Source organism: Thunnus albacares, chromosome 7 (genome assembly GCF_914725855.1).
Source record: "Thunnus albacares chromosome 7, fThuAlb1.1, whole genome shotgun sequence".
Classification (NCBI taxonomy): Eukaryota; Metazoa; Chordata; class Actinopteri; order Scombriformes; family Scombridae; genus Thunnus; species Thunnus albacares.
The window spans coordinates 3,802,780-3,874,868 of NC_058112.1; the positions used below are offsets into that span (position 1 = coordinate 3,802,780).

At 39.5% G+C, this 72,089-nt stretch overlaps 1 protein-coding gene across 1 annotated transcript; it reads right to left on the bottom strand.

Annotated features, from left to right (window-relative positions):
- Positions 1-12,187: 12,187 nt before the first annotated feature.
- Positions 12,188-37,205, bottom strand: cbln1 (cerebellin 1 precursor). The gene is made up of 3 exons (XM_044355439.1): positions 36,385-37,205; positions 34,869-34,988; positions 12,188-15,063 (listed from the first exon to the last, which is right to left on the bottom strand). The coding sequence occupies exons 1-3, from the start codon at positions 36,640-36,642 to the stop codon at positions 14,866-14,868; spliced, it is 576 nt and encodes a 191-aa protein (XP_044211374.1). The 5' UTR covers positions 36,643-37,205; the 3' UTR covers positions 12,188-14,865.
- Between the last annotated feature and the right edge of the window lie 34,884 nt (positions 37,206-72,089).

Sequence of the window (72,089 nt, forward strand, 5' to 3'; positions counted from 1 at the left end):
TCATGTGAAATACTCATTGAAACACTCATTGTGCAACATCAATATTTCTTATGTGAAATAATGTGAATTCAAGCATTCAGTCTGTTTACTTATTATATTCTGCTTTTTCACTGTTAACTTATTTATTATATCTTGGCTTTTGTACTGGCGCTTCTTGTTATTGCACCATCCCCTCTGCTGCTGTAACACTGCAAATTTCCCCACTGTGGGACTAATAAAGGATTATCTTATCTGTTTGTGTGCTCACTAAACTGAACACCTGTACACACAAGGTTTATGCCCATTGTGACACAGTTACAGTAATACCACTCATACCACAATAGTGTATCTAAATAGTCATCGCAGACAAGGCATGCATAACTCAAGAGAAGGGAAAATTTTTGAAAAGGGGAAATATTATATACATGTGGTGTTAGTGTCTTGAATCAGATTTTTTGTGAAAATTTGCTGTCAGAAAGAAGATAAATGAACGTCTGCAGTCTAGCAAAACTATGACTGTTTGTGGAGTCTTTTTAGGATTATAGTGTACTCGTTTAATGCAGTAGTGACACATAGAACGCATAGGCCTCTGTATTCTAACTTTGTAATAGGATGTAGAAGAAAACTGAAAACATTTTGAAAGGAAAATGTAAGAACTCTTAAATACAAATAAACAGGAAGTGGTGGGGGACACATAATATTAGATAAGCAAGTTCTTGCCCTTCAGGCAATTTAGTCTAAATCAGAGACATCAGTAAAAAGCCATTTATTATTGCTTGTACATTTCAATTCAAAACTAGAATGTACAATGAACAATGTGCAAGAATGCTGTTATATAATGTCTATAGAGTGTGAGAAATTCTTTTTGAATTCAGTATCACTGTCCTTCATCCTACACCCCCGCCTCACACTAGCACCTCTTCATCATCTCTGCAGTCACCTTGGTCACCATGACTGTATTCCTGTGGGATCCAGGAATCTGCGACACGGGCAGAACATGGAAACACAGCACAACAAGTTTCTTTCCTGCACCGGTCACCCTGCATGGTCACTACAAGCATTCCACTGGGAGCTCCTACACAGGTGAGAGCCCTCACACACACAGTATTACATACATATGTGTACATTACAGCTCTATAAGGTTCATACAAACAGGAAACGCTCACAAACAGTTACAATCATGCACACATTTGTTTTAAAATGAATGAGGTGTCTAGAAACACACCTCACCCTCCGCTCTCATCCTTCTCTGCATGTTCTTCATGTCTAGTCAGCTCTTCATTTGATGTTTACACCCAGTCATCAGTTAGAGGAGTTGACAGTTGGTTATTGATAATGCAGACCTAGACCTACAGACTATAAACTCTTAGAAATCACAACACCTTGTGGAGATAGAAAGGCAGTTAAAATTAAATTTCTAGTCTAGCTCGAAGAGGATGAAGAACAGCTCGAAAGAGGGGTCACATTTTAACAAAAAAAAGCTTAATGACACGAATTGTCTGTAATTTACTGAAATAGCACTATAACAGTCAGAGAGTAACAATGTTAAAATGGGACACTGGCTCACTTTAGTTTACTTGTTTTCAACAGCATGACTGTCATGCCACGAGTGAGAGAAAGCTTCAGGCCACTCAAACAATTAGTTGCTGCACTGTATGTGCCAGCTTCTATTTTGCCCCTCTTTCCAGTCTTGTAATATCATAAAATGCAGACAGTAAAACTCTCAAAGAACAGATATGTTCTGATTGAAGTGAAAAAATGAAAAGTCCAGTGTCATGTTCTTGTCATCAGATTTATCGTTTATGTTGTCTCATAAGGAAAACAAGTGTCGTCAAGTTGTTATGGTAATTTCAGACAGGCAGGGTGTAGTACTTGGGTGCAGCTGTGATCAAAACCACCCCCTACTTCACTCACTACTGCCTGTAAAATAAAAACTAGTATAGTATAGTAATAAACACTATAGTTGACACTATAGTGAGCAGTAAGATTTCTGACACTTATGTCATCATCACTAACATCTACTAACTTTCCACATCACTAACAAAATGCAACACAGTGCATTGTGGGATTGTTAGCATAAAGTTGTGAACATGCCATGGACACTACTTTTTTGTTCCATTAAAATTATGCTCAGTGAAAAGGTAATTAATTACATTTTATTCATTTCTCAACAGCAGACCAAATTAATTACATTATTTGTTACATTACTTTTGTTACTAAGCACATCTCTGTCAAAGGTGCCTTCCAGCAACTCCAAAGCTTCCAAACTCACATGTTGCACATTTTCTGTTTTTTAACACTTTTGGAAATAGAACGCAACACACTGTGGTTTAATGAGCAGTCAGCCTACAATTTGAAGGTATTTACTAACCATCAACAGCTGTAGCCTAGCCCCAGTGACAACAGTACTCCAGTCCTCACAGTGAAGTTGTGGGCTTCACACATCCTCCAACTTTGAAAAAAAATGAAGGCTTACCCATGGCTAGCCAGCCAGCTAAGAGGACACAGCATGTAAATAAGATTTTTTTAGACGTGGAGGGTATATTCATTCTATTTTGAAGGAGACTAGCTGCCTCACCCCGCCTTCAGCACACTAAGATGTAATTGATATTTAACTACCCACCTAATTCCTGGAAACAACCCTTATTAATGAAGTTACGGAGCATTACTGGAATTAATAACTGTAATGTAAAGTTTTACTTTGATATTGAAGGACAGTTGATGAAAGTACTGTACCTGCACAGACTGTTTCAACTCCAACTGGTTGAGAACTTTTTGAGGACTGGTATATGTCAAGCCGGTCAAATAAGTGGAGTAAGCACAGAATCATGTCCCCAAGTATGCTCAGTGACTCTGTCCGACACAAAATTTTCTCAAGTAATAAAAAATGATGTTTTTTTTATTATAACCTATACTGGCCATGTTTATTGCATTGAAAGGATGTGTATCCTATTGCAATGGTACAGCTCATTTGTTTGATTTCAGGTGGATCTCTACTGCATAGAGGCGTAAGCTACAGTATATCAGGCTTTGGATACACTGATAATACTTGTTAACAAGCAAACATGTTAGCTTTTGCCTGATATGGGATGATATAATCACATGAAAATAATAAAAAAAAGATTAAATATCCCTTCCTATAACTTTGTCTGAGAATTTTATGTTGAACATAATGTCTAATGAATCAGGAAGATGCTGTGCTAGAGTCTCTTGAATGTAATGATCGGCTTTCCCACAGCTGTCTTAGTTTCACACATTCAGACGCTGCTCAAATCAGTTCACTATGTGGTTCCCAGTAAACAGAGAATTGCACAGTTTTGGCCTTCACTGTGTTGCAGAAATGCTGTTGATCAGCCTGCATGGCATGTTGGGAATATACAAACATAAACTTAATGAGGGGCAATAGTTTCTGTTTATTCTTACCTGGCCAGACCTGGTAGGTCTGAGAGACTCTATAGGGAATTCAACGTGTGACTCGGTCAGAATCTGGTATGAGTTTTTGTATCGTTAAAATCAAACATGGAGCCCTTTGAGTTTTTGAAATTTGTTTCCACATATAGTATGTGCTCCTGTCTGAAAATCACTGCCGAATATAAGTTATCAGTGTTCATTATATTCTGTTCTTTGCTCTGTCTTATGTCTATCTATAACTCTGTGTTCTGGTCTCTCACCTGCACTCCCCCATCACCTCAGCTCATAACACAAAATCAACACAGTCAGGCTCTGCTAGCAACTCTGCAGTGACATGGCTCTTGCTCAAGACTTCAACATGTCGCATTTGCCCATTCAATTTAGATACTGTATAGTCATCTTTTCCTATACCATGAATAAAAAATGTTATGCCATTAATTGTCCATAGCACAAATGACTCAGTGTAACATGATTGAAAAGACACACAGTGTTTTGTGTCAGTTGAATGTATGTTGGAACTGTCAGGCAGCCACCTTTGCTCCCACAAATTGCATACATGGATGTATTACCAGAGCTGGATACGCATATGCTTCCAATTTGTGCCAATGGCCACTCACACAAAAAATCCCTTGCACCCCATAAAGCATTTTACCTGTAGACCACCATTATAAAAGAAACATCTGTAAAACTATTTACAGGACACTTCTAATTGCAAAAGAGGTCAATTATTATTCTTTGCATGATGAATTTTTAATGCATGGTTTTATATTTCTACTTTCCCATAGCATAGATTTTAAAGTGCATGACCTAATCACAATGTAAAGTCTAGTACCTGTGTGGGAACACACAGGCAGGACCAGCCTGTGAACAACGCTGAAGCAAACCTGGAAGCTAGAAAACTTTTATGGCTTATGTGGCAGGTGAGCAATTTTCATTAAAAAAAAAAAGGGCGCCATCTTGGAGTCTGGTATCCAGTTCCTATAATACATCCATGACTGCATAATATGCAATTTTGTTTTAGCAAAATGTATTTTGAGATATGTTATATTTTGACACTAAAACAATAGAGACATTGTCAATGTTTTTATTTTGATTGACAATCATGGTCAACTGTGGTATGCAGGCGTAGGTGCTAGTTCATCCAATTTCAATTCAATTTATATAGCACCAAATCATAACAAGAGTTATCTCAGGGTACTAATCACATAGAGCAGGTCAAGAACATACTCTAATAATTCACTATCCACTCCTGCTGGGAAATTTAGCAATATATAAAATGGAATTTGTTGTTTCAAAATATTAGTCATTAGCAGTAGAATGTCAGTTTAGCTTTAATGGGGTATCATTCAAAATAGCAAGTATAATGTTTTCTATGTTAACCATCTTATTTTGGTGAGTAAGCACAGAAACAGGATTCATCACCTGGGGGCCACAACTATCTTTTCACTAACAAAGACCACGCCATTTGAACGGTATAAAAAGTAGTGTTATTTGGATTGTCGAGAGGGTTCAGGATTAGATGAGGATAGTGTATGGTGGGCTGGATGGGGGTCGAGGAGAGGGATGAAGGGGGTCGATGGCATGGGGATGACCGGGGACCAAATGGAATCACAAGGAGGCTGGAGCTTCGTCATCCCCCTGTGGTTCCTAGAATAGGACAAGAAGAATTACATATGCGGAAGTATTAACCCTAACGAGCATGTCTTTGATGGTGGGTGGAAACCGGAGTACCCCGCGGAAACCCACGTGAACACAGGGAAAACATGCAAACTCCACACAGAAAGGACCTGGGACAGCCAGTGTTCAAACCCAGGACCTTCTTGCTGTGAGGCATAAGTGCTAACCACTGTGAGCCCATTGAGAGGGGAGAGAGGAGAAAAATGGAGCAGTCTGTTGCCGCGCCGTAGTGGCAGCACGATGAATCATTGCTGTGCCAGTGCGGCGGGTGTTGGGTAGGGAACCCACAAGCGAGTGGTCGGCTGGAACGGTGGTGGAACTGGAGGCTTTGCAGAACTGGAAAGCCTGGCTTTGTAAGCCGTAGAGGGGCGGAGTGGCAGAGGCCAGAGTGAAAGTGCTCACAGGCACAGTGTCAACGACGGCTGGAGCGAGGGGATTGGCGACGGGGGGTGCTGAAGACACAGAAAAAACATTTGAGTGTTGGGGGGGGGGGGACAGGGATACAACAGTAGGAAATTGAGCGGGTCCATCTGAGGGAGCACCGTGGCGCCGTGCAACAGTTGCTGTGGTAACAGCAGGACCGGAGGTGGTGGAGGGAAGAAACATAAAAGAAGGAGCTGCTGGAACGGGTGGAGCCGAAAGTGTAGAGGTAGCTGCGGCTGAAAGGAATGGAAGAGGAAAGGATGAGGGGATGTATGTGCGGGGGTTGATTGTGCAGCGTGCAGACACGGGGATTAGAGAAAAGACGAAAAACACGAGACAGATCAGACAGGGAGGGAACAGGTACAGGGGAAGTTACGACCTGGCCCTGCGAGAGGGCTGAAGCAGTTGGCTGCATCGTGACGTCATCGACATGCGGCGTACGGGTGGCGCTGAACGGGGAACCCGGAAGTGAGTGGCCATCTGGAGCGGTGGTGGAGGTGGAGGCAGAGAGGAGCAGGAAGAACCTGGCTTAGTTGTCAGTTCGACGAAACGGGATTTGTATCCGGAGTTCAGCCTGGCCTTCAGCTGGGGCTGAAGAAGTCTGGGCTCTGTTGTAGTAGGGGGCATTGTGACGTCATCGGTGCGCGACGTGCGCCGGCCCGGTGGCGGACAATGAACCCGGAAGAGCGGGAGGATTTGAGCTGCTGGCGAGAGAATTGATGGAAGTAGAGTCTGCATAGAGTTTGAAAGTTTGTCTTTATCATCGTTTCGTAGGAGTGGAACGACTGTCTCCCTGAGAGCTCGTCGGAGGTGAGCTAACATCCGGTTGAAGATGTTAATCGCTCAGAAAAGAGCCGCGTCCGAGTGGGCCATTACGTGGATGCATGTGGAGCGTCTGGATCCTGGCTGATCAGAAGCGCGGCGTCTGGAGGAGTAGGGTTCCATGTGGATGTGGTGGTGAAGGAGATATCACGTTGGTACTGCTGGATCTAGTCGTGGGCGGTATATTGCGGAGGAACGTGGATCACGGAACACGGACTGGAGGTAAGCGTACTCTATGTGTGCTATCGTTCAACATACTTTTATATTAATTAACAGTAGTATGTGTCTTTTCTTATGCACTGATCTGTAATTATCGCGTCACTTCTTGAGAGCCGGTTAGAGATGCTTAACCATGGTAACCCGTGCCAACCATAAAGTCTGAACTCATTTTAAAAATATATTACACCTAGCAAAGTGAAAACCTTACATGAAGCGTTATTGATGTTGCGCCGGAGTTGCCTTGGTCGCTGTCCACCATTGTCTATTATATTATTGTTGTTATCATTACTACCACATTGCATTATGGGATATTTGTGCTGGGGTAGTGTCCAGTGTTTGCATATTGTAATATTTCCAGGGAAACAGTATGCACTTCACATACTATTGGTTTCATACTAAGGTTTCAGACATACTAAGAAATGTCACATACTGTTTTAGCGTACTAAATAGCATGTTAGTATGGAGTTTCAGACGCAGCTCATGTCTCTGGTTTATCCATCACTCTGACTCCAAAGAAATGTGTTTGGACTTTTTTATGAAGTGTGTTTGTGTGTGTGTGTGTGTTGGGACTGATCCAGTCAGATTATTTAATGGTTTCATTGTGTATTCCCCTTGCCTCAGGAGCTGTGCGTGAGATAGATATTTGTCATGCCACTTATTTTGTTGTATCATTAACCTTTACACACACACATTTTCTACACTCATATGTGCAACTGAAGCTGGGAATATACTTCTCTGAGGGAAAATAATCCAATATTTATACATAGTAAATACAGAATTACATCAAAGTACATTTTTTATTGCCACATGGTGCAGGTGTTTTACAACAAAGCTTTCAAGAGATACTGTACTACTTGAAAGGCATTTTCTGTGGATTGTTCCTCTAAGAGTAACTATGATCTGTACTTTTCCGTATTTGCTTTTTTTTTTAACATGCATGAATTTTAATAACTTGTGAGGTTTTCACTGATCAAACAGGCCAAACATAGAAGAATTTGGGCCAGCAGTGTGTGTGTGTGTGTGTGTGTGTGTTGGTCTTTGTGTCTGTAAGTGTTGTTTGAGTGACAAGGGGTGAGACAAAGGGGAGGGCCTTAGGGACTAGGTGTCAGACGATCTGAAAACGGTCGAGATAAAGCTACCAGGGATGTGTCTGCATTTGTGTGTGTGTGTGTGTGTGTGTGACCTGATGAATGGGTGAGCTGGGCTAGAGGTCATAGGTTATCTGTCACTGGGATAAAAATTGCTAGTCCGTACTTTTTTTTCCCTGTCTAGATGTCAGTCTGACTCGCTCTCTGTTGGTCTTTCTTGTTGAATGTCTATCTGCCTTCATGCCCATCTGGCCGGAGTGAGAGGGCATGGGGGAAAAAGTGTATAGGGCAGCAGGAAGTGTGTGTGTTTGTGTGTGTGTGTGTGTGTGTGTTTGTGCATTCTCTTGGCAAATGTAAATAAGTGTGTGCACATTTCCATAGAGCTGAAAATATAATGCTGCATCAAACCCAAATGTCAGCTTTCTATTGACATTGAGAGGAGAGAAGAGGAGAGGAGAGGAGAGGAGAGGAGAGGAGAGAGAGCAGAGGAGAGGAGAGGATGGAGAGGAGAGGAGAGGAAAGAGAGCAGAGGAGAGGAGAGGATGGAGAGGAGAGGAGAGGAAAGAGAGCAGAGGATAGGGGAACAGAAAGGAGGAGAAGAAAGGAAAAATGAGGAGGAAAGTGGAGTATAAAAGAGCAGACACTGGCGGGGTGGACATAGGCGAGTACAAACATCGCACACACACCCATTTTGTTTGTTATGCGGTGACCTGCTGCAGACAATTATGTCTCCCTCGCTCAACCACAATCAAATTACCGTTGGAGGACAAGGCCTCTGGACACACCTGCTGTGAGGGAAATAAATACTCTCACACAAATATACACACGCAAACACATTCCCTCTCACTCACACACACACACATTTCATCATACACACACACATATACTTCCATATCGTGGATGTAGTACAAAAATCTTATCACTGTCGGACATAAACACATATTCTAGTAAATTCTTAATAGGTAAAGTATAGGTAAAGTTAGCGGGAAAGTACTGCAGTGGCATAAATATAAGAGCCTGATTATAAAACACCACCTTCTTCTTTATGTAGCACCTGCTTATGGATGACGATTTTTTTAAAATAAGAAACTTTCAAAAAAGTGTATTTACTGACTTTTAAATTCTAAGCATATATCAATAAAAATGTAATGCAATAAGCAATTGAAATCAAATATGTAATGTAATACAATATATCTGTCTTGATCAGAAAAATATTAAATAAAAAGATTTTGACACATAGTGAGTCCATAGTATAATCCTGAGATGAGACCACATGACATCTTAGTCTTTGATATGGTCACTGTGTCAGATTAGTGTTAAATTCTTGCAGTCACTTGGCAGACTACACGTTTGACCCGACCAATCATAACTTGCAGTCTTTTACAACTATTTGTTACAGTGACTGACTTCACTGTTCCGTATGACAGCTCCAACAAAAAAAACTGTTATGCGTGTAATCATGGTTTTATAAATGAAAGTGAACCTGGAACAATTCATTGTCATGAGGCCGTGAAAGAGGGTGATGTCACATGCGCAGGTGTGATTCTGTTCTCCTAACCTGAACATGATAGTCAAATGGTTACAGATACACTGACATGAAAAAAAAACAGAATTACTCTTTTGTTTTGCCATGTTTACAGTTGTCAACACCAACATCATGGAACACGTCACACATCTTGTCAAACTAGGTGAGACGGCGTAACAATTCAGACATGCTAGTCTTTTTGTTGGGAAGTTGTGAGGCTCCCAGATGCTGCCTTGTTTTTCTTCCACAGTGTACAGGATAAAACAAACAACTGTGGCACCCAAAGCTAATTTTTATTCAGGTTTGAGTTAGGCTGATATATTTTGTAGCCTGATCTCATCTTAAGTGAGGCCTACAGTGAAATTGTATTTTCTTACAGTCACTAAACATAAGTTACCAAATGTACTTAATGACAATAAATAATCAATAAAAATAGCTACACATAGTTGAGGACAAGCAACATATACATGAGATCAAAATCTTTGTTTAGTCCATGTAGAGATACAGATTGGTTAAATACCCTTGATGAATATTTTTCTAAGCAAGATGGATTTATGACATTTAATATTGATTGATATTTTAACTGATGTTTGGATTTCAAACTTTGAATGATGTACACAATTAAATATTTAAGATGAATTATGTGAGTATGCTGATGGACCCCCTTGGTCAAATGTTGAGCTTCAAAATCCTTAATTATGAGGATTTTCTGAAATTTCATACACTAGAAGATCAATCGGAAATGTAATCAACTGGTAAATCCTGTTCTCTAGAGAGACTGTCCTCACAAGAAAAATGAATGACAGCATTGGTTGTTTGTGCGCTGGATGATTCAAGTTGCACACTGGACCACGGTTGGCTCCAAACTAGTTGTGATGTCACAAATCCTGTTCATAGCTACATGTGTTAAACTGAGATTTAAGGTGAGCACAGAAAAACTCCCTCCCCTCAGCAGATGAATGTGAAAACAAACTCTGCATATACATCGTTCTGCACATTGAAGCTCAAACATCCGAGTGAAGTAACGAAGAAAAACACATTTTTGAGTAGAAGGGGACTTTAAAGGTGCAGTGTGTAGAATTTAGTGGCATCTAGCAGAACGGACTTGGCAGAAATGGAATATAATATTCATAAGTATGTTTGAATTAGTGTCTAATCCCATGAAAATAAGAATTGTTGTGTTTTCGTTACCTTAGAATGAGCTCTTTATATCTATACAGGGAGTGCGTCCTCGTCCACGGAGCCCGCCATGTTGCACCACCATGTTTCTACAGTAGCTCAGAACAGACAAACCAAACACTGGCTCTAGAGAAGGCCTTTCACCGTAGGTTCTCCTACACACTTGGAAGGGGAGGGGGAGGGGTATTTACTTGGTTGCAATCTACAACCTCACCTCAGCTTTAGATGCCACTAAATCCTACACACTGGTCCTTTAAAGGAATCATTTGACATTTTGGGACTTAGAGTATTATTATTATTATTTCTTTTTAATAATGATAATAATAATACCTTCTTACCCTACTCTCTTATTGTGATACCTTCTTACCTTCTAATTTTATATGTTGTCTTATATGTTTTTATATATGTAACATCTCCTTATTTTATGTTTTATCTTATCATCATGTATGATCTTTACTTTTTTTGCTTTTGTTTTTAAGCACACTGAGTTTACGCCTGTCGTATGAAATGTGCTTTATAAATAAATTTGACTTGACTTGACTTACACTCATCATTTTCTCACAGAGACTTCACATAGGCTACTGTTGTCTGGTTAATATGAAGCAACAGTTAAAGTCCAGCCAACTAGTCCACAACTAGTCTAGCTATTTCAAGTATGAAACAAACAAGATCAATGTGCTGACTGTGAAACTTCAGAGGCGCTGGTATTTTTCTTTTTAACTTTTGTACAAAGTTGTTTCCCTGACAACAACCTCATGTGGCTGTGCACATAATGATTGTAGTCTCTCAGGAGTTAAAGTGGTGGAAGCGTAAAGTTCAGAGGTCAAGGTGGATGGACGGGTCAAAAAAGTATTCAATGTGGACACTGGAGACCTTTGACCTTTAACTACAGTTTCTGCAAACAACCTATTTTATTGTTAAGTTTGGAGGACTTGTTGCCTCTAGACCAAAAACAGAGGTGGTCAAAGACAGCAACACAGAGAGAGAGACAGACTGAAGTAGTGTTGAAAACTTAATGACATTTCTATCTTGTCCTCAAAAGTAAGACGACTCCAGTTTTCCAGTGTAATTAACAGTATAAAGCATTGCCTTATACTTGTGGTAGAACAGTATTTGGCAGTTAAGAGGCAAATGGAAATAGAAAAATCAGTTTGACAAAAGAAACAAGAGAGCTGAGATGAAAAAAGAATATAGAAGAAAGGAGGTGCCACTGGTTTTAAAGAGAGGGGGGAGAGGACATTCAAGTGTGAGATACAAAAACAGAAGGAAACCGGAGAGAAGAAGATGTGTAAAAGAGCAAATGCAGGAAGGAGAATCAAGTGGCGGGAAAGCAAGACATAAAGAGAAGAAGTGAAGTCAGATGAAGGGGGAAAAAGAAGAGAAGGAGAAGGAAGGAAGAGCAGGAGGAAGGAGGGATCTTGAGGAAGACGGGAGATGATGTTGATGTTTGCTTGTTATTCCAGCACAAATTTTCCCCCTGGAGCTCATTAGTCTGGAGAGAAACGAACCACAAAACCTTAAAAACCAACAGAGTGGAGAGAGAGAGAGAGAAAAAAAGGTTGGGGGGGTGGGAGGGGGGCATCCAAAGAAAATAAAAAATAAACACATAGAAATAGAGGAATGAGAAAGTTTTGAGGGACGGAGGAAGCAGAGAAACAACCTAAATCGATTGACAGGAAGAAGATATAGTAAAAATGAAGCAACAGAGCCAGCTGCAAGAGGTCAGCAGAGAGGGATGAAGGAATAAAAAGATATACAGTAGAAGTGCCTGAGAAAGGAGGAGACACACACACACACACACACACACACACACACACACACACACACACACACACACACACACACAGGCACATATAGTGAACACCGCCCACCGTTACACACAACAGTTGTACTCTAACACACTTGGGGCTGTGTATGTTTCTGGTTGTTTTCAGAAGTTATGCCAGCTTCAAGAAAATAAACTGCCAGGCCAGGCTTAATGTAGGTTTAAGAAAAATAAAAGTACCATTTAAATTTTATTGATTTCATTAGAGCAAATCAATAAGAAAACAGTAGATAAATTGATTTGATTGATCAATAAATCAAAGAATATTGTCATAGTCTAAATATTCACATGTATTTTACAGTCAAGATAATAATAAATAAATAAATAAAAGTCCTTTTTAAGCTGTAGGTTTTTTTTCTTCTTCTGGTAAAGTATATAAGTAGTCTCAGCTTTTTAGCCACAACTTGGTTTGACCCAAAACAAAAACAAGAAGCATGTTTTTAATCAGAAGAGCAGAACGGCAGCCTCAGATTTCCACACACAATCACTAGTAAGATTCTCTTAGAATATTTTTTCTTTTATATAACATTGAAATACGGAAATACAGATATTATAGTCATCAACCAGATTCAGTTTTCAGTATTAGTATTATCATTTGTATCATCATAATACCAGTAGAATAGAAACAGTGGCTTAGATTTCGATATATTTATATATCCATTTGTATATATACTGTGTAAATTTTATATATATATATGTATATATATATATATATAGATATAGATATATAGATATATATATATATGTTATAGAGTTCGTGGTTGTAAGTTGGTTTCAGTGTCCAAAGTCCAACATAGAAGAAAAGCAAGGAAGGATCCGTGCTGGGAGGCAAACGAGTACAGCAGCAGATAAAGTACACACATGAGGAAGGAGAGGGAGATGGACCGTTAAGTAAAGATAGAGAGAGAGAGAGAAGGTGATTGGGGGGGGGGGGGATAACAGAGGTATACAAAAAGGAAGAGGGAGCGAAATCTGCACTTGTGGGTAAACAGCATAGTCAAAGAGAGAAGAGGATCCTGGAGAAGGAGGGGTACAAATCTGAGAAACGGCAGCGGTGATGAGAGAGACCAACAACAACAGAGGGAGGGGGAGAAACAGACTGAGGGAGGGGAGATGAATGTGATTGAGGAAGGATGGGAGGACAGCATGGAGGGTCCAATGTTTGCGTGGCTGCCTGAGAGATGATAGAAACATTTAAGGAACCAAGGAGAGGACATATAAAGTGGGAATCATGGTAATTTGCAGCTATAGCAATACTTTGTGTGTGACTTGTTTCAATACCAATGTTTAGTTCATTAGATATAGTCACAAAGAGTCACAGTTAAGTATCATGATTGGAGGATGTGATTTATTAAATCTACATTTACCTGTAGATGAAACCTCTATACCTACACACACTTCCACATTTAGAGTACAGCGGAAGAGTAAAAAACTTTTCATTTCGGTTTTTTCTTGTGCTCTTTGAAGCAATTTTCTTGCTAGCAGAGTATTTTAAAATAGTGTTTAAAGTCATACATTTTACAGCAATACATAGTTTGATTCAGGTTTTTCAGTTTATTTGCACGTCATTTAAGTTTATTTATAGCAGCTGTTGTGTGAGCTTTTCAATTAAAGGTGTCTTATCTTTTGTTACTGCCATGCTTGACTGTCTTAGATTCGGAGTCATCTTTGATGGTTACAGCTGGGGAGCGTGTCTGTAGTGTTAGCTAGTTGTTGTAGGAAATCAAGACGTCTAATTTGAAGACAAATAACGGGGAACAAACTGACTGTACCAGGGATGCAGGAAGAGAGAGTGCAGTGCTGTCTGCGAGGATTAAGTAACAGAGAGCGGGAAAAAAACGGATAGAAGGGAAAGGGAGGAACAGATGTGTCTTTCAAGAACAAACTGTCTAGATATGTGAGTTTTTAAAAGCCAATAATTATGATGATATCTATAAAACACAGCTTTACAGGGAAGGTACATGTGTCCCTAGCACCTGATTTTGTGATCAGTGTTTAGTGTTCCCCCCCTATGAAAAAAAATCTGGTTTGGCTTTGGGGTAGAGGCTGATCCAAAATCAGTGCAATTTATGTCAGGCATAAGAAAAAAAAAGACTACAAATATGGCCACAGTAAATGGGAGATGTGAGGAGCAGTTCTTCGAAAAACATTCTTCAAAGCTTATGTTGATAGAGATCGATGAATTAATAATGAATGAATGAATGAATGTGGAGGAGGGGAGGGGGTTACACTTGGGCTTTAGAACACTCTGGAACATATAAATGATCAATTGCGTCTTTCAGCAGAGAATAAAAAAGGTTTTGGCGGTCCAAAGCTGCAGTCAAGCCTCAGAGAAACAGAGGGAGGAAAGGATGGATGGAAGGATGAAGGGAAGTGAAGAAGCTGGCCATACACTTTCATGTATCGGCTCCCTATTGTCCTCTCGTTTTACCCTCTTTCTGTTTCATGCTTTTACATCTCTCTATAACATCTGTCATTCTTCCTCTTCCCTCCTCCCTCTGCAGCGTCTCAAACAGAAGTCTGTTGTCACGTTCCCTCTTCGTTTTTCTTCTTCTCCGCCTCTTCCACCGTCTTATTCGCACCGTTTTCTCTTCCCCATGGCCCTCCGCCCCCTCCATCTGCCTTTTCACCTCTTCATTGTACTTTCCATCTTTCAGCAGCTCCTCCTCTTTCGTTTCCATCCCCTGCTCCTCCTCCTCTTCCTCTTGCTCTTTTCTCTACATGGGGAACACCAGGAAGCCGGAGAAGGTGGAGTATTTCCATCCTCCCATTAGGTTTCCTCTCTCCAGTTTGAGGTAGGCCCGGTCTCCCTTCTCCATTTGAATCAGGACACCATTGCTGGCCGCCTCGCGTGTCACGTCCTGGTCACCGGCAAATGCCGAAATCACCGGCCAGCCGTTGTGCATCAAGCTCACCTGGATGAGACAGAACAGGAGAGACGTTTTACTGAATGGAAAGAGGAAAGAAAGAGGCTGAGAGACAAACTGACACTCAACACAAGCAGGGAAATGTAGGGACATTTGGTATGATGCACGCCCAAAATATCATGATGCTTTCACATGGATTCAGAGCATCTTATTTTTAGACTTCTTGTTGCACCGCAAGATCCTTACAATCTTTAACTAACATAATGAAAAAAATACATTTTGTTATGGTAATACCATGTTGCATGGCGCAGATTTGTGCTGTGAATTCAGCACATATCAACAGATTTATCACGAATGGCTGTTTTTTTTCAATTACCACTTGAAGAAGATTTAACAATGACTTGGAGAGAGATATTCACTCACAGAAAAGACACAGCAGACACACACACACACTGTCTGACTCAACAGATGTTTCAATAGGGAATAACATCTTCTTCTAACAAAGAGAAGTAGCTGTCAGAAATGTGTCCCCTCCCTTCCCAGGCCAGCCAACATACACACCAGACAACGGCTTTCATCATTCTCTTTTGAGCAACACAGAAATACAAGCGCTCCCTGGCTTAGTTTCCCCCCTTATGCTTCACTAAGAAATGGTTTTATGCTACCCCTGGCACCGACGCGGCACTAAAAGAAACCGAAATGAAATGTGGAGAAATGTGTGTTTATGCAGGATCACACTTTATAAAAACCTGTGAGATTACAGGCCTCCTGTTCTGGCCTACTGTACGACACAGGGTCGTCATTGTGCTGCACTTCTAGAGGTATACATACACTGCAAGAATATGACCACACCATGGCTGATTTAATGTCAGTAAGCAGAAAATACGGTCTGAAAACAACACCCTAAAATTAAATGTGATGCTCAATGGAAATTGTAAAAAGATTGGGTTTTTTGGGGGGTACAACATTTGAAAAAGTGGACTGCATTTGAGCACTACATGTTTACTATATTTATTCACAACATCAGATCGATTTTAAACGGAGAGAGTACCAGTACAACACAAGTCCAACTGAGAGAGCTGCATTATGGGTTGTTTGTAGGATTAATATTGGTAGGCTAGAGAGTTATTTCAAGTCTTTTAGAGTTAGTTAGTAACACTAAAAATGTTTAGTTATCCCAGTTTAACATACATGATTTTCTCATGGCTCATGCAATGTGTTTTACTGCCAGGGAGAAAATAAATTCCTGACAAATGAAAAGTTGAAAGGGAGTTGAAATCAGTCTGTTGAACAAAGATACAACCATTTCAAACCTTACTGATAGACACGCCTCACAACAGAGTAAAGTTTGTATGTTATCACAACTGTATTTCACAGACCACTCCCGATGTGTGTTAGCAATGTTTTCGTTTCATTACATTACACAGGATGCAAGGTTTAGTTTTAAGGTTTTATGATTCCATGGAACAGTTCAGAAAACATCCTCTCAGAGAATATCACACCTGAGCTTTACATCCTCCAAAATATTTCTGTACACCCTGGAAGTGAGTAATTGTAAAACTGTTGCTAACTGATGGAGCACAGTCATGAACATCACATAATTATACACTTATCCACCTCATTCTACTTGATGGTCAGGAGAGAGTGTGTGTGTGTGTGTGTTTGTGTGTGTGTGTGTGTATGTATGTGTGTGCATGTGGGCAGGAGATGGAGAGCCTGTCAGAGTCAAGAGCTCTCTTGGCCCGGCACTCCTCTTAATGGCAAACTGAACATAGCGACTCAGACTGTATGCGTGTGAATGGGTGTTTGTGTGTGTGTGTGTGTGTGTATGCTGCTCTGAACAGCCAGTCTGTGAATTTGATGAAAACACTCAGACTATACTTAAATGATTATTTTTTTAATTATCAGGATGGTAACATGCTACAGGTCATGGCAAAATTTAGATTCAACAATGTTGAAAATGTAGTTACTTTGACTGCAAATAACTGCACTCTAGAGGAAGTTATGGAGCATATTTGTGTATACTTACATATTTACAGTATATATTAACATGTTTTTCTAATATGTCTTTTACAGGTGCACAATTGGTTCGTTCTCTACTAGCGTAATGCGTATTAGTGCTGCAGGTATTGCCAAAACATAATACATTTCAAACCTGATAAATGGAAATTCCCTTTTAGCAAAATTTAGTTAAAATGAAATATTCACAGGCAAACGTATTTGTCGCCATGCACAGTGAAAACTACACACTACACTGATATGATGGGCAGATTAGATTTCACAAAGTACAAGTAAGTGTTGTGCCACCTCAATCTCACTGCAATTCAGATCATTGCTGACATAAAACGTTTTTTGTTATACATACAAGAGCTTCTACACTGTATGTATACATGCTGTATAGTAGCCAAGTGACTGACTCACTATGAGATGAGAGAGGCTCCAGATTAACACATCTTGTGCTGTGGGGAAAATAAATCTCCTCACACATATTTATTTTAATTCTGCTTTTCACTTTGACAGTTTCACACTTCCTCTTCTGATCCATATTTGTCTTCTCTCTACAATCTACATTGACATAAAACACTACTCATGGATGGGGAGAAGTCACCAAAGTCTTGTAACAGCTTTAAATATAAGGAACATATACACTAGACTAACAGAATGTATTCTGAACACATCGATGTGTTGAAAAAGTGATTGATGAGGTGCAAATTTCTGTAAATTTCTGGCTTATCATCTAATGCACACAGCGGGGATGCACGATATTGAAATTTTTGTGATAACCAATAATTTCCCTGAACAATTCAGCCCATAATGATACCACTAACACAAGCAATACCATCACCAGTTTTATTGTTTCTATTGTTCCTATATATGATTTGTTGTTGATTTATACTGTAACTTATGTGTGCTTTTTATATGTACTGTAATCAAGGCATCTTTGTAAGAGAGCTTGCTCTCAGTGGCCCTCCCTGTTTAAATAAAGGTTACAATAATAATGTAACTGCAACAATCAGTACAAGCTTCATTCAAACCTTTCCTGATTGATCACAGATATTACACTGTTTCAAAGAGTCTGCAATCACTGATGGAGATGAGCACAAATAATTACAACTGAGCTACAGAAACATAAAATTTGAGCAGCATTCTCCGCTGATCCAGTTGTGCAACCGTCATCAATAACAGTGATATTACTTTATGTGACATGTGAGAGGGGCAAGTAAAGGAAACAAGTAAACGATCGAAACAAACGACACACCCCTTTTATGGAGGCCTCCCAGGGGGAGTGTGAAACAGATTTAGGGTGGAATGTGACGTGTTTTGTCATTTTAAGCATTTCTCAGTATTTCTTTAAAATGCAGTGAATGCTGCATTGGAGTAAACAAAATAGATCCACAACCTATTTTTGGCTAAACCTCCTCTGTTAACCTTGCACATTAGACCAATAAGTTTTAATCGATGACATTACATTATGACCTGACATTAGAAGCTGATCAATGCAGTGTATCATGCAGTAATGTTCCCACATAAATGTAAAGAAAATGTAATATACTTGTTTGATGTTTACTTCATTTCTTGCTACAATTTATGCAGAAAACTTAAAGGAGGCCAGTCTAAAAATATCAAGTACTTCCTCCCCCCCAACCCAAAATGTCAAGCTGAGCTCAATTTTCTTACAAAACAGGTGACAGACACTTTGGCTAAAAAGAACATTATATGGAGAGATGCAACCAAAGGCTTCAAGTTAGCCTCATTAACCTCCAGATCATAATATGAACTAGAGGCATGGAGAAAGGAGAACAGACGGAGGAAACGGAGAGAGGAGGGAGATGGATGGAGAAGGAGGGGGAGACATGGTTCCTGTCCAGTGTGCGTGTAATGCTTCCGAACAGAGACAGAGATAGCAGACAAAGAGCAACACTACATCACTCTGTTACCCTCAGAGACACAGACACACATGCATCATGCAGACGAAATCCACCCTCTCACCTATCCAAGCATCCAGCCAAGTCACTCATGTGGAACATGTACACCACCACGCACCACACACAGTCTCTCTTTCTATCAGTCATTTATTTAAACGCGTTCCCTCGTTATCTTACTGACTAAAGTCCCCTTTAAGACTTGGAATGTGTAACGTTCCAGGGTTCATCTACCCGCTAAAATAATGGCTTTTTGGCAATCACATAAAGGTGTCTGTTGTGCCAAGTGCCACGCTGACTCTGTTCAAACACAATGGGAGCCTTAATGGACAAAGCCAAGATGCTCGTGTGATTTTTGGCTTCTGGCATGTGAAAGGAAAGTCAAGAGAACAAAAGAGTGTACTCACTAAGCTGTCTTGTTATCTTGCATTTTGGTGCAGGGAGCAGGTAGAGCAGTTCATTAATTTTGGTACCAAATTTCACTCCTTTAATCTTTAGAGTCAAATCTGCTGCTTCAAAATGATCGCTGTGATCATGACACAGCATTTAAAACTGTACCTCTGTACCGCACAAACACGTCATACTGTATGTAGGATTGTCATAATCTTGTGCGTACACTTACTGGCAACATGATGACATTTATTCATACTTAAGTGATTTAGAAAATGTTACAGGTTCTGCTGTATGTAAATAGACTTCCAGAATGACTTTTAATATACACTTAACTATGTAAAATCGGCAGCTTCTTTACAGAAGCAGTGCACGTCTGAAATGGACTCAAATCTCTCTTTGTGTCTTTCTCTAGCTATCTATCTCTCTCTCTCTCTCACACACACACACACACACACGCACACACATACACACACACACACAAACACACACACACACACACACACACACACACACACACACACAGCCACACTGGGTCAGTGTGTGGTGTGTGCTGGTGATGTATAGCTCTAATAAAGCTGTGACAGTGGCTTTGGAAGGATGAGACTGTGGTGTAGCGGTCGCTGGCGGTTAAGCCGGGGTGCCAGTCAGAGACTCAGTCTGACAAAATATAATTTTTAGTTATAGCAAGCAAAACCCTACAAAGGAACTGATACAGGCACCAACCCCTTAAACTATCAGTACACACAATTAACAGTGGCAAGCAAGAAACACATAACACAGCAACATTCAATGTATTATACAGATAGTGACAGTGCAAAATCCAAACATACAGCAGTTCAGTGTACAGTTCAACCCCACCCCAAAGTCAGTTTGTCAGTCTTATAAGTTTGTGTCTCTATGTACAAAAGTTCTCAGTCGTGACTTTCTTGGTTTCCACAGTTACTCTGCAGCATTTGTGTTCCCCAAATTTCTTCAGAGTGAAACCTCTCGTCAGCGTTGCAGCTGTGTAATTTGTTCCAGGAAAACCCAGCGTTACCTCCTGTACTCCAGTGCAGACAAGGCAGCGGGCTCCCAGGGCGATGAACAGAGAGTTGGTGAATAAATGGTGTGTAGAGAGAAAAGTAGACGGGTCCGGTCTGTAATGACTGTAGTCTAACAAACGACAGACTCTGATTCGCTGCCAGAGATTGGCGCGCTAGTGACGGACATTTGGATGAACTGACCTTTTCCTTGTTTGTGTGTGTCGGCTTGTGAATATGCATCATATGCTTTTTTAACTCATTCGTTCATCTGTCTAGGGGTGTGTGTGTAATGTAAGGGTGCGTTCTTAAAGGTGCTGATCACCACAGTGGTCACTGCACACACGAACACACACACACACACCTGTATGAATGAATAGCATGTTTTGGTTGTGTCTGTGCGCAGCTGTCTACTACCCCCTCCCCCAGTCACACACACATATACACACACACTCTCTCTGTCAACTACACCCTTACAATTACCAGCCATAAATATAAAAGCATGATAATAGGGCTGTGCAGCGTGTCAGGCCTCGAACGATCTGCATTCATTAATGCATAAGCACCAATTAACTGACTGAGTAACAGAGAGAGAGACAGAATAACAGAGAGAAAGAGAGAGAGAGAGAGCGGGGAGGCAGAATGAGGATATAAAGAGAGGAAAACAGAGAGAGGAAAAAGAGATAGAATGACAGAAGAAAGTAGCAGGGGAGAGAAAAGGAGGGATAAAGAAAATCTAGCCTTCGATATGTAAATAGAAGTTATCTGACGTCTCAGTGCAGCACTTAATGCCGACGACATGATGACATCCTGTTATTACATCATCTGTTCCTGTCCAGTCGACTGTCTTGGCATGACAATGATGCTCGTCTGGGGTTTTTTGGTCCTACTTTTTTTTTGTTTTTTGTCTGTTTTTCTGTCTTTTTCCTCTTTTTCTACATTTCTCTCCCCTTTCTTTTATCTCTAAATCTTTTTTTTGCTTTCTTTTACTTTTTTGTGACCTCTCTTTCCTTTTTTCCTCTCTCTCTCTCACGTTTTTTTCCCCCTCGTCATCTCTCTCTTTACAGACAGAGACGTAGTGATGGATAGATACATAATGGTGTGTCTGTCTGGGGCCTGTGACACCCTCTGTCTTTAAAATGGCCAAGTTTCCTACAGTGGAAGTTTTCTAAAGTTTGTAGCAACTGTTAATCCACAGTCATTCAGGAGATGATGACGTCATAGGAAAGCAAACCTCCAACAGTAAAAGAAAAAGTAAATGGATGTATGATCGGATATATGGATTAGATTTATTTCTAAAAATTCTTACTCCATACTGAGACATTGTTGTTTCACAATAAAGGCTGACTGCCGCCTTCACATAAAAACATGCAAGAAGTGTTGAATTAGTATCAAGAAGATTTTCAGGTTGAGCTTGAGACTTAATTCTTGACCTTCAAAACAAAACAATCTCAGCTCTCTCGGCTTTTGACCTCTCTGGGGACCGCGATACAGTTGGGAACTCTAGAGCAAGCAAGTAAAGCAAAGTACAAAGCAAGATTTTTTTGTCAACTGTTGTTTCCAAGGTCAAGAATAAAATGTCAAAACTCAAATTAGGAATCAACATGGATAAGAAGCTTTAGGTACTCAGAATCATGGAAAGTTTGCACGGCATGAGGATAGTGTGGCACGGAAAGCTCCAGGACAAGTAAGTGGATCTTGAGTTGAGAGTTTTTTTATCAAGCTCAGCATTAGTTTACTGCAGCATCTTAACAGAGCTGAACAAAAAACAATGAGGTTCCTGCTATAACAATTTTGTTTGAGTGACAGAAGGCAGTTAGAGATCAATAAAGCCATATTATGCAGAGGGGACTGCAGTGCTGCCACCTATGAATAAATGTTGTAAACTGTGTAAATTTGGTGATGTTAGCTGAAATCATGTTACCCACAACTAGTTGCCTGCTGCCAACAGTTCGGAGAGGGTTTAGTCGGTAAATACACAGAGCATCTAGTCACGTGCCTTCTCATTATCGAAATCTAGAACATCTGTGCTGGCCAGGAGAATTTATTTAGGTCAGCTCTGTGTGTTTATCTGCTGGTTTCAACAAGCTTTTTTAATTTTCTGATTTCTAGAAATACAATCCAGAAATACAATTACCAGTTTTGAAAACATTTTCATCAGCACTTTTTATGTTTGGGATGAAATTTGTATATAAATGAAAGCTAGATTTCACATGTTATAATGCCTGAATATCCTAAACATATTAATAGGAAGATTGTTTGCAGTTGAAAGCAAACTGCACACTCTACAGCAGTGTAATGGTAGTAATAACAGATTTTAAATTAACACTCTAGTTATTACAACAGTGAGAATAAAGAAAACCTGATAGGACTTTCATTCCTACAATAATAGGAAATACATGCATGCAAGTGACAATAAATTAATGCCAAGGGAACCCCGCTCTGGATCTGCTATTTATTTAAATCTTTACAGTGAAAGTCATTGTTCCCCTCGCCAACGTCATCCAGATTAGTGTTATATATACGTATGGCAGTGACTATACAAGGAATTATGTTAGCCTGCAAACACTATATCTTACAATCCCTTTGTAGAGATTGGTATTGCAAGCAAAAGAGAGACAGTGTTTCTTAAGTCTACTAATGTTCTTATTCTCCATCAGTGCCGCAGTGATCACAGCAGCCTCTGCCAGCACAGTGTGACAGGTGTTAGTCTTTATTTTTCGCCTTTTTATATCTATTTGTTTGTTAGCAGGAAATCTCCTAAAATTCTGAATGGATTCTCACAGTACATTTTGAAAACACTGGACACAAGTCATGTTTTACTCGTATGCTTTCTACTAATTATCATGTTTCAAGCCATCAGTCGGTAGGTGTATTTTGACAAGTAGTTAGAGGAAAAATATATTACATTCAGCTCACTCAAAATGTTACTTTTCAATTTATAATTAGGATGATATTAGGATTGCCAGTGAACAATTAATGTATTGGAGTTCAATTTTGCATTTTGGAGAAAGTGAATCCAATGTGAATGTACTGTTCTTGTGGTCTGTCTCTGTGTCCTGTCTGGCCCTGATAATCAGCGGTTTATTATGTAAGAGATTTCACAACCTGCAAATGTGTACACAAAATGTTTTATTTTAAATTGGTAGTTTAATGGATTTTTATGCATCAAATCCTATGTTTAACCGCATTTTCTCTAATTTAATTGTTTTGCGTTTAAAGAACTATGGAAAGATTGCATCTGTATTGCAATAACACCTGCTTCTTCCTGTGTAAACAAAGAATTAGATATTGGATACTCTACAGGTGATGTGTTTTCATATAGTACTGAGTTACAAGGAAAGCAGTCTGTGAAAAAACTATGCAGAAATGGTGCAAAGAGATGGAAGCAACCAGAACAAAGGCCAAACCTTACTGAAATATTTACAGTATGGACCCAGGCACAAATAAACAGATCCTACAGATTTCAGCAAATCTTCAATCTTCATTAACATCAGCTCAGGGAACAACATCATTAACTTGGGCACAGCCCACAGACATCATATAGGCAAAACATCCAACTCTGAATCTGTTGCCAAATGTCAAACCACACCACAAGAGGAAATGAATTAAAATGAGTTAGCTGAAAACTGAATCAGATGGCCCTTTGATTCTTTACAGCATTTACATTGTGAACACTAAAAACACAGAGGATATAAAACACCTGGTTGATGCTATAAGACAGCAGACCCTGACCTCTTACCCTGACCTGCTACACAGCCCACAGCAGGGAGACAGGACAACAAGAAAGACAGTGCTTGATATTATGCTAATTAAAATGTCATTCAGAATAAAATGAATCAAACAGTAAAATACTGCAAATAACTAGAAAATAATGGTAAGAAAGGTATTGTCTTTGTTTAATCACTGCTTTACGGCTTATGAAAAAGATGGATCTATGTGGATGAAGGGTCAGTCATACAACAATACTCTGACAAAACTTGTGTCAACCCTTCATGTTGTGGCTTCTGGCTCGGCCGCAGCTGAAAATCACAGTCTGCTCTCTGCCCTCTGCAGCGTTAACACAGCTTACCGTGCACTCTGTAGACATACAACAGTTCTTACACACACACTGGACTTCAGGTATTACAACTGAAAACTGTGACTCATTTGATTTGCATATGTGTTCTTAAACAACCAGACACAAAACCCAAGAAAGAGGTTCAGTGAAGATTTTATGTTCATTTATCATGTGTGTGTCTCTTAGTAAATTTGACCTTTTATGCAGCGTTGCCTTTATTTTTGTAATTAACTGGAAGCTCACAGCAAATCTATACTATACCATCATTCAGTTATACTCAAATAATTTTAAAAAATTCCCTCAGGATGTGAAAAGTTCTATCATCTTATCTGTTGATTTTTCAATTTAAACACACCATTTATGTAATTTATGATCAGCTGCATCTACCTGGTTTATCACAATCGACTCTGATATTTTACCTTTGGCCTCCAATGTCACAGTAAGGTAAGACTGCAGTTATATAGCACTGCCAGACCCGTCTCTCAGGTGTGGAGATTCTGAGAAACTGGATGAAGTCAAACTCTATTTATGAACTCCTGCAATTGTTAAAATGTAGAGAACTTGGGTGGCTGGTAATGAGCGGGCTGCACAAGTAAAGCCAGTGAGTGTGAAACACTACAAAAACACACAAACCATTCTTAGATATCCCGCAATCATACAGAAAGCCTGATACCGTACCCTATACAACAGTACTGGTGGAAATATGGTACAAAATGCATCATTTTTACCATCAGCTGTTTTCAAGTTTTGAATACTTCTAGTCAACTTTGGGATACAAAATCATAATGGTTCCTTTACCCCTTGTTTGTATTGCTTCACATCAAGTCCAGACATTTCTGACAGGCACCAGAAATCACCAAAATACCATATTAAGTAGTTCTCTGACCTGAGCATTACTGTTGTCCAAGAAGACATGATGTTCTGGTACCACAAAGATGGAACTGATAAATACTGATTTTTTTAAAACAGCGTACATCTACATTATAATACGAGTTGGACTTGTGAGTGCTTGATGAAGGAGGGCTGAAAACCTTTTCTTATGGATGTTGCTGGTCTAAAGGTTGACAAGATCACCATGCCCCCCAGAACAACACACAAGCATTTTCTAACAGAAGGAAGACATCACCGTTTCAAAAATAAAACCATGTAATGATATGACAACACTAAGGTTAAGGTTTGGTTAGGGTTAGGGGAACATTGTGGTTTGGATTTGTCATCATGGTTACAATAATAACCACTTGGTTAGAGCATGACCGAGGTCATGGAAGAAACCAATGTTGTCTGTCAGTTGGAAACAAGAAACAAATTGCAGTCCGATATTTTGTTGACCCAATCATCTGTCCCAAGTTACTGCTCCTGCAGACATCATTTGCTTTATAATAACTTCACCCCACTTCCTCCATTAATCCCAGTGGACAAGAGTCATAATTCCTACAGCCACTACAGGGTTTTGTCACTTGAATGTAAACATACCATGTTTTTGGACATTTGTTGAAACGACTGATGCTCTCGTTTTTCTTGGGAGGACAATCTAACTAAAAGTGATGCAGAACTCAGGCTCATACAGTCTTTGAAGCGGATAACTACAATCAGATACAAACAGGAATGATTTGTGGGACTAACCAAGGCTTCGCAATCAGAAAGACTTCCTTAGTGGTTTACACAGTCAATCCATATTCTTAAATTTAAAGCAGATGCCTGTTCATATGTTAGGCTTCAGCCCCATGTTTTTACTTTGATTACAAAAATCAACTCTATAATGAGGTCTAAGTTTTAAATGTTTTTGTAATTATTATTCTGAGAATGTGGAGAAAATCCCGAGTGGTGAAGTTAACTCTAATCCTGACCCTGAAGAGCTTTTGGAAAGAAATACAAATGTTTTTTTTGTTTTTTTTTACTGACTAAAGTCCTAATGATTCACTTTCATTGGGTCTTTGTAACAATCTTGCTTGATTAAAAGATATTAATATTCAAAGACTACTTTCTCTCACACCTCTTCTCTATCACACAAGCACAAAACAGCGCAAGTTTCTGTAATGTTCTGCCAAACTGAGAAAGACTTTGCGCAGGTTGATTCGCTAAAACTGTCTTAACAAGTATACTCAGTTTAATTATTTCTATTTGCATCCATTCTGCTTAACATAGTGAATTAATACTTAACAAAGTACCAAGCACTGATGTTTTAAAATCAAATCCCTCAACTTCTGACAATGAACCATTTCAGAGTCACCTATATTTTGTATTATCATATAATACATAAGAGGAATGACATGGGCTGAAAGGTGAGTTTTTATATTTGACCCTTTGGGCTCATTTTTAAATATTACAGATATGTACATCTAGATCTGCTTCTGTATATTATTTTCATCTATTTTCAATTAGGGAGTTGGTCTCTACAATTGCAGAATAGTCTAAACCCGTCCTTGAAAAACAAGCTCACAAACAAGCAGCTGAAATGTATTGTCTCTGTGTGAGGCCTGACAACTCCCAGAATATTTTCTCTGTGGCCAGTTAGAAGACAAACCAACTTCATTATTCCATCTTTTCTTCCCACTTTCTCCATCCACCATTTCAAAGGCAGGAGAACATAGGAACAGATAAAATGTTTGTGTGGCTTTGACTTTGACTTGGTTCTCACTTCCCTGCATCTCAACAGTAGAAGATGAACAGTCTGAGACAGTAGCAGAGGAGTCGTGTATTTCTTCTATGTTTTCTTTGTCATAGCTCAGCTCACACTACTTATTCTGTTCACACTTCTTCATGTTCAACACATCAATGGCTACTCATTTTCTTCAAACACACAGTTGTAGAATATTGGAAGAGTAGTGACACAACCCAGCATTTCTTGCATTCTCATGTTGCCTGTTGGCCTTAAACCACCATGTCAGTATTATTTAGTAGGCCACACATAATACTTACAGACTCAAAGATGCGCACTTTACCTAATGAGTAATGAGTATCCTGTGTTCTTGTCATTGGTGTGGAGTAGGCCAGGTGTTCTGAAGTCATACAGATTAGAAGCTCCCAATAGAAAATAGAAAAGATTCACTAACAAATCTTTTTATGACAGTTTCCTATTTATCTTCATGCATGAGTGGTAGATAATCTACAGACCACAAAAAAGTCACTTTTGGGACTGACCAATCATTAAGATTTCACAGTCCCACATAGATCAACAATGTTAGAGTAAACTTCACACTAAATCCATGTTTTTGAGTTAGTAAATCATGTCTACAGTCATTTTATTACACTTTATCAATTGATCCTGGTTCCAGTCTATAGTCTTCATTTTAACAGAAACAATTTGCCTTTTTCCAGAGACAATCCAATTATTCCCTGGTCCACCATACCCGATAACTACAAGGCAACATCACGGTATCCACACCCTAATCCTTGCATGGTTGTAGCCTATTACTCCTGCTACTAATAGTAGTGAGCTAATAGTAGTAGTAGTAGTAAGGTAGTAGTTTACGGTGTTGATCACTGTTTGGGGCAAATTTACATCCTCTCTCACTCTCCACTGTTCTCCTGCATCTGCTGAAACCTAAGCTTGCAGTTGAAATTGCTCTGGACCATCATCACATTCATTAATTTCAATGTCTGTCAGTATAAAAGATGCTTCGGGTTGCACAAGTAAAAGGCGAGCCATTAATAGCCGTTAGTATGTAGCTACAGTTCTTTGAATTCTGGATGAACTCCAGATGTATTAATTGAAGTGTCGGTGTAGACGGGGGAGGGATAGAGGGACACTGGAGCAACAGTCTGACATGGCTGTGAGAGGGGTGAGAGTAGCAGTGAAGAAAGTGGGGACAGCCAGAGAAAAAGAGGTGAGGTGTGTTAGGCTGCGTTCAGACCAACAACAGCTCTGCGGGAAAAAATGCAGCCCTATCATTCATTTGAATGAGGGCAGTGTATGGACGCAGTGGGGGTGCTGATACAGGGTGCTCTGGCAAAGAGTTGTGAGGATTACAAACCGCTGTGAAGTGCTTTGGCATCTGATAAGCCTTTAAACACATTACAGTTCTTCTCAGTCGCTTTGATACATTTCCCAAATCATGGTTAACATTTGCAAAACAGTAAGTGCAGTTCTCATTCTCAAACAATTCGTACAAACAGCACCACACAATGGATTACCTGCAACAGCCCGTAACTTGCTCTCTCTCTCTCTCTCTCTCTCTCTACATATATATATATATATATATATATATATATATATATATATATATATATATATATATATATATATATATATATATATATATATATATATATATATATATATATATATATCTGCCAATATTAAAGGAAAAACTGGTCCAGGTCTGAATGCTTGACCCGCACAGTGAAGGCTTCCGGTGGCTCTGTTATGCTTTAGGGGCATTTTGCTGGCATGATTTGGGTCCACTTGTCCCCTTAGAGAGAAGAGTCACTGTGAATCAATACAAAGTTGTTCTGAGTCATCACTTTTATCCTATGATGAAACATTTCTATCCTGATGGGAGTGGTCTCTTCCAGGATGACAATGCCCCAATTCACAGGGCACGAGGGGTCACTGAATGGTTTGATGAATATGAAAATGATGTGAATCATATGCTATGGCCTTCACAGTCACCAGATCTCAACCCAGTTGAACACCTATGGGAGATTTTGGACTGATGTGTTAGACAACAATCTCCACCACCATCATCAAAACACTAAATGAGGAAATATCTTTTTGAAGAATGGTGTTCTGGTGGCCTGACACCTTACTAAGATGCTGTATGTTGGTCTTTCCTTTAATTTGTCACCCATCTGTACGAATGTACTGTATATACATACATATACATACATACATGTGTGTTTGTGTGTTACAGTATCGATACAGTATGTATCTGTATAACGTATATTTACTGTACACTGTAAAATGCAAGTGAAATACTTTAATATGAAGCATTACAGTAAGTATACAGTATTACAGTATAATACACATTGTTGGATTACATACCTGTTCTGTCTACGAAACATTTGAATGATTGAGAACACGGTTGTTCTCCCAACATTCAGCTGCACCCTTCCACCAGCCTCGGCCATTATAAGGCCATGATTGAGAACATGGTGCACAACCGTGGCCCTTATTTCATCAGGAACGTGTCTATGTCCTCGGCCTCTTCTACCTCTTCCTCTGTTTTGCCTCCCTACCCTTCCTCATGTAGTCTTACTCCTCTTCTTCTCAACAGCTGTTGATTCTGTTCATTTCCTTGTTGTTCTTCCGTTGTCAGAAATTATAACACTGTGTTGTGCTCTGTCTATATATGCTTGCCAATTGAAGGTTCATGAGCTGCTGAGCTATTTTAGAGAACTGGTTGATCATTGGTCGATCTAATGCTTCACACATTCCCCTTCATTAGTGAATGCAATTCATCAATTCAAGACACTAATAGAAATGTATAGACAATATGTTTTACAGATTATGACAACTGGTTCCAACATTTTGCATGTAATGACTTATGCAATGAATATTGCCTAGATGTTTTGATCAACATAACACAAGTTGATAATGTAGGAAGCAGCAGACAATTGTACATAATCATTTGCATGAATGTGCCAAAGCATTTGCAATTTGTTCAAAAAAATGAGAAATTCCTTTTATGATGTGCACAAGTGACTAGATGATGTGGAGGTTGAACAAATAGTTTTGAGAATTTCAGTTCTGATCTGAGAAATGTACCAAAGCAACTGAGAAAAACTGTAATCTGTAGCTCCAACTGGACTTCCTGGATCCCCAGTACTTAAACAACATGCCCCCACCAACGCAGCCACTTGCATCATTTAAAGGCAGGGCTGATTTCGGTCTGAATGCAGCCTTAGGCTTGCATTTTTTTTCTTTTTTTATGGGGTGTGCTAAAACAGGATAGTAAGTTGCTCTTTATTTACTTACACAGTGAACACACATACCACAAAAGAATGTCATTAGCAAAATCTTTTTTGATTTGTTTGGCACATCACACGTATGTGTTACTGTGGATACAGTTGTCTTACAATAAAAATAATACAGTTGTATGTTGCTGTATCTTGTTGTATTCTCCCAATGTATGACACACAGGTAAAATAATGCGTGGTTTTCAAAGGGAATAATATTGAGCAGTGTTGTTAGGCCTAAATTGCCTTTCACTTATTCGCTATTTAACTATAATCAAAAACATCAACTTAAGACATGGTCCTACGATTTCACTCAAAGATCTCCTGTTAGACTGAACAAACAAATAAAGGAAGTTTTTATCCAAGACATATAAAGCACAATTATTTGTCCACCAAAAAAGTCACCTGTTTGTACCTGTGTGTATGTGAGTGTGTGTGTTTCTGGCCATTTTTAGCCATGTTTAGCCAGAGGTTCTCAATCTGTTTGCTGCACAGGAAATCAGATTATATTAAGTAATTGTTGGAACATATTTAAGAATGATGTGAGCCAAATTTCATCTCAGTGGTTCTAATAGTATACACATATCAATCTCTAAAATGTGCATATTTTTTAAAACAGAATTTGCCAACACTAATGAAGTGCTGGCACATTGTGACAGCACTATAACAATTTTAAACAGAGACATATAAATATTACTTGCACGTGTCAAAATTAGCATGCATTTTGATAGTTGCTTACATTCATTTCTAGGCATATATGTTGCACTTACTTCACCCAAACTAGCATAGTTATAGTAAATAGAAATTATCCTGGACCATGTTGGCATTACTTATAGTTACAACAATATACACTAGTCACAACAATATAGTTACAATATATACTATAGTACCAATTAACAGGGTAAGCAGCTGTTCTGAATGTACATGGATATAAATATCTCATTACAACATGGGATTACCTCAGTGACTCAAATTAGGGAATATAAATGTGTGTACTGGGAAAACACAGTACAAACATGGGTTAACATGCACTATATTGTTGAAAGGATTCTGCTTTGTTGCAGACACATGCAGCTACTTTGGGTCAAAATATGATCAAAATTATGATCCAATGAGTCAAAATATCACTCTTTGGAGATATGTAAGATAAATTCTCTTTTTATCAGGGCAGTGTGATATCAAAAGCATGAAGCAGTGCCTCCAGGTTTTCTTCTCTCAATGGGAAATGATGGTTATAGAAAAGCCTCAGTCCACAGACAGCATGAGCCATTTTAGATGTGCTTTTTGTGTAGTTTTAACACATCTGCTTTGACCTGAGGCTTCATGAATGCCATTTCTGAATGCCCAGGTGCTCAAAGTACTCTAAAATATTACTTATCCCCCCTGCAAAACCACAATAAATAGCATCATAACATTTGTCCATAATATATGGCTTTACATTGCCTGTTTTTTTTTATTTTTTATTTTATTTAAATTATTTAAAGGACCAGTGTGTCGGATTTAGTGGCATCTAGCGGTGAGTTTGCAGATTGAAACCAACTGAGTTCCCCCCTGCCCCCCTTTCCAGGTGCGTAGGAGAAACCACAGAAACTTGCAAAAAATGTGAAAGGCCCTCTCTAGAGCCAGTGTTTGGTTTGTCCATTCTGGGCTACTGTAGAAACATGGCAGTGCAACATGGCGGCCTCCATGGGAGAGGACCCGTTCCCTATGTAGATATAAAGGGCTCATTCTAAGGTAACAAAAAGACAGAGTCTGTTCCACTAGATGCCGCTAAGTTCTACACACTGCACCTTTAATAATTATCTTTTCTAAACTTTATATAATCTCAGTGCCCTGTGGTAGAGTATTTTTCAAGTATGTTCAATAGTTATCTATGTAACATTCAGGAGCTGTTGGTAGCAATAAGACTTTGATTTTTGTTATAATGGCTGAGCAGTACTCTAACAGAAGGCATGTTAACCCTTGTCTAATACCTGAAAATGTTTCCAATATACAGTATTATGGTCTTCATAAAACAATGCAAACAAAGCTTGTGATTAAAAAGTCCACCTACCTATCCAAAGAGCACCTCACATTGCTGAGTATTGATATCCTACCAGCGCCTCATTTGTTTATCTTTCTGTTCTGTGAGCTCTCTGTTCTAAGCTGCAGGTACAAGATGTTCACTAAGGGAGATGGAATATATTTGTTTCAATTTAATTTCAAATAGAGAGCAGTGGCATATGTAGGAAATGTAAATAACTGCACTTGAAATGACGCCCTGTGACAAAAAGAATTGTTTGAAATGTATATTGTAAATGACTATGAAATTATAGGATGCTATCCCATCTGTTCCTTTAGATCCGAAAATATACCGCATTACTTTGCAATACTTGAATTTAATAGCTTGGCAAAAAGCAAAGTGAGATGAGTTTGCAGCGGTTTTGACAAAGACACTCCCATCACATCTGTCACCTGTCACAGACAGACAGACAGACGGATAGATAGACAGATAGATAGATTGATCATTTCACAAGAAAGGACTGATGAGACATGGAACAAACTGTTTATCCTTCCCTCTGTACATCTACCTATCATCTGCTGATAAACAGTTGCTCATGATGTCTGGCTTTCTTCCGATTTCTCTCTTTGCCCTGCCTGAACCTCCTCTTTTTCTTTTCTTCCTGTCCATCCTTTGTTCTTTCATTACTCTTTTCTCCTCTTTTTCTCTCCTACACCTTCCCTTCTTTCTTCCCTTATTCTTCTTGTCCCTCCCTCCAATGTTGTTCAATTCTTCTTTTGCCTTCAATTTTTCATTCCGTTTTTTCTTAACTTTCTTTTTTCTTGTGTCCATGGCCTTCCCATTCCCCTCCCTTTCCTCTTTCCTTCTTTTCTTCCCCTTTCCCCCTCTCTATTTTTCATTTACATTCACATCCTTTCCTCTCTTTCCCATCCCCTTCATCCCTAGCACACTCTTTTTCCCGCTGTCTCTCATCTTCTGCATGCACCACAGTAGCTGTCTCTAAGGCAATTAAACAGTGGGAGTTTTCTACACAGCAGATGTGCTGGATGGATGGGAGGATGAATGGAAGAGGTTGAGGGTGAGCAGCACACATCTCGAATGCTTGGAGGAGAGAGGACAACCTACACCTCTTTGTTTCATGTCAGAAACATGACAGAACAAAGTTTTTTCTTCAAGGCTAAAGTTTCAAAACCATTTTTGAAATGTTACAAACTCTTAGGGCCTTAGCAGATTACAACTCATGCGCTGCACTCTATCCTAAAAATTTCCGGTTACCAAAAGTCAGTTGGTCAGGCTATGATCAAAAACAGTTTTTCTGATTTCCTTTTTAATTCCTCTCTCACTGTTTTATTGCTGATGATGTCTAATAGCTATACTGTAGTTTCATATTAAGAATACCTCAAATTGGCATAAATAATAGCACCAATGGTAATGTGACAGGCATTATCACCATTGTGTTCTGCCTGGTATGACAGACTTAATTGCCTAAGTGTCATGAGTCAAGTCTTTGACATCTATGGCCTATTTGCGTGCAGTCACACAAAGATGACTCTGATTACCTGCCAAGTTTGACTTTTCCCCTCACATATCGCCCGCCCTCCTTGTTGTTGTTATTGTTGTTACTGCTGGTGCCATGCTAATTAATGCAAGACTCCAATAATAAAGTATAAGTAGCAACACATAATGCAAAGCCCCAGGGAGCCAACAGCATAATTACACAACAGTTTAATTTGCAAAAGATACATTGTAATTAACGCTGTGTGGCTTGTAAAGCGCCATCACGTGCATGTTAAATGCTGGAAATGGGCTTAAGACTTCTAAAGTGCTTTTTATCACTTGACACATCAAAAGAATATGGAGACTGCATCTAAGGCATAGTGAAAATGAACTGTTAGTAGGATGAAAGAAGAGTTGTGAAGAGCCACACTGCAGGCAGTGTGTGTGAGTGAGTGTGTGTGAGAGAGAAACAAATAACAGGAAAACGTGATATTTTTAAATAACGTGTGTGTGTGTGTGTGTGTGTGTGTGTGAGAGAGAGAGAGAGAGAGAGAGAGAGAGAGGTGGGGGTGGGGGGGTGTTGGAGGGGCGTAATTTCAATGCCTGTCTGTTCAAAATTGACTTGAATCTTTTAAATAATCAAGAATATTTTGCTGCTGTTGCCTCTTTTCATGGTAAGACACACATAGAAGGAGACGTCGCTGTCCATGGTGCTGAAACTAAACCTGCTGGAGCCGCGTGCCCCTCCTCGCGCTCACCACAGCATTGCATCCTCCTGTCGGCTACATGCGCATGATTCGGCTCTGTCCTCTGCATGTATTGATTAATTATGATTGGGCCGGCGGGTGTCGGGCGACTAGCTTTCATCTGTTAATGCCCGCCCCCGTCGTTGTCTCCCGGGAAAGACATCTCAAACATGTACAAAATGACTTCCAGTGCGGATGATAATCAACTTTTATGAGGGGAAAAAAATAGCATGGGGGCGCATGGTGTGGTCCGCGCGCACAGACATACAAACACACACAAATACAAATAAAAAAGAACACAGGAACAAGCGCTACCTGTATGGTTTGGCGGTTGTAGACTTTCACTACGTGGAAGTTAAAACTGTAAATCCCTTTGCGCGGCGCGATGAAATTACTTCTCTCCTCGTCAAAATTCTTCCCAACGTTTACTAGAACCTGAAAGAAAGAAAGAAAGACATCAACCAAATATTCTTGATAAAACTGTTTCATTAGGCTTACTGAATGTCTTTCACAGTAGTCTATTTGCACTCAGATCATTAGTAACTGTGGATATAGCCTGTATCTTAAAAATCTGATCCAAATGTTTTCATGTACAGACTCCAAGTAGACGAACATTAAGCCATGGACCCCTCTGAACAAATTTGCAATTGTTTATTTAGTAGCTAATTAATTGTCTATTTTTCTAAGAGATCGTTAAACATATTAAGTCCACATATCATTATTGTAGCTTATTTTCTACTCGGGATCATTTTGAAATTGATACTTCACTTATATTTCTGATAGATAACTCCAAAGGGCCTCTCTGGCCTGCTCCACATATTCAGATTCACTGATGTAGAGGGATAACTCTCTGCTTTTATCTCGGCTTTTCCCCCTGTCAGAACTTCCAAACTTTATTGGAGATGAAAAGGAACTTAATCAATCTTTCAAATGAAATTTTCAATTATGTATTTCCGCAGCCAAATGTCTGGTTTTATGGATGGAAGCGAACTATGGGGTGTAATTGAACGGCAGTTTGAGAGAGAATTAACCTTTAACGGCAGGCGGGTAGGACCTCGCCCTCGCGACCTGCCGTTACTAAATTATTTGGCGACAAGTCAGTTCCAATATCCCATATTGTCAGCTCAAAAAGTTGAAATATTCAAAAGGCTTTCCTACCAGGCTATTCTTTCCCAACCGCTTAGGGAATACATTACCTATAAAAAGAATCGTTACTGAGAAAGATTCATTTCCGCTCCACTTTCGGTTATCTTGAATGGAGCTGCTCTCTGCTGCCCGCGAGACCATTACCGTGCACGAGACGCTGCTGCGCGTGACCCCAGCCACTGTAGCCTTTATCTATCGGCTAAATTAACCTGGACTCTTGGTTTTCACGACTTTTTACACAACATGCTCCTTGATTAAGTTCGGGATTTATTGCAAATAGCTTTTAATCAATATTTGGGGTTTTAAGACGCAGTAAAAAGATCAAATGAAACAGTCTTCGGGGTGTAATTTAATGATCTGCGGCGCAGAAAAAAAACATCATCGTTTCTGGTGCCTCTTCAAATTATGGATATTTTACACTTCAATCCATATAGCTAAAGTTGTCTGTCTAGACTAACAGCTACCACACCAGGCAATAAGCATACCACACATGAAACACACACACTATCTGAAACTTCATATGTGCGCTGGTCCTTTTATTAGGTAGAATGAGACAAATTTGGATAGGCCTATGTCAGTGTAAAACTGTGGGAATCTGTCTCAGACATTAACTTGTTTTACTTCTTTTACTCTTTGTTGCTATTATTTTAACAGAATACGATAGAACACATATTTTGCCTCCTACCCGATCAAAGTAGATGACCATAGTCCGGTTGCTCATCTCAGAGGGCTCGTGGTTGGTGTTCCGGACTGCGGAGAACGCCACCTTGGCGCTGCCCGAGCGCACCGAGATCCCGAGCGCCGTGCCCGTGGGGTCCGAGGTCGGGTTGGAGTCGCACACCACGAGGCACTTCCCCTCCAGAACGATTGGTTCCGTCTCGTTCTGTGCGCGGGACGGGCTCGCCGCGAGCCACACGGCACTCAGCAGGCAAAACGCCAACATACCGGACCAGAACGATGAACTTCTTCGGTCGTCTTCACACCTTAAACCGTGGGTCTATTCCCCTTTAAAAAAAGTAAGGAAGGAAGAGTTTCCCGGTGTTCCCCCGATGAACCTTAAGAACTGTTGTTTTACAATTAGATGCCACTCCGTTTTCTTGGATTTAATGAGCCTACAGCAAACAGTTTCTCCCTCGCAGAGTCTTTTGAGGGGAAACCAGACGGTTATTTTTAGGCTTTTCTCCTCCTTTTTCCCCCCCAAAAATCAGTTTATCAACCCCGTATCTCCGGTCTCAGTTTTCACCTGTTCTTTTCCTCTTTCCTCACTTCTCAGCAGCTTTTCTGTCACTTGGAAACACAATAAACGGGAGTCGCGCGCGGTACGGAGGGGCCCTGGTCGAGTGAGGAAGCAGCAGAACTCATAGTGCGCGGGGGGGAGCTCAGTCTGCTCTCTCTCGCGCGCGCTTGAATTATTGATATGTAAGATATGAGAGTTTCAAACACAAAAGGCTCGAGAGGAAGGGACGCGGCGCGCGAGCGCAAGATGCTCCCGCCCTGGTCTTACTCTTTTTTTCCCCCTCCCTCCCCTCGGTAACGGAGACCCATCATCGGATTAGCGCGTGCGCGTCTTTGCTATTTTCCAATCACTGCGTGCCGACCGCCCCCCTCCCCGCCCCACCACTTATCTAGCATCTCTCTCTCTCTCTCTCTCTCTCTCTCTCTCTCTCTCTCTCTCTCTCTCTCTCTCTCTTCATCTCTGACTCCCCCTCCTTCTGTCTATCTATCTGCAGTTGCCTGTCTCATTCCTTTCCTTCCTACATAGGCCTATACACTTGTTCTCTTTGCTTTTTCTTTCCTCATTTCTCTCTCTCTCTCTCTCTCTCTCTCTCTCTCTCTCTCTCTCTCTCTCTCTCTCTCTCTCTCTCTCTCTCGCTCTTTTCTCTCTCACTCACCCACCCAAACACCAAACATACAGTAGCATCTTCTTAGCATCTTACAGGTGAACCTAAAGAGCAGCAGCAGCACCAAAAACCATGTAAGATAAGCACACGAATGTGCAGTCCACACTATTGATGTCATTTACGAGTCAACATTATCACCATCACCATCACTTAAGCACTAGACTGCCTTGTTAAACTATTAGGTGTAGAGATAAAAACCTCTCTAGGATGTGTAAATGCCTCCTTGAGTTATGTAAAATCTAAAAGTATGCAGTGGGATTAACTAAAACTTGAGATGAGAGTCAACAAAGATGGACTAGGCATAATGATTAAAAAGATAGCCAAATTTCATGTTAAGTACAGCATCCTTAATATCATGGCAGATGTAAAAGGCACCATGAGGAGAGGGTGCAACAATGCAGAAAGTGTGCCAAATGAGCGCCACTGGGATACAAACCAACAGGGACACACAGACATGACAGGTGTTTTAAAAAGAGTACTCCAGTGATTCACCATTGTACTTCCAAGTTTTGGAACTTGTTAGAGACAGATTTAAAGAAGAATGGTCAAAATGTAGGGCAGAGGGCTCAATATTCTGAATTTTAGTGCTTGACTAAGCTCCACAAAGGCGGGATCATATACTTTCCACAATATAACTCAATAGCATATTTCATTAGACCCAGCCTTACACTTGCATTCCCGATCCAATCTCCCCCCTTATGCACTCACATACAATTAAGTCTGCAAGAGTTCAAGAAATTGGTAAGTGCTTGAGGGCTCTCTGGTTGACTCTTTAAAGCTTTTGTGCACTTTCTACAACTCTGCAGACTTCATTTAAGAGAATAATCCTCAATGAATACGGTTGTGACGTAAAACAGCAATGACAGTGGAACAGTGCACCGGGGGGGGGGGGAAACTAGCAAAACATGGAAGAAGAGATCAAGATGACATTTCCTTTTATTTATAAAGCTTTGTTAAAGCGGCAATAATCAATATTTTTTATAATAACAATGTATCTAGGAGGCTGTTTTCACATTCATGTGCGGAAGAGTAAAGTTTAGGACGTGAACCGAATATGCAACTTGCACAACTACAGTCTGGCTTCCAGTGCACATAGACTGAGAATGGACTTTTCAGTGAAATAGTTTCACAGATTTTGGATTTTTCAACAAGGGAAGGACTAGATGTCATTTTAAGAATTTTCTAACTAGCTAATTGCCTTTTTTTTTTCTTTGTTGAAAAACCATATCATACAGAAATTGTATGTGTCTTAACCATGTCTGGAGGGGATCATTAAGATTAGTCAAAAAGTGCAAGAAATTCTTATGTCACAGACCAAAATTATATTTTCTTTATATATTATACTATGTTAATACAGACATACTGCACTTTGAATAATTATTTGTGTCTGATATGTTTTTCCTAATTACCTAGTTAATATGTCTTAAGAATCCATATGAAAATACTTCTCATTTCAAGTTTAAATGCTATTCTCAGTGTTTGTGCACTGGAGGCTTCAAGTTTCCACATCACACTTATGTAAGTTGCATACTGGACCACAACTGGCTCCAAATTAGTTGTGATGTCACAAATCATGCTCGTAGATACATGCCTTAAAATCGAATTCAAGGTGAGCACAGAGAAACTTTCCTCTTCAACAAATGGATATGAAAACTGTGCACATACGTCAGTCTGCACAGTGAAGCTGAAGGAATAAGAAGAAAAACACATTTTTTGAGTGGAGGAGAACTTTAATATCACAGTGATGCATCTTGATCAATGCACTGGACCTTTGACAAATGTAATGGACAAACAGAAAGGTGAAAGATTAAATGGACAAAACACCATCCTACACACCAACTTAAAAAACGCTTTTTAAATCATTTTGATTTTTACGGTGACTTGACAGTTTTTCCTTTATGAGGAGTTTTCTATATTTTGTATGTTTAAAGTTTGTCATTAGTCATCACATTTCTCCTCAACTTGTGCTCCTGCTCATCCTCCTTTGTTTTCACACTCTTCCTCTTGTTCCTTTTATTTTTCTTCTCTCTTTCACACTTCTTCTCTTTTCTTTATTCATTGCTTTGTACTTCTTTTTTTTATTTTTCTGCCTGTCCCTTTCTTGTTCTGTATCATTGTTTCTCTCATCCTATCTTCCTATTTCTTTCTTACTGTCTGTCTTCCTTCTTCCTTCTCTCTGTTTCTTTACCACTTTGTCCCCCCCCCTTGTCATTTCTGCAGTTTTCCTCCCCGTCTCTCTTCTGCTGTTCCTCTCTCCCAGGGGTTTCCTTCAGCCTCTAATACAAGCTGACGGTGAATGACAGGCCAAAAGGACTTCTCTCGGATGCAGGACGCAGGGGACAAGCCACATCTACTCTCTCTCTCTCTCTCTCTCTCGCTCTCTCTCTCTCACTCTCTCTCTCATATATATAGATTCTGTCGCACACTCAAATCTCCATTTTCCTCTCCCTTTCTCAAGACCACATTGCTCTTTTGCCAACCACAGTGTGTGTGTGTGTGTGTGTGTGTGTGTGTGTGTGTGTGTGTGTGTGTGTGTGTGTGTGTGTGTGTGTGTCAGTGTGTATGTAAGCTGTCTGAGGTTGTCACAGTCACACAGGAGGAAAAGAGCTCATTGTTTCTCAGGGTGACACTGGCCTGACTGCAGTTTAACTAGACTGACAGGAGCAAGCTGCCACCACACACCTACTTTGTCTATGTGTGTCAGTATGTGTTGGTGTGTGTGTGTGTGTGTGTGTGTGTGTGTATGTGTGTGAGTATATGTGTGCGTCTGAGTGTGTGTGTTGGTTTTCGCTCAGCAGAGATTAAAGAGCGATCATGGATATCATATTCATCGCCTGTGGACCACAAGGCCTGTGTTCTTTTCCCACTGCCTGTCTGTCCACCTGCCAGCCTAATTGCCTGTCTGTCTCTCTGCTCTGCCTGCTGGCGGATGATGCTCTCTAGCCTCAGACTGTGAGGCTGCGCAGTGCCGCCATGACATTTAGGAAGTGAGATCACCAAAGTTCAGTTTGGAGGGGGGGGGGGGGGAAGCGTAAAGAAGGACAACCAGAAAATAATCAAAAGCTAACATAGGGACACATTCCTCTAATCGTAATTATGTGCCAGTGTAATGTGAAGAAAATATGGCTCTACTCAGTTGGCATATTGTCTGGAATGAGTCCTATTGTCGTCACTGGACTAATGTGCTGTTTTGAAGCTAATTAAGTGTGGAAGCTGAAAGGAACAAGTATCCCTTTTCTATTTGTGGGCCTATTTTAGTTTACTGAGATACATGATATGATATTACATTTCTTCTACCTCCATAGTGTTGACTAAGCCGTGATGTTTGGGGCTATTATTTCTATAAGATGGGAAAACAGGTTTATGTGAATAATTTCCTTCGTCAAATTAGTGTTGATAGTATTAGACAGATGAGAATCGGCTTATTCTATGTGTTGCCTTCCATGTATTTAATCTACATGACCCTGAGTATCATTTCCCATGAGCTCAAGGCACAAAGGAGGTCTCATAACAAAATCACAGAGAGGGTTGCCTCACTTTAAAATGTACAGCTTGAAGCTACTCAAAATGTGGAATTGTTGAAGAAACATAGCTCTAAACCGCTGCACTCTTGCCAGTGAAACACAAAAAAAAAATGAAACTGACAGAAGAAGCAGCCTGAGGAAGCAAAGTGGCAGAGCCTTTGGGAGGACCAGAGTTTTTCAGCTGGGTGTTTACTTGTTCAAAAGAGCTGAAGGGGCTCATGACCAACACAAGACCGAAGTTAGAAATAACCAAATTTATGTCAAAATCTGCTAAGAAAGCTTTTTTTTTTCAGCTTTGTAGTTATTCTTTACTCGGGCTGATAATTTTACAACAATTTTGAACAAATAATTTTCTAAATATACAGAGTCTGAAATCATACAAATATAATTATATCGCGCCTCCCACTGTGAGTTTCCTTTCAAAGATTACTAAACAAGCCTGCCTGCAGCTTTTCCAGTGTCTGGCAAGTCACATTGTCCCCACCTACTCACTTACAATAAAGAACTGAGCAAGTTGTGTCTTCCTATACACTGAGACTGATGTCTTCTGTAAATAGGCTGCTGTGAGCCACAGGAAGGCTTCCAGTGATCAGGACAGCCGGTTTGTTCTGGAAAAGCACTCAAATGCTGTTGTTTTTTTCTTTGGGGGACCAGAACTTTTTTTTTTTTATCCATATACAAAATTGTGTTTAAATGATACCAGGAGCAACCATGGCTTTTTTCTTTTTTTTACTGCGGGAATGACGCTGTACACAAGTTGTAGCAGCTACAAGTTTTGTGTCTGACCAATCAGTGTTCAGCACTGTAAACTTTGCTCAATAGCTCTCGGGCCATTGGAAAGTATTACCCCCAGAACAGGGACTTTTTCGGCACCAAGAACTTTGGCTGAAATGTAGTTTCTGGTTTCAATACTCAAAACACGAGTAATGTTCTTGAGTGCCTGTAAGGGTTCCTGAGCCCCTGGAAAGGTTCTTGCTTGTAAATAGGTTATTGCAGTAATTTCTTATTGCATTTCCTGGGGCTCTGTTGTGAAATGGATACTGCCCATTAAAAATAAAAATATCAAAATTATTGAGTGACCTGTGTAACCTGAAAACTGTGTGCATAAATCATTAATTTGAGTGCACAAATACATTTTGCACTGTGTTTTTTTTTTCTCTGTGGCACCTACTTGGTTCCTTACAACTGTGGAGTTTTAACTTTATTCTTTATATTCACATTTTGTGGCTTGGTAATAGAAACTGACTGAAAGTGGCACATCAAAATGTATTTGCACGTGTTTGCTATGTGGGAATTGCCAAAAGCTTGATGTAGCTCTCATTCATTTACTGGACAGTATGTTTACAACATTAATTCACTCTTGTCTGATGATGAGTCATGAATGACTACAAAACATGCCACATTTCCTTTGCGGAGCAGTTTATTCTCCAGAGGAGAAGAGTTCTAAAAGATTGGATTGTGTAAAACAGCTGAAATGATTCCTCCTTTTTGGATTATCCAGAGGTGGTTTTCACAAAAGGCATTTTGACATGTCACAGTAGGAAAAGCAAGGCGTAAATAATAAAATGGATGATGGCTGTATTCCATTTAGCAGCTTCAGTTTCAGGGTCCTGGTATTGTGCGCGCTGTCTCACTGTCACACTGTCATGGCTAACTGAGACACTTGAATAGAACAGAGCCATTGTTAATGTTATTAGTAACACCTGTGCTTCTCCTGCTATGACAAGTCAAAATGTCCGCGGTTCTAATTCCCTCAAAGGTCAGCGCTGACAAGATGGTTCGAAATTTGTTAGGTTGGCAGTGTGTGTTAGCGTGTCTAAAGTTCAGCAAACTTGAACTCTACATGAAAGCTCTGCATAGATTTACTTTGCCTGAGTGGCAAGAATCCAATAATCACAGCAATTCTATTGAAATAAATTGATTTCAGTCCAAAGTTGAAGCTTATAATAGTCCTTAAGCCATTAAAGACATTCAACAATCACAATGGGTAATCAGTCATTGGTTGCCAGAAAAACAATGATGTCAAAAATTACAAATGATCTTGTTTGGTCGACCATTTACTATTTAACTATTTTAATGTGTTTCTGCTGTATTGATTTCAATCAGCATCATTGTTGAAGATGACAAGATCTCATAAAACTTTTTTACGTATCATCACTTTTATTTCAGAAATGCAACATATCATAACAGAGAGTATATCAGTCTCAACCAAATATTCAATGTGTTAAGATTGGTCAAAGGACTTTAATTTCCCACTTAAAGGTATAAAGTAAATTATAGACAAGGTGTGGAGAGAATGTGTGAATAGAACTTTATGCAACATACACAAACAGTTGCATCCATGTACAAAGACACACATACACATACACAAACCCTGTGATTTTTCATCAGCTAAAAAGAACATCTAACTGGAGAAATCTCAGGTCCCACAGTTTCCTGCAAAACAACACGCCCACACACATGCTTGCTCACACACACACACACACACACTCGCACACACACTAAGCCCGCCCAGAGACAGAGGCAGTCCTCCAGAACGAAACATGCACACACACACACACACACATTCAAACACCGAGCCAGGTAAACACAGAGGGATCAGGGTTAACCAGGCATCAGTGGGATGCGCTGTCTGGTGATCAGTGGCCTCCCTCCTGAGACCCTCTTGTACGTGTGTGTGTGTGTGTGTGTGTGTGTGTGTGTGTGTGTGTGTGTGTGTGTGTGTGTGTGTGTGTGTGTGTGTGTGTGTGTGGGTACATGTAAGCATTTATTGCATCATACCATTGCCTGAGGTAGGCTACAGAATTTTTTTTCACCACTATCTCCACTATCTAGAGAGATGGAAGGAGGAGGAAAAAAAGCTAATGCCCTCTGTTTTCTTTCTGCCCTCTTCTTGTTTCATTGGAGAGCTTGATCTCTGCTTTCCGCTTGCTTGTACATGTCATACATCTCTGAGAAATGGGGGTGACTAAACAAAAAGAGAAAAGCAAAGAGGGAGAGGAAGCAGTCGACCGCTGGGACACTACACAGCAAGCCTTTTAGGGGCCATCGACGGAGCAGGTGTGTAAGTAGTCGGCAAAATGGTGTCTGATCCTAATTATTCCATAAACCGATGCACCGAACTGGCTCTCAATCTCAGCGTGCTCTGCCTTATCAAAGGCGGGGCTGAGATAGCGGTGCGAGGCAGTGAGGGCAAAATCACAAATGTTACATTTCTAAATCTTTAAATTTTTAATGGAGTACACTGCAGCTGGATTATTCATGTCTTGAACTCAGGTAAGCTTAGCTTCTATCTAAATCAAGCCAGGCAGGAAACAAGTAAACCACTGGATAAAGCTACAGTATATATAGGGTGAGAGCGTCAAACAAGCCACAGATATGTTTAGTTTTCATGTCATATGAACACAGCCATATGACAGCTACATTGTAATTGGCAGTTCATTTATTAACTTGGAAACAGCAGTTGACAAATCAAGGTAATTGCTTTAATTGCTTTCAGTTTGCAGTTATGGACTGATGATGTTTCAAATAACTCTGAGGACCTTGTAGGACAACTCATTCATGTTGACTTAATGGTTGAGCTTGACAGTTCATTCTCGACCTTGAAAGCAACAGTTCTGGAGCTTTGAACTGCATCACATGGTAGTCTTCATGTGCTCAGAATAATGGAAAACGTGACATTCAACTTTTAATTTAGACCGATTCGTCAACTACAGTTTAAGTGATCTTACAAACACATTTCAAGCAAAAAAGCATAATAATACATTTTTGTCAACGTAGCTGTTTTAACCATAAATCTGTTGATTGATAAAAGGGTGAAGAGCTGAAAATGCAGCTATATGTACAACCGCAATTCAGTTCAATGGATCCAGCGTTTGTATAGCCTGGTCAGATATAGTACAGTTCAAACATCTGATGGTTTACACTGAGTTCACCCATTCATCATGTCTTTCAAATTTTATTCTCAAAGTTGGCAGTGTCTTTTTTTCGATTATTTTATTATATTCCAAGGTAGATGCACAAGAGTTAACTTAAATATACCACGTAAACATATGTTGAAAGATTGTTTTCCATCATGATCATAAAAAGGAAATTTTAAAAAGCATTTCAGAGCATGTACAAAAATATTTTCTCCACAGTAATACACTGCTCCTCTAAAATGATTTTTGTTGACACATACATATATTATAAGTCTAAATATATTATAACATAATATGACATGTATAATCTCACACCTGGTGCTGACCTCCTTTCATAACCCTGTGCAGTATCATTGCTTTTTCCAGTTTTTATTGACGTATCAGTATAATGTTCTGATGCATCAGGCTGCCCCCAAGTATAATGGCTTATTTAATATACAGTTGTCCTGGCATAAGTTTAATTAACATACGCTCTGGCTATTTATAGGCATATTTTTGAAGAGGAGATGCCATTAACTGAATTATCTTCTGTCACCGCATCTAGCACTTCTGTTGAAATAATCAAATCAGATATGTAAAGTGTAGCCTATAATCTAATTTCCTAAACCTGATTACATTTTGTTGACAGGACATTGGTAGGTCTGATGTTTGCTGGGCATGACAGTCTGGTCCTCTGCAAGGTTGTCATTTCCTGTATTAAATAGTCCTGTATTTGCTGAGTAATTTGTGGGGTTGGGAGACTACAAACGCCTGCGTCTCAAACTGTGGGTGTGGAGTTTGAAAGACAAGCAGGAAGGGTGTAATGAAAGATATAATGATATATAAGATCCAGTGTTTTGGAACTTGACCCATACTAGAGACACAGGCCACATTTACACATGTGATCTGTATCTAGATACAATATCTGGATAATAATATCTGATCCATGGGACTTTACACCTAGTATTAAAATGTGTCATTTTCTCAGTTGTGCCAGTATTATGATCGGATTGCGATATGCAAATTAGCGAGGCAGACTTGGTCACTTAATGCATGGGAAGACTTCGAGCTACTACTTGTAGCTTTTACGGAGCTTGCATTAGCTTGCAGGAAGAAGCAGAATTAGGTGACCTTTCAACTTGCTTATTTTTCTTATGAATGGGGTCATGCTGTACAGATTGCGTTTACCCCTGGCTGAGATCTGATCACAACGCGAGCCTCCAAATCTGGTCTGGCCAATCCGATCGCATTCCAATCACAATGCGTTCTGAGGGCATTTACACCTGCATTAACATGTGTTTTCCATCATCCAGATAACATATCCAGAGATACATATGGATACAGATTTATGGAAGTGTCAAACTAAAGTTTGGGGAAACCCCTTTAAAAGCTCATTATTTTAGAATTAAACCTCCTTGTATTTTGTGTGTTATTTTGGGTTCTATGTGGTCACATATGAATGTACAGTTAAGTATCCTTGGTAAGTCATTTTCCTACTTTTGTGCCGTTGCCATAAACAGACTACTGAAATATTTTCTGTCTATTTCATATTTGAAGTCAGGACTTATAAACACATATACTGTGTGTATACCAAAATGTAAATATGCCCCCAAAATGCTAAACTACAAAAACACAATTGTTGGAAAGCATATTTCCAACACTCAAGTAACATTGTCACAGTGCTAGCCTGTGCTCTCTAGAGAGTAGGTTGCATTCAGGCCAAACATACACTACATTGTCAATTTCTTTTGTTTATTCCATCAAGCCGGCACTATGGAGTTTGCTCTAAGTGTGTAGTTAGGCTAATTTACCATTGCATCGCTCTTATTTGCATTGTAGTCAGATCTTTATGCTACATTTATTTAAACCACCAAACAGGAAGTGGGAGGCTCCGAAGGGCTTTATAGTATAGGGGGAACTCTGACTGTAGCAGGTGGGTTGGAGGAGGATTATTCACTGTTTTGGGGATTAGTCTTTCAAAGTACCCCAAACAATAAGTTTGTCAATGTGTCATATTTTTGAACACTTAGAATAACATGTAGACATTATCCATGTTGATTTAATTAGAAAGGTTATTTAGATTACTTAATTGATTGCAATCTGACTTTGGTTTGTCTGGAGAGGAAGGGCTCTCTGTATATAAATGGCAGGGATAGAAGCTCCTCGGGGTGATTTTGAAGTTTGCGAAGTTCAGGTGCAGACGTGCTACAAGCAGCATGTGCTAGCAGCCCCTAGCCATGGGTCTGGCTTAGGTTTCCTTTTAGTTTGCTGATGATTTTCCTTATTTTGTTTCGACACGTTTTTATCGTTTTTGGGTTTTTTTTTCATTTTTATACATAGGTTTTTTCCACCACCTCATACCAAAACCAGCTTGAACTGCTTTTGTTTATCTGGTGTCTTCTAGAAATAAACATACACTGGGTGAAGATTATTTCTGCCTGTACATGTCCTTCCTTCACCACTCAGTCAATCCATACAAACATGATCATTTCTTTTTTATGAAAGTATACAGCATGCCACTGTATGACTGCCATTTTTAGAACCAGAGTGTTGATTTGATTAGAAAAGCTTTGAGTCTCTGTTCACATTCTGTGAAGTACTATAGCATAGCACTCACAAAATGCTTGCTGTTTAATTTAAATTAATTCCAAATGGAAATTGAAGGTAAAAGGTGCTTACGAGATCAAATCTTGTAGAAGGGAAGACATTTCGCAGGTTTTATTTTTATAAACACTAACGGTGGTACTAATAAAAAAAATCACATGGCTTATTTTTTATTATTAATGTCATTTTCACCATTTAAATTGAAATACAAGAGCATAGGGTATTTTAAAGAAACTGCACAACTATGGTTAGTTAGTTAGTAATATAAAGGGTTTGTAGAAATGCTGCTAGAAAAAGGATGACAAAAATCATCAAACTGGTCGTTTTTTGTCATACAAGGTGCAGTTAATGTATGAATGAAAAATGTTTCTTATTTGTCATGCTGTAGCTGTTCTCCTTCCTACTGCAGAGAGAGCACTCAGCAGAAACAAGCAACAAACTCTCTGCGAAATCTGCCATTAATATTACATGATATCCATCTACTATCAACGACAAAGTAAACCCACTCAGGAGCAGGCATGCTTAATATCTGAGACTGTGCCTTGAGTGAATATGTTTTCACTCTATGTTTAGACAGTAAATGAAAAGTCTAACCCGAGTTGCAAAGTCTTGATTTGATCTGGGAAGGAAAATCTGATAATAGAAACATGTTTTTGACTTTTAGATGTAGAGAGGGCATCATTAATACAGAAGTTAGAGGAGGAGTGGTAGCCAGTTCATCCTCCTTTATAGTTACATACAGCATTATCCATTGTATATAGCAAGTTCCCCATTCTGCATCTATCCTTACATGTCCGCAATTTAGAAATATGTGTTGCATTACATTTATAAGGGAAGCAACGGGGCTTCAAGGAGCCTCACCTCAAACATCCGGACAGGTCTGGCAGTCTTTATTCCTGAGGATGAGTTTAGTGTAGCTGTTGTCTCTCCAAGCAGCACATTTTGTGCTCAGGACATGACTCATGTTGTGGTGCTCCTCAAAGCGCTGGAAGTAAAACGTGGCTCAACATCTTTCACACTGCGTATTACATCGGTGTCAGACAGAGGGAAAAAATAAGCAATGCTTAGATGGAATTAATCAGCTTCTCACACTCTCACAGTTATTGTTAGTAATTTTGAATAATCTGATAATAATCTCATTCTGGATGGGTCGGTTATTCACTCAAAAACAAAGAGATCCCTTGTCCATTTTTTAAAACTTTTTTTCAGATAAACCACATTATTTCATGATAAACATACATATATATATATATATATATATAGAGAGAGAGAGAGAGAGAGAGAGAGAGAGGAGGAGATTCTGAAGTTTATATTCAATTGTATTTGGAATGCTATTTATCTATATAATAAAAAATTAAAATTGGAAATTTAAAAAATACTGCACTTTTTTTCATTTACTTCCATTAGATAACACAGCAGAGGTAGTGATGAGATTATTGGATCTCATTTGCTTTGTTAGAGAAATGTCAGAGGAGGAAGTCTGATGTTGTCCTTTCTCTTTTTCTCTCATTCACACTCATCCCCCCCCAGTGCATACAACAACTCAATTTCCCTCAGTTCCCTTGGTGCGACCCCTCTCTGTGTCACATTACTGTAATGGACTGAAATAACCTGATAGTAGTAGTGGAGAATCAAAAGGAACGTTCACCTTGAATCTCCTCTCTCACGCCTATCTGATTAGCTGTCATCGCCCCTCTTTCTTACAGTGTGTTTCTCTTTTCATGTCCCTCAGACCTCCCTTCTAAATCTCTCTCAATCTGTCTTTTAAATTTTTAATATATTATTACTTTCTCCCAGTGTCACTCTATTCACAAGTCCCAATCTCTTTTCCAACAATCTGAATAAATCGAGTGTTACCACATGTCTGGAGATTGTACATACAGTACATGAGATATGAGGGAGTTTATAGAGACCAGGAGGAAGAAAATGAATAAAAAACAGGTGGGGAAGGGGAAGAGGTAGGATAATAATTTAGAGTGCTCTCAGCAGATATCTTTTGTGGGGCTTTTATTTTTATGGCCTGACGCACATGGCTCTCCAGTGTTGTGTGTGCATATGTGTGTGTGTGTGTGTGTGTGTGTGTGTGTGTGTGTATGGGTATATGCTGTATATGACTCTAGTGTACACACTCAGCCTTGTGAACAATAATAAACCTCCATAAACTAACAACTAACAAATTAAACCTTCACCTGATACAGACCCCTTTGGCCTTTACTATTAACACACACACACACACACACACACACACACACACACACACACACACACACTAATGGTAACATAAATGCCCATTCAGTCAGGGTACACTGAGTATGCCATCCACACAAAAAGTAACTGAAAGCTGGGAACATGCATACATTTGAATGTACACACACACCCACACACACATACTGTGTAACACCTGAGCACCTGATTTACACAGGCCTTTGGTAAGGTGTGTGTTCTTTATATTGCATACACAAGTATGTGTAAAACATATCTTGTTAGATTCAGATGTGTGTGTGTGTGCAACAATGTGACTGTGATATTTGTCCCTGATATTGAGTAGTATATTTTGCGTAGATTCTAGTTTTCTGTGTGTGTGTGTGTGTGTGTGTGTGGGTGTGTGTGTGTGTATGTGTGCATGTGGTCTGTGTAAGGTGTATGTAATAAAGGTTTTCATTTGGTTATGGGGCTTCAGAAGGGCCGTCCAGAGAAGCCTTAGATTGGATCTGCTGTGTGTCCGAGGAGAATGGGAAATAACATCAACCGTCAAGAGAGAAAAGGTGAAAAATAACCTGTCATCACTTCTCTCCCTTTCTCTCGCTCTCTCTAATTTTTTTCTTCTTCCTGCTGTCCTCCCTCTCACCTTTCCCTCGCTCGCTCTTCCTTGCACATCTCGAACTCACTGGCTTATAGCTTTTCTGTCTTGTTTTGACTCTCTCCTGTTCCCTCTGCTTGTTGCACAGTGATCTGCCTCTCTCTGCCTCTTCTACACGGAGGCTTATTAATGACAAAACTAAAAAGCATGAACTAATCAAATTAGATCTGCAATCAAGCTACATGTTAAGATTTTAGCTGCACAGAGGGATAAATTTGTCAGTTTAACTAAACTAGTTTTAAGTTCTGTTTTTTGATTGGCCAAAATTTCTGATGCACAGGCCTCAAGATGACACATATTAATGCATGGCCATTAAAGAGTAAGTACAGATCAGATTCTGCTGTAACCCTCCCTGCAAATGTGAAGTTCTCCCAACGTATGTTTGTGTATGTGTCTTTGGAAAGTACCCGTACATAGTCGTAGCCCTGTGTTACTGTTTATCAACCCTAAATATCCAGTGAAGCTCTGAATATAGCATAATTATTGGAGGGCCCATGTGTTGTGTTTACTGCCAGAGAGGAAAACTAAAGCTCTCTATCATGTACAACGTCAACTCATCGTCGGCTTGCTAACGTTACCTATACATTACGATTCCATCATGGCCATTTTCAGTTTAACTTGCTGCTAAAATATTTTGGTATTGGCTACCATGACAACTGTCATAGTATATGTGGAGGAAGAGTGAAAAGGAGTGGTCCTGCCAGTGATACCCCTTTTGTACTTGCAGCAACTGCTACCACATTTAGGGGGGACAATAAACAAAATATACCCTAGAGTCTCAGCAATTACATCATGATTGAGGAGGTTCCACAAAATTTGGCTTGACTGAAATTTTGGCTTTTAACTTTTCAACTCAAAGTAATTGTAGAAGAAGCTAGTTTTTAGCAGAAAAGATGATTTTTGTCCACACACAGTGCTGTCTGTTGGTAGGAAACACTATACTAACAGCCATCTCCCATGTCCAAGTAGTTTTTCTCTTGAGGACAGTTTGCCATGTACTGTTATTGTAATAAAGAAACACTACCTGTTAGCCTGCCTACTAAAATATTTTGTGTTTAATTATTCTTTAAAAATACAGATTAAAAAAAAAACCAAACTGCTCAACTCTAGTTACAAAATCTTGTTAAAAATCCATCCAAAATGCTCCAAAAGTTTGATTTGCAGACTGTTCAAATATCTTTTGAGCTTGCTCAATAGTTTTGTTATAAGTGAACTTATATACATTTTTTCTCTTTTGCCCTCTGTTTTCCTCTCCTTTTATTTTTCCTCTCTCACTTAACAGTTTGTCAAAGCCATTTTTTAGAGAAAGTGTGCAGCAAAACTCGGCAAATCAGAGCATGTGTGTATAAAAATTAACAAAACTGTTATAAAGCATGAAAAGTAATGATTCAAGGTGAAAAGTTGAAGCATAGAAGGTCTTGTGTCTGTTAGCATGGCAGTTGGAAGATGGCAGAGGAAAGATGGGACTTGCGAGAGTGTGAGAGTAAGAGCAAGGGTGATAAATTGAAAAAAAAAATGTGGGAGAGGTGAGAAACACCAAGATATATATAGCTGTAAGGCAGGTGCAGCTTTGATAAAGAGTGATCACATTATATAGTGGGGGAATTGTTTCCTGATTCCAAAGAAGAAAGCCAGCTGTGTCTGTGCAGAATATCAAGCTGCATGTGACACGTGTGACATGAAGACCTTCGACTGATTGATCAATGAATTGATTAGTTGATAGATTCCACTCCAGTGAACAAACACGAGTCTTACAAAGACAGCTACAAAACATCATTTACCATAGAAAAAAAGCTTCTTGTTCACTCTCAGCTACTCCGACTAGTTTTGCTCATGATGTGAATTTTCTAGTAGTCCTAGAAGATGTGTGAAGTGGGCAGGCACTGAGAAAACTGGTAGAGCAAAAATAGACCGACTCCTTCGCCATAAGCTATTTAAATAGATTTGAATGGGAGGTGTAAAGTGGGCAATCAGTGAAAACACTGTTGTGTTCACCAGAAGAAGCCAGACATGTTGGAGAACATTTTGTATGCACACCCTGAAGAAAAACATGTCACTGTGGCCAACACCAAGAAGTGGTTGCTCATTTTCCTAAGAGGAGTGTGAATATGCCCCAAAGACAGCAGGTGACGTCTTCATTTCTGACAAGGTGAGTAGGACACAAGACTGTTTTGCATCTCTGTTTATCTAAATGAAAATCTTGCCAGGTCACAGTGTCATTTCTGTATGTGTTTGTTGGTTTGTGTGTGTGTGTGTGTGTGTGTGTGTGTGTGGAGAGAAGGTTCCTTACATTCATTTTTTGATTGTATGTGTGTGCCTGTTTTAATGTTTGTTTGCACCTGTGTGCAAATATCACAAAAGCGTGAGGTGCTGTGTTGACTCTAGAGATCGATGGTTGATCTCTGCGGAAGAGGAAAAGGCCAATCTTCTACTGTAATAACACTGGCACACTACACCTGTGTGTGCGGGTGTGTGTACAAAAAAAAAAAGTAATATAAAACATAGGCTACACCTACAAAACATGATAACTGCAGCTCTCATCTGACAGTGACCATAGACAGATGATGAGACCACCATCATTCTCGATTCCTGGTCTACATCGTCTCTCACATTATACAGGTATCATATGTTGGAACCTGGAGAGTTTTGTCCTTCACCTAGCGTGTCCCTGCTACATTATGCAACTGTCAAGGACAAAAAAAAATCACATTCCAAAAGCAAATGAAGGCAAGGTGTGGATGTTTTCTTTCTCACTGATGTAGTTGGAAATTCATTTGTAAATTATTTACTGCTATTCGATAGATTTTAAAGACCCGGGGGTTATGAAACACATCATGTAGAGATACAACTGAAATGAGAAAAGTCAGAGAAGCAACAATACTGGAGGCAGCAGCAATATAGCGCATGACAACTGTAGCTTTCCAGAAACCTTGCACTATGCTTGATGACTAGAGTATATGTTAAATTTATGTGGTAGGTCTTGAGAGGTTTTTTAAATCCTGTCACTCAAGTGAAAATAGGGCAGATGTGACAGGCTATTAACTCATTTAGACCAAAACTACAGCCAATCACATAACTGGTTCTGGAATGTTTGTCTTGACAGTTAAAATGTTGAAATCAAAATATAAAATAAATACAAAATGAATGTAATATTCTCTGTTATTGTTATTTTTACACTTTGGGTCTCAAAACTGTTGGAGTTACACCTGTACATAGATTTGGCAGAAATATATACATCAGTTAATTGCAAAGTAAAATTATTTTTGTCTCTTTTTTACATTAGAATAATTCTGATTAGTGGAGCTAAAACATTCAAACAGTCTAAAGTAAGTAGAAAAATATTCCATCTTAAACGACTGCAGCTATCTCTACCTAGAAGGTAAAGCAGTGCACAGAGTGGCTCAGCACACTAATTAACACTCCCAGCGTGTGTGTGTGTGTGTGTGTGTGTCTGAGTTTCAGTCTGTCATAGTGTTAAATACACCTGATTGGATTGTGAAGATGAAAACTTGAGTTTGCTTCTCATGTCCTCAATTAATTGAAATATATGCAGAGAGAAGAGTAAGAAAGGCCCCTTCACTTCATCCACACATTAAAGGTTCTATATGTAAGAATCAGAAATTTCCTCTCATTAGTGACACTGGTGGACGTTAAATGAGCTGCAATCAGCATCTTGTTGTTCCTGATGCTTGCACTCCACTAGTGTGAGCGAGCAGCGATGCACGACTATTGCAGGAGATGTCTTTTTCCTCACTTACACTTCTCATAATAACACAGAAGATAACACAAAGCGTCTCTCACATCCAGTCAGTCAGCCCCCCTGCTTTATGTGCGTACGCTCGCTCACACACACACACACAGAGCAAACACACAGAGGCTCCTGCTGCACTTTGGCCGATGGCCGGTAGTGATGCACGGGTCAGGTTTTTTCATACCCGCACCCAACCAACCCAATCCACTAGATGTGCAGAGAGCCCAGTATTTGTATTTGTATCTATATTTGTTGAGGCAGCAAAATTATTTCTATTTGCATTTGTATTCAAATAAAAGTGGAAATAGGTGTACTTTTTTTCTTCTTTTTATTATGCTTTTAATTTTAGGATATTAAAGTGTTAAAGTAAGTGTTGATGAATAAACTTATGAAGGAGGTCTCTACACTGGGTCTTGAACTTGGATCTCAACTCGACAACTGCATTGACTACTGAACTGAAACCTAATGCATCACAAATGTACAAACAGACCTCTACTTATTTATTATTTATACATCCATAACACAGAGACAGTGTGTATCATGTGCGGAAGAACTTCAAAGGCAATTCTTGCTTTGCACTTTTCATTTATTGCCTATTTTTTACAACTTAACTTTGTGGAAAGGAGAAGGGGAACAACAGGTCATGGGGAGTCTCTTCAGAGCACCTTGCTTGTGTCAGTAGCTCAGTTTTATCTCTGGGGAGCACCCCCAACTCTGGGAGTGATGTCCAAATAAGGAAATGTGCGTCATGTAGCAGGTGGATGTGACTCCCCTTGTTGAGACCTGCTGATAACAGCGGAGCAGAGGAGAGAGACTGAGATCGCGACGTAACCGCCCTGTCCGCTGGTATTTGACATGTTTTTTTTTCTTCCTGAAAACAAATCATTTTAATAATATTTGTAAAAAACCCAATATTTGTGCTATTGTGCTTGTGTGGTGTGGATTGTAGGTGTGTTGCCGAATCCAAATATGTCATTCGGCAACACACCTACAATCCACACCGCCCAACCCCCAAAATGTACGTTAATCAACCACCCAGTGAACAGTAAACAGTGAAAATGTTTAGCTCAAAAACACTGTAAATGACTACAACCACAACCAGTTTTGACCTTTGGTAAATTTGTTTTCCCTGCAGCTGATAATACATGTCAGGTTTTGAGTGAAACTGAGTAAATGTTGCTGCAGAGCACAGTATTGCTCACAATGACATGAGCATATCCGACAAGTTTCATGAGATAGAGTCTACTGGTCAGATTTCTATTACCGGACAAGTATTTAGTTATGAAGGGCTCTGTTTTGACTGTGCAGCTGCACTTAGTGCTCTTAAAGCACTAAGTGATGTGTACAGGGACAATGATGGCTTATCCAAGAGTACCTGCTGTTTTAGTTCTGTTCTGTATGTGCAGCACAGTACAGAATTTTTGGATGAAATTAAATATAAATGGCAGGGGCGTGGTGATCAGTCTTTCTTCTCTCAGCCAGTCACAGTCAGTGTTGGAAAGTTACTAAGAATATTTACTCAAGTGTTGTAGTTCAATACAATTTTAAGATGCTTGTACATCACTTGAGTTTTTTTCAGAGCAAAATACTGTACTACATTTATTTGGCAGCTTTACTTACTGTTCCAGTTACTTGAATGCAGGAGATTTATGTATAGTATATTTTCTATTAAGGTATATTTGCATCACGGTATTACTTATGTAAAGGATCCGAGTACTTCTTCCACTGCTGGTCATATTGTTGGTCTCACACTTCCCTTCAAACAGATGTGTCAATCACAGTGGCGCATGACTCACTGAATGAGAGAAAATCCACACCATCTCCTCCTAGTAGGAAAACAATAATTTGTACAGGAGGTTCAGAGAGACAACACACAAACATCAGGTCACATCATGAGATTTATTTTTGGTTCAAAACAATAACTGTCTTGTGCAGATATGACTCAGTGGAAAGCTACAAAGAAATGACTGTAAAAGAAAGAAAAAAAGTAATGTTCTGCTGGTTGTCTGTTGTTCTGAAGTGATTAACATGGTTGCCTTTATTTACATTTGTTAGTGTTAAAATGCTACAACTGAGTGAAGCAAATGTTTGTTTAACCCTTTTATATGATTGCATCAATTCACAAGCATCCAGAAGAATCTTCAAGTTCACTCTTGATAGAGTTGTTAGCATCGTTCCCAAATGAATCATAGACCTTTTTCACAGCAGACTTTTTGACTTGTCACAGCAGGAGAAGCACAGGTGGAACTGATAACATTAAAGATGGTTCAGCTCCAACAGTTATTGCAATGCAATACAGCAATTAGTGATGTAAACAGCTACACATTGTGTTTGACAAAGTTCCCAAACAGCGAACCATTTAGATCATTGTGCATAATTTTCAAATTTGAGGCTGCAGATAGAAAACATATAACTCTCCTGCAGACTGGTGAAGTCATTTCCATTTTATATTGCACATTTAACTCACAAAGTTGCATTACAAGCAACCAATATTTTGGACCTTTTATCACAAGGAAGATGAAGAAGCAAAAGCAGGAAGAGAGGGTTGTTATTTTTGCTTGCAGGTAATTTGGGGATTTCTCCTCTACCACTGGAAAGAAGAAAAGTATGAAAGCACCTAAAAATGGAATGCAGAAAGAGACTGATAGAGGCCCTGTGTACACATTTTTCCTTCTTTTTTTTCAGGGTCACAGGGAAGCTGGACCTATCCCAATATAAAGTGGGTGGAAGGGAGGGAAATGAGCCAGAGAAGGTCACACTGCCATCACAGCGATAACACACAATAAACACATTGACATCTGTGAGCAAATTTAGAGGCTCCAGTCCAACTCACTTGTATGGATGTAAAATTATGGAGTAAGCTCACAAAAAAATGATATGACATGTAAAATCTACACAGAAAGCCGGTGCTGAAGATAAAACCTCATACCAGTAGTAACCACTGAGCTGCTGTGACAAATACTCAACTTGAAAATAGTGAAGGGAAGGGGGAGACAGAAGGAGTAGGGATGCTGGGACAGAGAACATGGGGAAGGGATGGGTAGAGCAGCTAAGAGCTAAGAATACAGAGGCTAGTGAAAAGCAGAGCTATTTAAAACACAGTGAAGAGAGGAGAGGACTGATTCAACTAGCACTTATACCTACAGGTCGCATACTGTTAATGGAAAAGATAGAGTGATGGATAGACGGAGGGAAAGATTGTGAGTGGAGGAGGAAATGGGTCAGGGGTCGAGAGAATGTAGAGAGATGGCTCCCAAAAATCAGAGCTGCATGAGGAAAGAGAAGGAAATACCTGGGTGGAGAGCAGATTAAAAGACAGTCACAAACAGGACATTTAAACAAACAATAATTTGAATGTATTTGGATTGAAGAAATAATTAAAGAATTGCACAAAAATGTAAAATTGTAGTCATTATGGTCATAATCAGAGTAACCATGACTTAAATGGGCATTTCACCAATTTTAGACATTAAGATAAGTTTGCTTGGTTAATGGTTAGTACTACTCAGCCTCTGAAAACAGTTATATGATGTTCTTTTGTCAAGTTTGAGAAAATAACCCTTGGCTGTTATCAGGCATTATTTCAGAATGGGCTTGGAGACTTCCTATTTTTGATAGAAAGCCTATGCTCTAAAGTAGTGGGTGGGTAAGATTTTAGATTTCCTTTGCAATTAAGTTGCATTATTATACTTCAATAAGAGAGGAGTCATTTGTAATTTAGAGTTTTAACAAGGTAATTTACTTTTTTTGTTAAGTTGCTCTTAATATGTTGTACATTCAGAGCATAATAAAACAGTATCTTAGGATAGAACTGTTCCTCATAGACAAATAATGCAAACAAGCATGTAGCCTACCAAAGACAATCAAACTAAAGATTCATTTTTTGTGGTTAGGCTCTACTTTTAGCAGAATGCACCTATCACCCTTCTCACTGTCTTGGGTTTAGTTTGCAAGGTGGTGTACAGCATAACATGATCTGGCTAACAGAGCTCCTCTTTTTTGTGTTGGAAAAACTTAAAATTTGAAATTGGTTCAAATGCAGATAAAACATGTTGACAAAAGTAACAAAATGACTTCTGCAGCTCGCCCATACTCACTAATAACATCAAATTAGTAAAAACAGAGAGACAACCACTGATGTCACAAGATGTAATCAAAATGTTGCAGCCGTATTTCCATTTTCATTTTTACCAAAAACTGGTCGAGAGGCTGTCCATTAGCAGGGTGAGTGCCGCATCCCGGTCACAGCCTCCCTTCCCTCTTCCCTGTGAAAAATCACCGATGTGATATGGCAGGAAGGCTGACAGCTGTGTAAAGCAGCACACACTTACACCTGTCCAGTCACATTACAAGTCTGATTATTCCCCCAAAATAAACAGCAGTGTCTACTGTAGAAGTCCTGCACTCACCTGCATCCACCCCGTGTCTGTAGTACAGATAATCCTTATAGACATACCCTTCACTGCATTTCCTATTTTCACTCTCTTGTCACATCTGTCTATTTTTAACAAACTGCAACACTGGGAGCAGCAAAGTATAGCCCACTGCTTTGCTCTGTTCGGCAGATGTAGCACTCCCAAAAAAATAGAACCTTATTTCTTTACTTATGTGGCTGTTATTAAATGAATTTGAATTTACTTTAACATCGGCTTCTCCTTTAAGATTATATAAATATGAAACACTTCAGCTGCAGCGAAGGAGTGAATTGCAGCTGTACAGTGACCTCAATCAAATTTTCATCTCATAATAACTCAGAAGGTCATTTACTGGTGTTTTGGTCTTATGCAGACCAAAATCAATACCTGTTGTCTGCCTGGCTCAGACCTTCCACTTTTATTCTCACAGTTTTTTCTTTGTACCCTCTCCTCTCTTTCCCCACACTTTCCCCCTCTCTATCTCACCTGTTTCCTTCTCTCTCCCCCATTGTCTTTTTGTACTTCACTGTATACAGGAGGAGGAGGTGAGAGGATCTCTACCTCTCTCTCTCCAGCCTATGTGTGTGGTGTGTGGTGGTGATGAAGGATTTTGGGGAGGGTGGGGGCGCCGGTACTGTAAAGGTCAAAGCTGACAGCCTTTTAGCAATGCTGCCAACGGCGCACAGAAGAAAACACATAGACAGACAGGTGGATGTGGGGGGAGAAATGTGTGCAGAAACAGACATAAAGATTGAGGGAGATGGATGGCTGATGGGCGGAGGTATTGGGGGGAGTGTTAGCTAAATAGCGGGCCAGATGGATGATGAATGGATAGATAGACGGGAATAAAGAGCAGACAGGATGGACAGACTGACGGGTTGATCGAGATGTTTGTTTCTATTTAATCCCTATGAATCCAGGTTAGTCTTATTGAGGCATTTGGAAACTCTTACCTGATAGAAGTAATATGGTGAGACAAAGAAAAGTAAGAGATGAAAAGATTAACTTTCCAATTGCAGTTATACATTCACTAAGACCAGTGTTGGATGGTGACATGCACACAGCACATTACTATCATTACATGAACGGGCGTTATGAGTTGGGGCTGTGTTCACCACGTCATCAAGGAGGATCTCATTACAGCCAAGGACCCAGCAGGGATCTGCCACAGATCTGGATGGGCCCTGTCACGGATCAGCCAGCAATTCTAGGCAGCTGCATCTGTACCATTAGAAGCAGGTAGTGTAACAACTCATCATTTCACCAGTTTATTTTATAACTTAATACCTGCCAGATGAACACATTCACTATTATAACTCCTTCAAATAGGAGTGAACTCCACAGATTTTACAATTTACTAGTCATGAGGAAAAAAGTTATATAATATCTGAGAAACTCATCTTTTTTAACAGAAAGCCTGCTTACAAACTGGGGACAAGACTTTTTAAATGATTTAGGCGTTTACCAGACTGAGCAGGCCTAATAATAAAGGATGCTATCAAGTTGCATTATGGTTAGTGTAGGATCAACCACTAAAAGGCACAAAAAATCATGACATCATGGTCTCAGCTACATCAATCAAGATAATTCATTTTTAATCTGTCTCTTGCAAGTCCCCCAGAGTCATGGAAAGTGCAATATTAAAAACTTAACTACAACCACCATCACTTTAACTATCATAATTTCATAATAGTTGTTTTCTCTGCTGGCATGCACTAAGGCCATAGGACCACTAGACTGCATTTCGTTGCAGGGCATATCACATTTATAGAATGTAACGTCCGTCTAAGTAATGCTAAGGTAGCAGGCACTCACTTACTTGCTACTAGCACATTAAGATTTCATTGCACAGTACTTGTACAAGCTGTGGTTACATCACTCAAGAAAAGCATGAGCCGACCTTCTCACAGCAGGTTGGCGACGAGGCCCTGCAAAATATGTGTTCTAACAATTTACTCAAGCCAGATGCAAATGTTTTTGTGAGATTGTCCCAAACTAGATGATATAATAGTTCATTTTCTCTGTGTATGCATATTACATATTAGGAAATGTGTTCCTTTTTTGTCAGCAAACTGATGAGTGATGTCGTCTAAACATAAGTTTCAAACCTATCTGCAAGCTGCTCCACGTAGACACCTCCCCCTCTCCACTCTGCCTCCATTTAAGTTCATTTGTTTTGGCATCAGAGATGTTGGAGCAGGGACACAGGCGAGCCGCATCCCACAAATAGCTCCCTAGGGAAAACGCAGGAGCAGGAGAGCAGAGAACAAGGCGACACGTCTAAAACCAGGAAATATGGACAACACAGCTAAATCAGGATGTATGAATGGAGAGGGTGAGCAACAAGGAAATACGAGGAGAGGTGTGTTGTACAAAAGAGGGAAAGGGTGTGTGTGGAAGTGGGGACCATGAGAAAGATAAAAAAAAGGACGGAATGAAAGAGAAATAAAAGGCCAGTGAGCTTGGGAGAGGCAAAAGAGGAGAGAAAGAAGAGTATAAGTGAAGGAAAGATAAGGATTTAAAAAAAGACATCTCAGGAGCATCTGTGCACCTGTGTGTGTGTGTGTGTGTGTGTGTGTGTGTGTGTGTGTATGTGTGTGTGTGTGTGTGTGTGTGTGTGTGTGTGTCTGTGTCTACGTGTGTGTGTACGTGTGGTAAGGATGAATGCACTTGCAAGAAGGGGGAGACAGATGAGAGGCCCTGACTGAAGTGACACTACATCCCTCCTCTCATCATCCGTAAAACTCGGGAGGCACCACACACACACACACACACACACAAACCTGGTGTAGAAAGAGAATGAGAAAGCAAAGAGAAAGACGAGAGGAAGAACAGAACAGGGGGAGCGATGTGTGAGTCCACAGGGAATAATGAAGATAGAAACAACTGACATGAACATCATCAGACTGAGACACCAAGTTCCACTGCATCAAGCCACTGTTTCGCTCCAAAGGGGAACATTCATTACAGTATAGTCCCATATAATCTATGGACTCATACAGAAGGGTAAGAGGAGAGGGTTACAGATGTAGATAGGTGGGGTTTCAGTCTGCTGACGGACAGTAAATTCTCGCTCAAACTGAGAGGAAGCCAAGATGGATGAAGCAATGCACGGAAACACACACTAACCCATTATTTCAGCATCTTCTCTCAGAATCTTTAAAAATACATTCCCATAGCAACAACAACAGCAGCATCACAACACCTGAAAGGGTTACATTATCTCCCGTCCCATGGCAGCGGCTAAAAGAATTAGAGCAATGCAGAACTGATAACTCTGCAAACGTTCGGACCATTCTGGTGTCCACAGATAAGATGGTGAAGACCACTTACCACTTGTGTACACATACTTTTTTTTTAGGCATAGTAAGATCTAATCATGTTAAAAATGTTAACATTAAAAGTGACTTCACCTCCAGGTCATTCTTTTATGCCTCCACCTGGAGCTTAACTCCCAGCAGCATACTGTTACAACTGTTACAAGGATGATTTTTAGATTAGATCAGGTGGAGTTCTTATCAAGAATCTCAGCATCCATCCTTGTACTGAAAGTTAAGCTAGGAACAAAAATCTTCCCTCACCAGAGAACAACTTGAAGTATTTATGAATGAATGATGTCAGTTTTGAGAAGTTCTCCTTTGAATGTTTGTTTGTGCGACACTCAAAATTCTAAAATTGAGATGACTATAATTATGTTTCTCAGTTTTCCTCATTAGTTCTGATGTGCAATCAACACATTCAAAAGTGATCAATTTAATGAAGCCAAAACATAATAAATACAGAAAATAACATAACTTGTATTACAAGTAACAGTAATTAACTTGAAATTACTGTTTTACTTAAATTGACAAAAATTACACAAATTGTTACATTGTCTTATTTACAGTATTTTTTCACAAAATAAAAAAGCGCAACAATAATAATGCTTTGGACCTCTTTAATCATGAATAGTCATAATGTTAATGGTTAATGGTGTTGGATATTTGGAGCTTTAGTGTTGGGAGGGAAGTTGAAAAAGAAATCTAATCAGTGTCTGATTGTTATTTTAACAATCTATGTTTCTACACCTTCTGAAAAACGCCACATGTTTGTCCCGTCACTTGTCACTTGCCACCTGGTATAAACTAACACATTATGACAGCCCTGCAGAAAATCCTGAAGGAGATACAGCAGGAGTGTTATCATGCTGTTGGTTGATAAATGCCTTTACTCCAGAGCCTATAACAAAACATCCAAATATGCGGCACTCAGATCTGAGAGTTTGAGGATATTTAGGACTGAAAGCCCGCACTGGTAGGCTTGATAAATGCTGTGTGGAGTAAAAATGGAATAACCTTTACAAAGAGACAGGTCATAGAGGCAGCTTTTTTATGATCATTCAACCCAATTTTCTCTCTAGATCTCTGTCTGTGTGTGTGTGTGTGTGTGATATCAGGTAGCTGTGCCCTAAGGATCGAGGCTTATCGGCTGCCACACAGGAATACACACAATGATGCACACGCACGTCTATGTGCAGCACACTACATTAGATCAATATCTGTCATCTATCTGAATACACTAAACCAATTTCTAAGCAAAGACTGGTTGGTGTTGAGTTGGTGGTGTAGTGTGTGTGTGTGTGTGTGTGTGTGTGTGTGTGTGTGTGTGTGTGTGTGTGTGTGTGTGTACCCATGTGCACAAATACTGATGAATTAAACGACTGAGGCTGAGGAGGTAGAGCAGGTCGTCCAATAACCACAGGATTGGCAGTTCAATGCCTGACTCCTCCTTTCCACATGTTGAAGTGTCCTTGAGCAAGATACTGATAGCACCTTGCATAGTACAGTAGCTTGCCATTAGTGTGTGTGAATAGGTGAATGTACGGAAAAAACACTGTCACAGCCATTACTATTTATTAATTAATTATTATTACTTATTATTAAATGAATATGTGACTTATGTTCAGTTGCATCAACAGTTGGGTTGAATGGATGAATTTTTGGTTTACTTTTTTTTTCTTCTTGGGAATCATCCACATCTTTTCACAGTAGTGGTATATATTACTACAATGATGTAATACAACTAATGATGTATGCCGGCATGTTAATCAAAATTTGTTTCTAAGATTCTATGAAATTCTATGAAAGGTCATAACCTTTACACAATCAGTCCAGTTTTGTCCTTGTAAGTGATGACATAACTTGTTAATATTTGAATTGGTTACAGGGTCATCACCACTTAAACTCTATGAGAAAATATTTTGACCTCTTGGTTGTTTACCCAAACTTTATTACTCAGTCTGGATTATTAATAAACAAGCATTATAGATGCCTTAAAGATGTAATATATGTACATCTCAACAACTTTCTATGACAGTGTGATGCACTTAAAACAAAATGTGACTACATTTTGTTTTTTATTTGTGCATTTCCTTTTAATTTGTGTTAACTACTCTTGGAGTAAAAGTGACTTCAACATGAATCATAATGGTGTTGGCTGAATCATTTAACAGTAAGATGCACATTTTAAGTGTACACTAGACTTATTTTGTTACATAAATAAAACTCAGCAGAGTTGGCAGCAGAGTGGTAACCACTCTTTCACAAATGTGTTATTTTAAAATGTTACAAGATAGCTGCACAGCATTCATTAAAAAAACAAATGAGTAAGTGCTTCTCAGAGCTGACAGTGACACCAAACAGGTGCTCCTGATGCACCAGTAGTAGGAATGTGTATTTGTATCTATATTTGTTGAGGCAGCAAAATTATTGGTAACACTTTAGAATACAGCCTGCAACCTACAGTGCAACTACTGTAGTTATGGTGTAATCTTTTGTACTAACAGTGTACCAGTACATATATGTAGATACAGGGGAACAAGATGTGAAGTTATGGAATAAGGGGGTAACAACTTAGGAACTTACAAATAACGTATACTGTAGGTACCTGTTATGTTATTACAGGGTACAGTATGACCATAAAACTGAGCAAAAATCTGCACGTTTCAGGGAGGATGTGATGACTTCTGCAGCATGTAATAAATGTGATGTGATTTTATTTCAGAATTACCTTAACAGCCATAACACAGAGAGAGCACAGCAAGTAACGTGTAGAGAGGAACTTCAAAGCTGATTATTGTTTTGCACTTTTCATTTATTGCCTACTTTTTACAACCTAACTTTGTGGAAAGGAGAAGGGGAACAACAGGTTATGGAGAGTCCCTTAGGAGCACTTTGCGTGAGTCAGTAGCTCAGCTTTATCTCTGGGGAACATCCTCAACTCCGGGAGTGATGTCCAAATTAGGAAATGTGCGTCATGTAGCAGGTGGATGTGACTCACCTCGTTAAGACCTGCTGATGGAAGTAACAACAGAGCAGAGGAGAGAGACTGAGATAGTGATGTAACTGACCTGTGTGCTTGTATTTGGGTTTTATTTTCTTCCCGAAAACAAATAATTTTTAAAATATTTGTATGAAACAAATATTCGTAAAAAACCCAATATTGGTGCTTTGCCAAATAACATATTTGTATACGAATACCCAAAAAACACTGATTTGTCAATGTACAAATAAGACCAAAGTGTATCAATCGCACACTGCTCTTCCTCAGGGACAAACAGTCATACAGTCCAGTCAGACTGGTAGTGGTGGTTTACAGTTTCAAGAGAATTTAGTCGTATATATGTTTTCTTAACTATTATCTGTGTTATAGTGTTTATTGAGAACTAGGTACAGTTGTAATGAGGAAGCCGGATGTGGCTGTGACAATGCTCACATGTGTGATTGAATCTCGTACGCTCACAGATACACTTGTCTAAACACTCTCTCATCTTAAAACTACAGTGAAAAACATTCATTATAAAACAATGACCTTCCTGGCTTCCTCCTAGTTTGTGCCCTTTAGTTTTACAGTTTCAACCTATGTTTTACAGTTGTTTTTCTGAGCATTAAAACAAAGTGCTGAAGATAAAAACAAGAGAAAGACTGAGAAATGGACTGTGCACATAATACCTCAATAACTGCTGCAGAGTGACCTGTTTGTTAGAATTCCAGAACTGATTTCTAGTTGAAAACTGAGTGATGTTCGGTCTGAATGTCTGAGACCTCTTTCAACCAGCCTTCACCCTCTTTCCATCCAGCTAAAATGCGATTACAACATCAGCATGTCACAAAACACAAATTTGTTTAATCATTTTGATCATTTGTTCAGTTGTAGATTGAAAGAGAGACAATATTGATTAGCGTGAAGGTATTTCTCCAAAGTCATATTGCACTGGTAGGTGAAATGTGGTCTAAACAAAGACATAATTTCAACGCATATAAAATATGGACCTATATAGTAGGGGTGGAGCCAATTCTGAATATGGTATTCAGAAAAGCACAAATAATGGGTTTTTACAAATATTTATTTTATACAAATTTTTATTAAAGAAAAGGAAGAAAAACAAACAACTTAGCGCCGTTATCTGTGGTCTGGGTTTGAGACCCAGTGTGGGCACCCTACTTCACTAGACCATATTTCACTGGGGTTTGCAATGGTGAAATTTTTCATCCTCTACAATGTGCAAATAAAAGCCTATCATCATTTTGGAGCCTGACTAAGAAACCACATCCAAATTTCTCAGTTAAAAGCCAGTATTGCAAATCCTGATGAAATATGGTCTAAATGTGAACATTTAATCAACGTCATCAGATAGTCTGTGAAAAAACTTTCACTTTTGAAGCTGTTTTGAATATCTTTTCACCGGTGACCATAGCTGTTTTTTAAACGTCTTTTCAACGGGAAAATGCTCACTGGGGAGAGAACGCTTTTCTGTCAGCAAAGCTTTAGATGATTTTAAATGCTTTCCTGCAATGGAGCACTTGAATAAACAAACAGACATTATCTTCCCCATCATTCCTATTTGCTGATTTTTTTTATTGCAGGGAAGATTTATGGTGTTGTTTTGAACTGTATAGGGGAAATAAGGATAGGATGAGACAGTGAGTGACTTGTTCAAGCCTTTTATCTGGTTAGTTATGTTATGAAAGGGAGCGCATGAAGAATTTGGTATGTAAATTCTGTTGAGGTGCAGTCAAGAGAGGCCGGCTTTATTTTGCCCAGCTATTTGTTTCACTCATGGAGGATCATGTATGTGATGATATTTTCTTACCTCATGGCAAACTAGATATGGCGAGCATTACCATGGCAACAAACAATCCAGTCATGCTGCTCACCAGTCTCTGTTGTTGCCTGCAAGGTTTCAAAATTCTACATGTGCACAGCAATTATGACAATTATGCCCTGGGACACTTTTTTTCTGCTGAAAAAGTGGCATTTCTGTAAAGAGACAACTCTCAGGAGAGTGGGAGCAGCTACACATAAATGTTAATTGAGGTGACAGGTCAGAGTGGGCAGCTAAACTACAGGAAATAAGCCTCTCTTTGATTTCTGTGACATAGAAATTTAAGAGTGCACCACCTTTATAAAACATGAGTCTGTTGAATAAAATCTCCACTAAATACATAATAATCCATGTACACTGTGGTAAAGTAAGCAGCAGATTTCTTAGCTGAGTAAAATGACACGCTAATACCAGCTACTCATGCACACCTTTGGAAAGAACCAACAGGAATATAAAGAGTTTATCTGCTGAATATAAAAAGATAACACAATTAAATTGTTTTTCTGAGCTTCTGTTGTGTCACCCTGTCATCCTGTGTGTGTGTGTGTGTGTGTGTGTGTGAGAGAGAGAGAGAGAGAGAGAGAGAGAGAGTATGTTTTTTTCTGCCCCCTCCTGTCACGTAACTCTTTGATCAATCACTCTGGTTGGTGACAGTTACCATGACAGCTAGTCACATGATCAGAGAGCGCACCACAGGTGTGTGTGTGTCAGCACAGAAACCCTGAGGTGTGACCTTGTACTGTATACACAAACACACACACACACAGGCGCGCACGCATACAGTGCTGCCACTATAATTCTTCTTCAAAACTCAGCACACAAACACACTTACTGTTCATATAAACACAGCGTCGGAGAGAAATCGCTACCGCTTGCCAGCACACACACACACACACACACACACACACACTCACGCACATGCACAACAGACTCATACATAACCCTGCAGAGAGTAAAAAGATCCATACTGATCTTATTAGTAATGAGTGCTCAGCCAATTAAAAAGCTACTGGATGGAAATAACTATTGTCTGGTGGGTCACAATACACACACACACACACACACACTCTCTCTCTCCTCTCTTTCTCTCGCTCTCTCTCTCCCTGTCGTTATCTCTCTTTCCCGCACACACACACACAAACACACACACACAAAGTAATTGATGGACACTGTTTCTTGTTACTTTAATTGAACCACAGCAGTTTAGAGGTTGACATATTCTCGTTTATATTTATGGGTATTTCATAAATAACACATTCATGGTTTTCTGAATTCAGCATGTACACTTGCACCACTGTGTGTGTGAGATTATTGTTTGAGATGGACGGCTAACCTTTGTTTTGGCTGGAAGCCTGTTATTCAGTTGGTCGGTCACTGTGCAGCTGAGACTCAACTGCGGTTATTAGCTTGCGATCAATCAAGCTTTCCTCTCTACTGATCCTCTTCGCGCACACACACACAGGCACACACACGCGCGCACACACTTAAAGTAACAGGCGGAGGAACGGAGGTTGACAGATGGAGGGAAAGGTGGAGAGAAGAGGTAAAGAGAGACGGAGGGAGTGAAAGGTAGAGGATGGTGAGTTTTGTCTCAACCCTTTTGTTTGCCTCAGCATTGATCTCTGCCTCACCTCAAAACTAAGGTCAGCCCACACACACACACACACACACAAACACACACACATATTTGCTGAGGCCCTGGCTTCGACCGCCTGACTGGTCAAATTAAACCCAGATCACTGCAAGGCTCCAGGGACACGCACAAACACACACACATACATAATATATATATATGAGTCAGTTGCAGCCAGGGGAAGATTTTTTTTCAGAGAAGATTTTTAGAGTTTTAACATACCACCAGGACTCAGGACATGTGTGTGTGTGAGTGTGTATTCTGAGAAAAACACACACACACACATGCAAAGACACACACATATTAAAAAAAACCCCACTAAGAAACAGCAGCACTATTTCTTAATATCTTTCCTTCATGCAAACACGTACACCAGTGGATACAATCACAAAAGTGAGGCGTATTTTTGTCTGTTGGATACGCATGTGTGAATGCATGTGTGTATACTGTATGTGCGTTTCAGACCGTGTTTGTGTGTTTGCATGTGTGGGTGCGTGCATATATGCATCTGGGAGTGTGTGTGTGTGTCTCCATGTAGTTCTGCTGTGTCAGCACCTCAGACAGACAGCGCTGTTGTTGTGTACCCACAGAGGAAATAAAATAACAGCCCACGTCTTTTCAACCCACAGACAGCTCCCTCTCTCTCTCTCTCTCTCTCTCTCTCTCTCTCTCTCTCTCTCTCTCTCTCTCTCTCTCTCTCTCTTTCTCTCTCTCCTCCTTTTGTTCCCTCATTGTTTATTATTCCTCGTTTCAGCCTTTTGCCTTCATTTTCTCTTCTCCTCTGTCTCTGCTCCTTCCCCTTTTTCCTTCTCTCCCTCTTCCTCTCTAATTTTTTCTGCCTCTCTACATTCAAATAATCTCCTCTAGCATTAAAGACATGATTACTGTTTGCGTAGAGGAAATCAACGAATTGAAAAAATAGAGTCTGACTCATGATAAAAAACAAGTCACATCCTTTTATACCTGTCAGTTTACATGTCAAAATAAATAAAGATGAAAACAGTGAATATAATTTGTATGTGGGCTTTAAAATTCACTGAGGACAACAGCAACACAATAAGTTAATCATCCCTGATTCTGCGTTTAAAAAATGAATGGATGAAAGCTCTGTTTATCTGTATTAGGTGTGGAATTGGTTATATTTTGAGGACCTTTATTGTTTTCTAATATATTCTGTGACAACATAATTACTTGGTTATATGACTGTTACTAAATAAACGCACACACACACATCACTGTGCTGTCCCTTTCTAATAAAAGTAGCATTTTTCCAAAAAGTCTTTTTTACTATTTTTCAGTTTTCTCCCAATTTTGAATGCCCAATTTCCTATGCAGATTTGTGTGTATTTAAAGTGGAAATGTATACAAACTATGGAGGGAGATACATGGATGGTGGAGGGGAGGGGAAGCTGAATATAAGGCCAGATGAATGATAAATGGTTGAGGAAAATTAAAGAGCAGATGGGCAAGGGCAGGCAGGGATGGAGGGAGGGATGGATGGATGATGGACAGTCAAAGGCCTCGCCAGATTCTAACTATCATGGTGCCAACCGGATTTAGTTAAAACAAGTGAAATTTGAATCAAATTGAACGACACACTTTGGTTCTTCTTCAAAGTGGAAAGTGGGCGTCTGAGAAGACAAAATGCATCAAGCAGCCTTGGGTAGTTTTTTTTTTTTTTTCCAGTATTTGAGCCTTGTTCTGACCGTCCACTGTGTCTGAAGTCTACATGCTGCAGTTTGAGGTGCAATGCTGCCATCTCCTGGACCTTCAGTAAAATGTTTACATGCACCAGTGGTCATCAGTAAACACGGGTTCATCCTAATCAATCTCACTTCCTTCAACCTCAGACTATATCTTCTTGCATTTAAAAAAACTAGGGAGAAATATGAGAATGTGTAGCATCAGTTATGGCAGGTTGCACAGCCGTATCTGTGGACTTGGCTTGTAAAAAATGGCTCATTTGTCATTTTAAGAGTTGGTCTCCCCAATCATCTGATCTGATGCTTCATTTTTTCTTCCTCATGGAATCAATTTCCTTCCATGGAACATGCCAGATGCGAAAATACATGAAACATTTTACATGTTGTCCCTTAAAACAGAAGCATGTGATGTGCAATGTCCCACCAATTCATTAGTAATGAATGTATGCCATGCATTCAGATGATTAAATTTTCTTATGCTCTGAAAATAAATGTCTCTCCATACAAACTCCTCCTTCACTGAGCAGCTTCCTGAGCTCTTTAGGACTGATCAGTAAAAATGTGTACAGTAGGCCTTGTTATTGTCATCATGGCAACCGTCATGTGGACACATGTGCTCCCTCCACCGTTTCTAGCCTCCCGTCATTATTTAGGATGCTCGAACTCCTGCTTCAGTCTCAACTAATGCTCATCTCTATTTCTTTTTTGAGAAGATAGATAAAGCCTTTGAGTGCAGGACTCGCTGTCAGAGTAAACTTTATTTTCCCCCACAGGTCCATGTAGCACAGATGATGATGATGATGCATTCACAATGAATCCAGGGTGTGAATCAGTTCTCGATTCGATGAAATAAAAACCAGCAGGGCTCTGAGTTCTGAGGCAGAAGATTAACAACTACTCCTGAAAGATAAGCAGGTAGGTGCAAACTGAGAGAAACCCTCGCAATTATACTATTAGTGCCTTTATTCCACAAAAACACATTAAAGAGAGTTCATTTCCTTTCTAGTTGTGTTTCACTCACAGTCAAAATAAGCCACCTAAAACGTTAAGAAAGCTGAAAACCTGAATCTCTGTTAGGTGATTTTTTATTTATGACTTCTCTTCTGTCTGCCCTTCCACAGTCCCACTGCTGTGTCTTTTAACTGATATTAATGAATTTATTGTCTAATGACTAATATATTACCACACAGGTATTTTGTACAGTTTAGGTTAGTTTTTGTTTAGAGTAAGGTTTTGCTCAGGGTCAGTGTAAACTTGTCTTTTTAAACAAATGCTGTAACTACAGCACTAAAATTCCAATGTGATAAGGCAGAACTGAATTGAAAAAAGATTACATATATCCAAAACTGTTTCTCAGTGTCACTGGGATGTTTTACTGTTATCCAGCTTTGTAGACAAGGCAGGTTATTTGTAAGGTGCATTTCAAACATAAGTGCAATGTACAAAAACACTTTACATATGATATAAAACGACATTTAAAATACAACAAGAAAAAATACATTTAAAAAGAGCAGAATACATGAAAATAATATGGACATGGATGACATAGGATCAAAATTACGGTGCAAATTCAGTGCAGAACAATCTCAAATTCAACACATACTGTAGGTGTTACAGTACAGTCATACGTTTTTAGAATTGACCGAAAAGAGTTTTCAGTATCTTTTGGAAATTTGTTCCATGTGCAGTATGTGGTGCATGAAAACTAAAAGCTGCTTCACCATGCCATGAAGACATTAGTCTTTCACTTCCCAAGCTTTTTGAGCTGATAGCAGCCTTTTGGTAATTATGTGACTGTTATATTTTCATGACTACTCCAAGGTCTCTGTAGTTTTTAGTTTTGACTTGAAATGAATTCAAGGTTGTAATTTTACAGATCAAATTCATAAGTTTAACTAGTGAGTGTGAATTCAATGGATTTAAGGTCTTGTAATGCAAAAATCAAGCATATTTTCAG

Coding starts and splice junctions, on each gene's coding strand:
- cbln1 (XM_044355439.1), bottom strand. CDS start 36,642: ATGTTGGCGTTTTGCCTGCTGAGTGCCGTGTGGCTCGCGGCGAGCCCG. Junction 34,989..36,384: donor TGGTCATCTACTTTGATCGG/GTAGGAGGCAAA, acceptor TCTTTCTTTCAG/GTTCTAGTAAACGTTGGGAA. Junction 15,064..34,868: donor ACAACCGCCAAACCATACAG/GTAGCGCTTGTT, acceptor TGTCTCATCCAG/GTGAGCTTGATGCACAACGG.